At 45.2% G+C, this 71,217-nt stretch overlaps 1 protein-coding gene across 1 annotated transcript; it reads right to left on the bottom strand.

Annotated features, from left to right (window-relative positions):
- Window positions 1–49,096: 49,096 nt before the first annotated feature.
- Window positions 49,097–69,947, bottom strand: CHAF1B (chromatin assembly factor 1 subunit B). The gene is made up of 14 exons (XM_086675946.1): window positions 69,811–69,947; window positions 68,872–69,065; window positions 68,294–68,426; window positions 66,160–66,277; window positions 65,371–65,474; window positions 62,812–62,908; window positions 60,914–60,998; window positions 59,402–59,495; window positions 55,622–55,691; window positions 55,438–55,529; window positions 53,494–53,656; window positions 51,963–52,325; window positions 50,431–50,525; window positions 49,097–49,876 (listed from the first exon to the last, which is right to left on the bottom strand). Exons 2-14 carry the CDS (start codon window positions 68,995–68,997, stop codon window positions 49,785–49,787), a joined length of 1,632 nt encoding a protein of 543 aa, XP_086532072.1. The 5' UTR covers window positions 68,998–69,065; window positions 69,811–69,947; the 3' UTR covers window positions 49,097–49,784.
- Window positions 69,948–71,217: the final 1,270 nt, after the last annotated feature.

Below are 71,217 nucleotides of genomic sequence, written 5' to 3'. Positions count from 1 at the left end.
ATGCTCTGTCTCTCTCGTCTCAAAAATAAATAAACATTAAAAAAAATTAAAAATAAGGACAAAAATAAGTTAAAAGCAAAAGGATAGAAAAATATACAATGTTAACACTAATTTAAAGAAAAAAAGATGGACTGGCTCTAATATTACCGAATAGAATAGATTTCAGAGCAAAGAATATTAAGAGGGATATACAAGTTCATTTTTTAATGAAGGGTCATAACAATTCTGGACGGTTCTAGAACCAGATTCACTCTTATGCTCCCTTCTCATAAGACAGCCAAAGTAATCTTTTTAAGTTGGGAACTTCCAATTCAAGACAGCAGACTAAGTTTATGTGTTTAAATGCCTCTCCCTGCTTGGACCCCATTAAAATAATAGTAAATAATAAAATAGTAAAAAGCACAACAAAGAGAACAGAAGAAGGACTGTTAGGGTTGGTTTGTTTTTTTTTATTCTTGAAAACAAAAAAGCTGATGTGAAAATATAAATTTTCTTATTTTTAATTTTTTTAACGTTTATTTATTTATGAGAGAGACACACACACACAGTGTGAGCAGGGGAGGGACAGCGAGAGAGAGAGAGAGGGAGACACAGAATCTGAAACAGGCTCCAGGCTCTGAGCTGACAGCACAGAGCCCGACACGGGGCCTGAACCCACGAACCGCGAGATGGTGACCTGAGCCGAAGTCAGACGCTTAAAGGACTGAGCCACCCACGCACCCCTGAAAATATAATTATCAAACCAGAGTGGTGGAAGGCACAACGGGGACTGCAGTGGAGGGTCTGCAACTGGGGGGGGGGGGTTACTCCCTTTACTGCTTCTCCCCACCCCCACCTCACACACACAGAGGATCCAGCTAGAGCAACTGAACACACTTTCTGGGGACAAGGTCATAGGGCAAGTAGCACAGGTGTCTGCCCGGCACCATGAGCCCTCTACTGGCATTTCAGAAGTTCTCCAGAAGTCCAGCTTCCTGCTCCATTTGGCTAAAGGCAAGCCTGCCTTTTGACAAGTCCTGCTTGCATAAGCCACACTCCCCACCAGCTTCTGCATTGCCCCAGGCTTCAAAAAAGCGTCAGACATTTGAGGAAAGCCTGTGCCTGTAGCACGAAAGAGAGAAAAACTGACACCAGAGGAAATAGATGCTTCGGGGAAGAGAAGAGAATGTTTCAAAATCTCCCTTCTAGGGGCGCCTGGGTGGCCCAATTGGTTGAACATTTGACTCTTGATTTTGGCTCAGGTCGTGATCCTAGGGTTGTGTGATGGAGCCCCACGCTGGGCTCCATGCTGAGTGTGGAATCTGCTTGGGATTCCCTCTCTCTCTGCCCCTCTCCCCTGCTCTCTCTCTAAAATAAATAAGTAAATAAATAAATACAATCTCTAATCTATATGTTTACAGAAATTCAAGGTCTTACTTCTTCTATAAGAAGAGAATGCTATGAAAAGAATTGGAAAATGGGAAAGGCTCTTAAGTTAAAATTGTTTAATAGAATATTTAAAAGTTTTATATAAAATAAATACATTAAAAAAAAATTAAATAGACAAATTGAAACATAAAGTAGAGAAAATACTCCAGAGCATGACAAAGATTAAAATACAAATCAAAGGGCTCCTGGCTGAGTCAGTTGGTAGAGCATGTGACTCTTGATCTTGGGGTCATGGGTTTGAGCCCCACATTAGGTGCAGAGATTGCTTTAAAAAATACAAATAATAGGGAACCACAGACCAGAAGACGAAAGACATAGAGGATCCCTGTGGGAGGTCAAACACCTGACAGATGGGAGTTCCTGAAAATAATAAAGGAGATGTATGAATAGCAATTATCCAAAAAAATGAAAAAAATTCCCAGAACTGAAAGAAAGAAGACATGAATTTCCAAATTGAAAGGGCTTAACAAGTATTAAATAGAATTAATAAAGATTTTTTTTTAATTTTTTAAATGTTTATTTTTGAGAGAGAGAGAGAGAGAGAGAGAGAGACAGAGCGTGGGGGGGGGGAGGGGCAGAAGAGAGAGAGAGAGAGAGAGAGAGAGGGAGACACAGAATCCGAAACAGGCTCCAGGCTATGAGCTGTCAGCACAGAGCCCGACGCGGGGCTCAAACCCATGGACTGAGAGATCATGACCTGAGCCGAAGTCAGATGCTTAACTGACTGAACTACCTAGGTGCCCCTAGAATTAATAAAGTTTACACAGATAAATAAGATACAACCTCATGAAATTTCAGAACATAAAAAAAAAAAAAAAGATGTTTAAAAAACTTCCGGGGGAGGGGGGAGGACTCAAATCATATAGAAAGAATAATTGGTTCCTTCTCATCCACATCCCAACATCCCTGTTAGGCCCTATCTCAGCATACCTTTAACTCCCTCCACCCTTCTCAGAATGGGTAATTGTTTTATAATTTTGTATATACATTTTTTCCCTGACCCCTCCATTAGACTCCAGATCCTTCAGTGCAAAGATCTTGTCCATGGCATTCACTGTTGTATGTGAAAGAACTGCCATAGCCCTGGGTCAAAAATAGGTCTATGATGATTTAATTAGAGTTCCCTGGAAGGAGGAAAGGCAAGAAGTGTGAGTTCCTCCTTGGATCCCTAGCAAAGCAGCGTTGACTCACACTACAGTGTGAATGACTGATCCCTTCAGCAAGGTCAAGTTCCTGAGGGTGGAGGGAAAGGGGCACAAAACGGGGCAAACTGGAACACCACGATTGACTGGGGTCCTATACCATCTGGCAGCCTATACAACTAAAGAACATTCTTCGGAGAGGCCTCACTCAGCCCAGAGGCTGCCTTTGGAGTTTGGGTCAAATTCACTCCAGAGTCAACGTGGTGTGCTGGAACGTAAAGCCTGGGGTAGAGGAGGATGGCACACGGGGGCGCAGCCCACGGAGGAAGCTCTGGGAGCCCCCGGAGTGGCAGCTGGGTCCTCAGCCTGTCCTGTGCATCCCAACTCCATCCCGCTGCTCAGGCAAGGTGACACTCTGTGAGAGTGGCCACTCTGGTCAGACCCCTCCACTCGAGCCCCAGGGCCACAGGTGTTACCACTGACCCTCCCTCCCTCAGGGTGCTGTTATGGGTCACTGGTCCCCCAGAAGTAACTCAGTCTGTGGAAGCTGAGGCTCCAGTGGCAGCCCCTCGATCGCTCTTGCCCTCCCACGTTGGCCGGGTCCCGGCGGCAGAGCAGCCCTTCTCGATGATGCCCTTGCTCCATTTCAGCGCCTCCTTCTTCCACTCCCGAAACACCAAACTGCAAACCGAGAGCCGTGTGTGAGGGCCCAGGATTAAGAAACCCTCACAGCGTGTACCTTGGAGTCCATGACCAGAACTCTGGGAGTATTTCCAGTAGGTGAGACTGAAGAATTGAGAAAGTGTGCGAGGATGGGTGGGAGTCCTGTAGAAAGTCCCAGAAAGTGGCTTCACCAACACATCTTGAGGAGTGGAGAATCCTAATTAAAATGTAACGGTGGCCCAGAAACTCTATCCCTAGGTACACACCCAGAAGAGTTGAAAACAGATACTCAACTGCTTGTACACGAATGTTTCTACAGCAGCACTATTCACAATAGCCAAAAGGTGGAAACAATCCAGATGTCTGTCAGCAGATGAATGGATAAACAAAATAGGGTGTACCCATACAATGGAATACTCCTCAGCCATAAAAAGGAATAAGGTTCTGAACAGATGCTTTAACGTGGATGAACAGCAAAAAAGAAGACAAGCTAGGTGAAGAAAAGGGACACAAAAGGTTACATATTGTATGATTGCATATATATATATATATATATATATATATATATATATATATATATGCAATTATGTAACATCTTCAGGATTCGTCCACATCATGGTATGTATCAGAACCTCATTCCCTTTTTATGGCTGATTCATATTCCTTTGTATGGATCGTGCTCTGTGTGTTTCCTCTTGGAGCAGCCCAGTCAGATTGGTGGTTCTCAGGGACTAGGGTAAGAGAGAAGAACAGAGAGTAATTGTTTGAGGGGTACGGGGTTTCTTTGGGGGTGATTAAATGTTTGGGAGCCACATAGATGCAGTAGTTATACAACAGTATGATCAAATGGCACTGAATTGTACCCTTTGAAATGGTTAATTTTATGTTACTGTGATTTTTTTTTAAATGACTAATTTTATGTTATGTAAATTTCACCTCAATTTTTGTTGAAATGTTATAGTAGAGGCTCTCCATGGCTGGGGATCTCACAGCCTGAGGCTGCAGCCCGGCAAGGTGCAAGGGACAGCAGCAGCCCTGCTTCTCTGTTCTGACCACCCACACACAAACCACCACGTGTTGGCACTCGCTCAAGAGCGACTGTAATGCCCCCGATTTCGAATCCGAGAGACCACCAAGGAGCTGATACCGATGCAAATGCACGAGGGTTTATTTGCAAGCTCGAGCTTGGGCCCAAGTATACCCGGACACAGCGGAGCAGGGACTTGGACCCCTAGGTTAAGAGGTGTAGCAATTTTATAGGGGCCACGGGCCAATGAGATTGTAACACACACAGAAAGTTGCATAGTCATGTCAGTCCACACGCAGGTGGCCAATTGAATTACAATTTACCCTATAGTAACTGTTTGAACTAGCCTATCACTCCGGTCAGAATTGGCGCACAAGTTTGGCGGGCAAAAGGCGGGGTTTACGTTCTTTGGCGGTTAGGGGTTCCATATTCCTATAGGAGCCGGTTTCCAGTAAGGGTGTGCTCAGTGGCTTGACTAGGGTGGGGGAGTGTCTTAAGCAATAAGTAGGTCATATGGGGGTTATACATGAGATGGTGGGTGTAGCACAAAATGGAGTTAGTCTGCTCTGCTTGGGGGGGTAGGGGATTTTTGTTAAATTCCTTGGGTCCCACACGACCTAAAGAACAAAACATTTAATGATGATCTCTTGTTTTCGATGAAGTACAAGATATAACTACCCCCTCTGTCTCCCTACTAAACCTTCAGTAAAATCTGCAAAATCACTCATGCTTTTGGACAACTGTTTGCCCAAATGTTTGGAGGGAAATTGAAGAAGTTCCTTGCCTGGGCTGACACACATTACATGTGGATTCAGGAGCAAAAGGACACGAGACAATTGATATCTGGGTTCCGTGAGAAAGACAACTCCATTTAGGCTAAAATTATGAAAGGCCCCAACCCCTTCTCAACTTCGAAGACCATTGTCAAGGGGTGCCTGGGTGGTTCAGTCAGTTAAGAATCCTATTCTTGATTTCAGCTCAGGTCACAATCTCATGGTTCATGAGTTCAAGCCCTGTGTTGGGCTCTGTGCTGGTTGGAGCCTGCTTGGGATTCTCTCTCTCCCTCTCACTCTGCCCCTCCCCCCACTTGTGCTTTCTCTCTCTCTCTCTCAAAAGTAAATAAGCTAAAAACAAAAACAAAAAAACAAAGGCCATTGTCCGGATATGCATGAGAAATGGCACACCAAGAGTATACACAGGAGTACTTGGCTTGTGAGCACAGTGAGTGCTTTCAGAGAAAAGGAAGGAAATTCTGAAAGAATCTCCCCCTCCCGAAAACATCCCCTGGCTTGAAAGAGTTAATGGCATGTGCGGGCTGGGGAAGGACAGAAAAGCCCTCACTAGAACAGCTCCCGATGCAGATCAGTAGGCACATAAGACTTAAAGAAAAGGCTCTCAACTAAGGAGCACCAAGATTTCTCCCAGCTCTGAGCTTTATGTGCTGTTCCTTTTTCCTAGAATGCTGTCCCCCTAAATCTTCAAATGGCTTATTCCTTCCCTTCATTCGTGCTTCTGTTCAAATGTCAACTCCCTAGAGAGTCAACTCCCTCCTTTCCTAACGGGATACTCTGGAAGCTGCAGACAAGCAGCAGCTCTTGGATAAAAATAATTGTACTACAGTCCCCACAACAAAATTCTTACAAACCAGGCTGCAAGGCGTCATCACACCCACTCAACTTCTACTCAACTTCTCGCACCAGAGGAACAAACTGAAAGCCAAGGTAACTCCAAATGCACAGAACAAGATAAGACATCAACCCAGTTTCCCACGGACTCAACAAATTCAGAGAGAAACCACAGGGCAAGAGCTTCCAGAATGCAGCTGCCTACAACCTTGGTCTTCCTCCCAAAGTCTTAAGCAACTGAAGATCTCAACAGAGAACATAGGTTATTAACCTCCCATCTTTCAGAATAAATGCTAAGGGAAGGATTGAAATAGTGTTCAGGAACACAGGAAAGTCCCACCCACATTACTTTTGAGCAATCAAGACAACAAACATTTCCATCATCTCCAAAAGTTTAGTCATGCCCCTTAACATCTCCTGCTGCATCTGTATACCCAGATAACTGCAGTATGGCTCCATATAAAACTCTAGATTATTCAAACAGGGATAAGTACACTGTGTCACTTCTTATCTTCATGCCTTTTATTTCTTTAACTTACCTTATTGCAATGTCTGTAACCTTCAAAACTATATTGAATAGAAGCATTCAAAATGCATATGCCTTATTCCCAATCTTGGGGAAAACAACTCAGTCTTTCACCATTGATATGATATTAGCTTCAATCCAGTATATTTTAGAGGAGTCTATATGAATGATATAGCTCATGAATTCCTGACCATTTGATAACATCTTTCTGCTGCCTTGTCATACGAATGATAATTTGGCTGGGTATGGAAAATTGGGTCAAATAGTATTCCTCAAACAAAACCTTCAATGGACATTGTACCATTTTAGCCTTTCATTTAAAATTGCTAAGGAGGGGGCGCCTAGGTGGCGCAGTCGGTTAAGCGTCCGACTTCAGCCAGGTCACGATCTCGCGGTCCGTGAGTTCGAGCCCCGCGTCAGGCTCTGGGCTGATGGCTCAGAGCCTGGAGCCTGTTTCCGATTCTGTGTCTCCCTCTCTCTCTGCCCCTCCCCCGTTCAGGCTCTGTCTCTCTCTGTCCCCCCAAAAATAAACAAACGTTGAAAAAAAATTAAAAAAAAAAATAAAATTGCTAAGGAGAGGGGTTCCTGGGTGATTCAGTTAGTTGAGTGTCCAACTCTTGATTTCAGCTCAGGTCATGATCTCATGGTTCATGAGATTGAGCCCTGCATAGGGCTCTGTGCTCACAGTGCAGGGCCTGCTAGGATTCTCTCTCTCCCTCTCTCTCTGCTCCTCCCCTGCTCACGCATTCTCTCTCTCTCTCAAAATAAATAAAATAAACTGTGAATAAAATAAAATAGCTAAGGAGAAATCTGAAGTTAGACTAATTTTTTTTTAGTAGACAATTTTATTTCTGCCATATTCCCTTCAACCTCATCTTTCAATAATTTCATAAAGAGGTTATAGTTCTTTATTATTTTTGTCCCAAAAAATAAAAAACTCTTTTGCTGTACAAATTTATGTCTTTCTTTATTTCAGAAAACTCTCATTTTTATTATATCTCCTAATTGTTTTTCTATTCAATTCTATTTTTTTTTTTAGGTCTACAAAATTAAGTATATATTGGATATTTGGTTATCTGTCCTCCACACTGAGCACTGCTTTTCCTTATATAGAAATGTGTGTTATCTTGTGTGTGTAAATGTGTGTTCTATATGTGTTTTTTATAAATTTTTGTTACCTTGATTGTAGCAACAGTTTCACAAATGTGTGTGTGTGCAGAAACTGATAAAATTGTGTACTTTGTATATGTGTAATTTACTGTACTTCAATTATATCTCAATAAAGTTGAAAAAATACTTAAAGATGTAATCCAAGAGATAAAAAGAAATAATTCAGAAGTGGGGAAGTCATAGGATTAGAAAAGCATTGAGCATTGACTCTATGAAATATACAGAACTTGTAATAACAAGAATATAATTATTATAATTCCTGGGAAAGTAGGGACTATTTAGTTATTTTTAATTGATAATTATATAAAGTAGGACAAAAATTCCAGGACAAGCAAATAAAATTTGGGAAGAGAATCCAAGAATACAGTAGTTTCCCCTTACCTAGGATTTCAGTCCCCATGGTGGTTTCAGTTACCCATGGTCAACCAGGGTCTGGAGGCAGATGATCCCCCTTCTGACATATCATCAGATTAACAGCAGCCTAAGGCGATGTCACAACGCCTACATCACTCACCTCACTTCATCTCATTACGGAGGCATTTATCATCTCCCTTCATCACAAGAAGGGTAAGGACAGTGCAATAGGAGATTTTGAAAGTGAGACCACATTCACATAACTTTCCTTACAATATATTGTTACAATTATTCTATTTTATTAGTAGTTATTTTTTAAGTTTATTTATTTTGAAAGAGAGAGAGTGCACGCTAGCAGGGGAGGGGCAGAGAGAGAGAATCCCAAGCAGGCTCCACACTGTCAGTGCAGAGCCCAGTGCAGGGCCCGAACTCATACACCATGAGATCATGACCTGAGCTGAAATCAAGAGTCGGACACTTAACCAACTAAGCCACTCAGGTGCCCCAATTAGTTATTGTTGCTAATCTCTTACTGTGCCTAATTTATAAATGTATGCATGGGGAAAAAACCCAATATATATATGGTTCAGTGTTATCTATGGTTTCAGGTACCCACTGGGGATGTTGGAAACTATTCCTCACAAATAAGGAGGGACTACTGTGCTAATTGTCTCATCTTTTTTTTTTTATATGACAAGATAAAAAGGACAGTTGTGTTACTGAAGTTGATAGTGTGAAAAAAAATAGGCTTACGCATACTATATAAAATTATAAAGGTAAATTCCCAGACTATATACTTTCTAAATTCAAAGGAGAAAAAAAAAAAGTCAGCACAGCAAAAGGAGAGAAACAGAAGAAACAGCAAGAAAGTATTAAAAATATACACATCCAGGGTGCCTGGTGGCTCAGTTGGTGGAGTGTCTGACTCTTGATTTCAGCTCAGGTCACAATCTCATGGGTTTGGGAGTTTAAGCCCCACATCAGGCTCAGGGCTAACAGTGCAGAGCCTGCTTGGGATTCTGTCTCTCTCCCTCTTTCTTGCTCCTCCCTTGCTCATTCTCTCTCAAAATAAATAAATAAACTTATACACACACACACACACACACACACACACACATCAAAAAATGCTTTCAGATAAATGTAAATCAATTGTAATATAATCAGATGGACTTAATAAAAGATTTAAAAAATCTCATACTGAATTAAAAAAATAAAATCTAACTATATACTGATATTAAAACAAAGTGACTCGGGGCGCCTGGGTGGCGCAGTCGGTTAAGCGTCCGACTTCAGCCAGGTCACGATCTCGCGGTCCGTGAGTTCGAGCCCCGCGTCAGGCTCTGGGCTGATGGCTCAGAGCCTGGAGCCTGTTTCCCATTCTGTGTCTCCCTCTCTCTCTGCCCCTCCCCCGTTCATGCTCTGTCTCTCTCTATCCCAAAAATAAATAAACGTTGAAAAAAAAATTTAAAAAAAAATAAATAAATAAAACAAAGTGACTCAGAAAAGCTGAAAATAAAATTATAAGTGAAAGGATAGGAAGACTGAGGAATAAGTAATGGGTAAGATGATGGCAAGTAAAAGGAAGCAGGGGAAGGTGTCTAATATTAATATCAGAAATTTGAATTCAAGGAAAACTCATTAAGTGGCACATAAGGGTCACTTCATCATGATGAATTTTATAATCCACAATGAAAAGCTATCTCTCATGAACTGGGGAAAAAAATGGCAGAAACACATTAAGAGTAAGATATTTTTTTAATCTTTTTTTTAATATTTGTCTTTGAGAGACAGAGATAGAGCATGAGTGGGGGAGGGGCAGAGAGAGAGGGAGACACAGAATCCAAAGCAGGCTCCAGTCTCTGAGCTGTCAGCACAGAGCCCGACACAGGGCTCGAACTCACAAACTGTGAGATCATGGCCTGAGCCAAAGTCAGATGCTTAACCGACTGAGCCACCCAGGCGCCCGAGAGTAAGATATTTTAATTCACTTCCTTTGGTCCCTATCATCAAGTAAAACAAACAAACAAACAAACAGATATAGATGATCCAAATAATAGGATGAACAAGGCTGATCTTGTACAAACGTACCTACTTCTGTGTCCTAAAAAGAAAGAAAAAATACAATACACTGCCTTTTCAAAAAAAAAAAAAAAATAGAACACTTACACAATTTTACTGTATATTAGATTACAAAGAAACCTCAACAAATTCCAAGAAGTGAAGCAGAAACCACATTCTCAAGCTAATAAAACTAAAAATAATAAAGTTAAATAAAAAATATATTAATACCCAGCCTATCAGAAATGTTAAAAAAAAAAAGTCTGTTTTTCCTTGTTTCAAAGAGGAAATCGAAGTAGAACTGCAGCCTATCTAGGAAATTACAATAATGAGGATATTATATATCAACCCCCATGGGAGAAGGTCAAAGCTGAAGGAAAAGTAATAATCATATCCTTAAACACGTCACACAAAAATTAATCAAGCATTCTAGAAGGAAGAAAATTAGAAAGATTAATATAAAACTTAAAGAAAACATAAGGGGGAAAAAACAAAAGAACTGATCATGAATTTAAGATTTAGGGTTTTTTTTGAAAAACAGAGTAGAAAGACCACAAGGTAGCTTGCTCACTTCTTTTTAAAAAATTTTTTAATGTTTATTTTATTTTTGAGAGAGACAGAGAGTGAGTGGGGGAGGGGCAGGGAGAGAGGGAAACGCAGAATCTGAAGCAGGTTCCAGGCTCTGAGTTGTCTGCACAGAGCCCGACACAGGGCTTGAACCCACAGACCATGAGATCATGACCTGTGCCGAAATCAGATGCTCAACGGACTGAGCCACCTAGGCACCCCGATCCCTTTTTTTTTTTTTTTATAAGACAGAGATGGGAGGGGTGCCTGGGTGACTCAGTCAGTTGAGCCTCTGAGTTAGGCTCAGGTCATGATCTGGTGGTTCGTGAGTTCGAGCCCTGCATCAGGCTCTATGCTGACAGCTCAGAGCCTGGAGCCTGCTTCGAAGTCTGTGTCTCCCTCTCGCTCTGCTCCTCCCCCACTTGTGCTCTGTCTCTGTGTCTGTCTCTCTCTCAACATTAAATAAACATTAAAAAAAAATTAAAAGACAGCAATGGGAGAACACAAAGAGATAAAATTCAGATTAAATAGGAAAATAATTATAAAACAATATTTTAGCCAACTCTATGCCAGTTAATGGTATTCTGGGGAAGTATATCTCAATAAAACTGGACTGAGGAAAGATGGAAAGGCTAACTCAACAATTTGGGTAAAAATTGTAAAAAAAAAAAAAAAAGCTGTCCATGAGCTATTCCCCCACAAAGGGCTCATGCTCAGATGGTTGATGGCAATTTTTTCAAACTTTGAAAGAACACATGCTTTCAAGACTATTTAAGCTAGTCCAGGTCATGGAGAAAGAAGGCAAGCCTCCTGATTCTTTCAGGTGCTCATTATTTACCTACAGTCTCTGGTCTACACTACCCTTCTGTGGTCCCTTCTGTGGGATACCAGGACTGGGACCCCTTTGCCGTTCAGATTCCAGCAGCAGCTGGTTCTGACGTCTGGGTTCTCCCCACATACCCTGTGGTAGCCTCACTGCACCTCTTCAGTGGGGCCAGTGGAAACCAAGCAGTGACCTACACTAAAATCCCTCCAATGCACCTAGTGTGACTTCTAGCTGGCCGGACCCCGACTCATACAAACACCGCTAACAAAGCCAGTTAAAAATATCATACACACACCAAACAACAGACCAATCTCAGCATCTCAGTTAAAAATACTGATATAAATGCGTGATAAAATACTGGCGAATAGATCACATCAAGATAAACATGCACCATGAATAACATAAGTTCATTCAAAACAGATGTCAGAGGTCTCTGGGCACCTGGGTGGCTCATTCACTTAAGCAACTGCCTCTTGATCTCAGCTCAGGTCATGATCTTACCATTGGTGGGATCAAGCCCTGCATCAGGCTCTGTGCTGAGCGTGGACCCTGCTGGAGATTCTCTCTCTCTGCCTCTACCCCTCCCCACGCCACGCGTGCACTCTCTAAATAAATAGATAAATAGATAGATAAATCTCAGAGGTCTCAATAGGTCCAAGAAGAAAAACAAACAAAATGAACATCACAAAAAGAGCCCTTAACGTTTGATAAGCTGTCATGGCCTTTTCTTTTTGGAAGCAGAGAAAAACAGAGTCAGAAAAAATTTCCTTAAGTTTATATTTGCATGAAATATCTCTGCAAAGACACACAAGAAACGGATAACTTTAGCTGCCTCTGTGGAAGGAGACAAGGGTGGGAAGATGATTTATTATAACTTCTTGCTATATAGCCTTTTGTACCTTTGAATTGTGAACAGTAGGAATGTATCAAATATTCAAAAGCCAATAAATTTAAGGTTAAAAAAGAAAAATGTTTTAAAAATCTGAAAAATACTTGGGTAAAATAGGATTAGGTTACTATTCCTTTATTTATTTATTTATTTATTTATTTATTTATTTATTTTTAACGTTTATTTATTTTTGAGACAGAGAGAGACAGAGCATGAACGGGGGAGGGGCAGAGAGAGAGGGAGACACAGAATCGGAAGCAGGCTCCAGGCTCTGAGCCATCAGCCTAGAGCCCGACGTGGGGCTCGAACTCACGGACCGCGAGATCGTGACCTGAGCTGAAGTCGGACGCTTAACCGACTGAGCCACCCAGGCGCCCCAGGTTACTATTCCTTTAAAGTGAGAATTTATTTTCTGTACGTGTGTGAGCAGATATGCACATTTTAGGTATAAAGAGCACACCCCCCCCTTTATTGAACGTTTTTGAACAAAATAACCCATAATAAATAAATGGAAAGTTATGTTTATATCCAGTTTTACGGTTGAATGTCTGAGGGGTCTAGTTCAGTAAGATGGCTGGTTAAAAAAACAAAAAAAGCAGAAACAGACCCACAAATACAGAGAACAAGCTGATGGTTGCCAGAAGCCAGGGGTGTGGGGGGGATGGGCAAAATGGGGGAAGGGCAGCAGCAGGTACGGTCTTCCAGTTATGGAATGCATTCGTCACAGGGACAAAAGACAGAGCACAGGGAAGAATCAATGGCATTGGAATAGTGTTGTGTGGGGACAGATGGTACCACACTTGGGGTGAGCACAGCATAATGTCTAGAGATGTTGAATCGCCGTGGCGCGCAAGTGAAATCAATGTAACATTGCGTGTCAACCACACATCTGTTAAAAAACAAAGATGGCTGGTTAAAGAATAGATAGATAATAGATAGCTAGGTAGGTGGACGGAGATAGATGACAGGTAGATGGATAGGAAGGTAAATAAAACGCTTTCCTGTAACAAGCGATAACCGTGAAGTATTAAGATATTAAGATCAGGTAGGATGTACTAGTTATAGGACAGTAGTTAATATAAGGAATTGGCTAGACGGGCATTGGACAACAAGAAAAGTGTAAAGGGGACTATGGCAGGAAAAGGAAAGTCCCCACAATGTCTACCTCCTAATACCCAGAACCCGTGCTCACATCAGGTTTCCTGGCGAGGGGGAAGGAACGCTAAGGGAACAGGTGGATTTAGGGCGGTTCATCAGCTACTTTAAGATGGGGAGAGGATCCTGGAGTACGCAGGTGGGCTCAGTATAATCACAAGCGTCTTTATAAAGTGGAGGAGGAGGCAGAAGGGAGAAGTGGAGAGAGCGCGGTGAGAAGAGGTCTTGGCTCGGCATTTCTGCTGGCTTTGCAGAGCAACGAGGGGCCATGAGCTGAGGAACGCAGGCGGCCTTGGAAAAGGCAAGGAAGTGGATTCTCCCCCAGAGCCGCCAGAAGGAACTCACTCTACCAACACCTTGAATTTAGCCCAGGGAGACCGGCATTGGACTTCTGACCTCCAGAACTGTAAGATAGCATCTCTGTTGTTTTAAGCCATTATGTGTGTGATGATTTGTTGCGGCAGCCACAGGAAATCAATACAGGGACACTGGGTTAACACGGAGAAAGTAATTGCAGGAGGCCACTGTCCCCCTGTGAGTCTGAAAGCTCAGAGGACAGGTCTGCAGAGCTGGGGCGCAGACGTCTGGGGCGGGAGTCGGTCCTCTAGCATCTCCGAGGAGCCCGAGGGGGCTGTTTTGGGAGGTGCAGCCCAGCACCAACCACTCTGGAAGGGTGAGGGTCCTGCAAGGCAGTGCCCCCAGGAAAGCAAGCCAGGGAAGGTGGAAGTCTGCCCTCCTCCAGCCTCAGTCTCCCTCCGTGCCGCTGCTGGCAGAAACTAACACACAGTCAGCATTTAAAGAAGAAATGTCAGAGTGAACATCCTTGTCTTACTTCTGATCTTGAGAAAAAGCTTTCCATTTCTATCCATTGAGTATGTTAGTGTGAGTTTGTCATATGTGGCCTTTATTAAGTTACACTCCTGCTATAGCCGATCTGCTCAGGGCTTTCATAATGAAAAGATGTTGTATTTTATCAAATGCTTTTTCTGCATCCATTCAGACGACTGTGGGATTTTTATCTTGCATTTTATTAATGTGATGTATTTACTGGTTTGCATCTGTTGAACTATCCTTATGGCCTAGAGAAGAATCCTACTGGGTCAATGGTGTATAATCCTTTTTATGTGTTCTTGCATTCAGTTTGTTAATATTTTGTTGAGCATTTTTATACCTATATTTGTCAGGAATATTGGTCTAGGGTTTTCTTGTAGTGTCCTTATCTGGCTTTGATAATGTTGGCCTTGTAGAATGAATTTGGAAGTATTTCTTCCTTAATTTTTTGGAAGAGTTTGAGAAAGATTTGCATTAACTCTCTTTTGAATGGTTGGTAGAATTCACCAGTTAGATCATCTAGTCCTGGGATTTTCTGTGTTGGGAGGGTTTTGATTACTGATTCAGTCTCTTTGCTCACTATTGGTTTCTCACCAATGCTAATCAATATAGCATTAGAAGTCCTAGCTACAACGATTTGGCAAGGCAAAGAAAAAAAAGGCATCCGAATCAAAAGGGACAAAAGGGAAGAAGTAAAACTCACTATACTTGCAGATGCTGTGATTCTGTATATAGAAAATCTCAAAGACTCAAGCAAAAAGTTGTTGGAACCAATCACTGATTTCAGTAAAGTTGCAGCATACAAAATCAACATACAGAAATCAGTTGCATTTCTACACACCGAGGGTGAATAATCTGAACAAGAAAACTATCTAAATCACAATAATGTTGAAGACAAAACACTCACAAATAAATTTAACCAAGAAAGTGAAAGATCTATACAAAGAAAACTACAAGACTTTGCCAAAAGACATAGACACAAACACATGGAAAGACCTCTTGTGATCATGGATCAGAAGGATTAATATTGTTAAACTGTCCATACTACCCAAAGCCCTCTATAGATTCAACACAATCCCCTTCAAAATACCAATGGAAATCTTCACACACACACACACACACACAAAATCCTAAAATTTGCACAGAACCATAAAAGACCCCACATAGCCAAAATCATCCCCAGGAAAAAGAACAAAGCTAGAGGTTTCACACTTCTTGATTACAAACTATACTACAAAGCTATAGCAAAGAAAATAGTGTGGTACTGGCACACAAAAAAATAGACACCTAGACCAATAGAACAGAATACAGAGAGCTCATTAAACCCTGCTTACTCCATTAACCAATATTTGACAAGGGAGTCAAGAGCACCCAGTGGGGAGAGGATATTCTCTGCAACAAATAGTGTTGGGAAAACTGCATGAACACGTGCAGAGCAATAAGACTGAACCCATATCTTGTACTGCCCACAAACAATCTGAAATGGATCAAAGACTTAAAAACAGGACCTGATACTATGAAACTCCTAAAAGAAAGTGAAGGGAAGAAGTTCCTTGACGTTGGTCTTGGCAATGATTTTTTGGACCTGACATTAAGCCTAAACAAAAGCAAAAATCAATAAATGGGATACATCAAACTTAAAAACTTCTGCACAGCAAAAGAAACAACAAAATGAAAAGGCAACCAACCTACAGAATGGGAGACTTTTTGCAAACCACGTATTAGGTAAGGGATTGATATCCAAAACCTATAAAGAACTCCTACAACTCAATAACGAAACAAACAATTCACTTTAAAAGTGGACAAAAGAACTAAATAGACATTTTTTTTCAAAAAAAAAAAAAAAAGGCACCAAATGGTCAACAGGTACATGAAAAGAGGTTCTGCATCATTAACCAAGGAAATGAAAATCAAAACCACAGTGAGATATAACCGCCCGCCTATTGATGAGACCATCATCAAAAAGACAAGAAATAACAAATGCAGGTAAGGACGTGAAGAAAATAGAACAGTTGTGCTCTAGTAGTAGAAATGTAAATTGGTGCAAACACTGTGGAAAACAGTATAGAAAATCCTCAGCAAATTAAAACTCGAACTATCATATGACCCAGAAATTCTACTTCTGGGTATTCAAAGAAAATGAAAACACTAATTCCAAGACCCACATACCAGCATGTTCACTGCAGCATTGTTTACAATAGCCAAGATATGGAAACAACCTAAGTGTTTCTCAATGAATGAATGGATTTTAAAAATGTGGTGTGTGTGTGTGTGTGTGTGTGTGTGTGTATGAATATTATTCAGCCATGAGAAAGGAGGACATCCTACCATTTGTAATAACATGGATGGACCTTGAACACATCATGCTAAGTGAGCTAAGTCAGAGACAGAGAAGTCCTGTGTGATATCACTTATATGTGGAATTTTTTTTAATTAAACATATAAAATGGTGGTTATGAGGGCTGGGGATAGGGAGGGACAGACAGATGTTGTTTAAAGGTACGAAGTTATAAGTAGTGGATAAGCCCTAGAGATACAATGCACAGTACAGTCAGTATAGACAACAGTATTGTATTACAACCATCTAAGTTGCTAAGGTGGGGCTAGATCAGTGGGAGAAGGATGCAGCTCTTGATCTCAGGGTTGTGAGTTCAAGCCCCACATTGAGTGCAGACAATACTTTAAAAAATAAGAAAAATCTTTAAAAAAATCTTTACGTTGCTGAGGGACGAGAACTTATTCTACCTACTAAAAAGAAAGCATATTTATGTAATGTAATAAGTAGTTAATTATCACTACAATGGCCATCATATTCTATAAATGGTATCCACAAAGTTTCCAGGGTCCCAGCCCCATCACCACAAAGCTCTAGAAACAACTTTGATGCTAACAGACAGCGTGCATAACTGGCAAGGCAACTTAGAAGTCATTACTGAAAATTTTCACTTATAAACCATCGTAAAAATGCATTTAAAAATCCCAAAGAACAGATAAATAAACTGCTCACATGCATATGGACTTTATTCAGTGATAAAAAGCAATGAGCTCTTAAGCCACAGAAGGGCATAGAGAAATCACAAATGCCTATTGCTAAGCCAAAGAAGCCAGAAGAAGCTGTGTGATTCCAAGTATATGGCATTCTAGAAAAGGCAAAACCATAGATAGAAACAGGAAAACCATCAGTGGTTACCAGGGGCTGGTGGGGAGGGAAGGAGAGATAAATTGATGGAGCTCAGGGGTCTTTTAGGGCAGTGAAACTTCTCTATAGGGTACTATAGTGGTGGTTACATGGCATTATTTTTTTTTAATTTTTAATGTTTTTGTTTATTTTTGAGAGACAGAGTGTGAGCAGGGGAGGGGCGGAAAGAGAGGGAGACCCAGAATCCGAAGCAGGCTCCAGGCTCTGGCTGTCAGCATAGTAGCTGACACAGGGCTCGAACTCACAAACCGCAAGATCATGACCTGAGTCAAAGTCAGACACTTAACTGACTGAGCCACCCGGGCATCCTGTTAACTGGCAATTACATTGGCCAACCCATAGAACATACCATACAGAGTGAACCCTAATGTAATCTGTAGACCTTAGTTAAGAACAACGTATCAATATTGTTCATCAGTTGTACCAAATGCACCTCCCAAATGCGAGATGTCAATAATGGGGGAATCTAGGCAGAGGGGAGAGAGTGAGTGGGTATACCAGAACTCTGTACTTCCGTCACAATTCTTTTGCTAACCTAAAATTGCTGGGGGGAAAATAAAGACTGTTAATTAAAAAACAAAACAAAGACCTCAAGGAATAAACTTAAGAAATATAGAAGACTCAGAGAGAAGTTTTTTTTAACTCTCCTGAGAAAAATTAATGAAAATTTGAGTGACTAGAGAATTACCTCCTGTTTTGGGGTAGGATGACTCCATATGGTAAGGATGTCCTTTTTCCTGAGATCATCTGTAAATTTAATTCACTCTGATAAAAGCTTTCTTGTCCTTAGAATCTGAAAAGACTTATTTTGAAACTTGCCTGTAAGAATTAACACACGAGAATAACCATGGCATTTCTGAAGAGAAACAAGGGGGCATGTGGCATACAAGGCATTAAAGCTACCTTCTTTGTTTTTTAACTTCGAAATGTTTATTTTTGAGAAAGAGAGCATGAGCAGGGGAGGGGCAGAGAGAGAGAGGGAGACGGAGCATCCAAAGTGGGCTCTGCTCTGACTGAAGTGAGCCCAATGTGGGGCTCGAGCTCACAAACCGTGAGATCCTGCCGTGAGCTGAAGTCAGATGCTCTGCCCATGAGCCACCTGGGGGGATCCCTGAAGGTATCTTAACATATAGGAGACACCTCTTGTTTTTGCCACCCAGAATCCACTCACCTTTATCCTCCTCTTCTGGTGACACTGCCCACTCTACCTTTACACAACCAGGTTCCCCCACCTCAGCCAAGCCCTTTGGGTGAAGTTGAATCCACGCCTACTTGGACTCGTGCCTGCCCAGGGATAGGCACGTGACCCAATCAATGCCCACGAGAGGCAACGGGGCTTATACTGCAGCCAGAGAGGAGCAGGATGGGCTTCATGGACCTGATGTCACTGGCCAGACTGAGAACAAAGTCCAGTGATGGAAGGGAGGAAGAGAGGAAGGAAGGAAGGATGGATGGATGGATCTTGGTGACTGTTAGCACCCCCTTGTCTTTTTCAGTTACTTGAACCAATATATTCCCCTGTCACATAAACCAGTTCAAGACGGATTTTCCATCACTTTGTCACCATGAGGCAGCATACATAAAGTAGCTGATTTTTATGTTTAAATCTTCCAACTGTCCCGGCACCTGGTGGCTCAGTCAGTTGAGTGTCCAACTTCGGCTCAGATCATGATCTTGTGGTTGGTGAGTTCAGGCCCCACATCGGACTCACTGTTGTCAGCCTGTCAGAGCAGAGCCTGCTTCAGATCCTCTGTCCCCCTCTCTCTGCCCCTCCCCTACTTGCACTCTCCCCCCGCGTAAAATATAAATATTAAAAAAATAAATAAAATCTTCCAGCTATCTGCTATTCATTTTGATATATACAATGAGTTGTCTTTTTTAAATCCACATTTTGAGGGGTTTTTTTTAATGTTTATTTATTTAGAGAGAGCATGAGCTGGGGAGGGGCAGAGAGAGAGAGAGAGAAAGAGAGAGAGAGAGAGAGAGAGAGAGAGAATATCCCAAGCAGGCTCCACGCTATCAGCTCAAAGCCCGACATGAGGCTCGATATCACGATCTGTGAGATCATGACCTAAGCTGAAATCAAGAGTTGGACACTTAACTGACTGAGCCACCCAGGCTCCCCTCAAACCCACACTTTGAAATTTACTTGATCAGTTATCATTTGTCCAGAAGAACGATATTAGCTGTCCTCATATTACTGCATTCCAGGTGTGGCTTCTGGCTCTTCCTACATTGGAAAATTTGCTGTAAAGACATCTTTAAAGATGTCCCCAAAGCTCTGCAAACCGTGGGACCCTCTCCTGCTCCTTAATCTTCCTGAATGCTAGTCTGCTGCAGAGTGACTGTTAAAAGGGAAAAAGAAAATTCATCGCTCTAAGAGCTATCCCCACCGTCCAACAGTTGACCCCACCTCTGATCCCCTGGCTGGAAATGGAAGCCAACGGTGGACATATGCAGCAGAAAGCAGGTTCTGAGGCTCATAAATACGTACGTCCAGGCGACCGGTGAAATCAGCTGCAGTGTTTCAAGTTTCAGAATGTCATTGCAAATGGAGCCCACTTGTCAAAACACTCTCTCCACGGAACATTAGCACTGCCGGAGGGAGGCAGGGGTCTCCGTTAATCCCTTGGACTTGTTACAACAGAGTATAAAAAAGAACCTTTCAAACGGCATTTTATTGACTTTTAACATTCTGGTCACCGCCTTTTGGTTTTTTGCATTTCCACTGTGATTTCCTCTCTTTTCCCTGCTTTTTATCTCCAAGGTACGTTTTTTTCCAAAAGGACCAAATGAGTCTGAGGACGGCCAAATCCATAGCAGGATATGGGGGATCTGTTGGTGGCAGAGCGGGAAATGTACTTGCCAGGGAATTGACAAAGCAATCTCTTCCGAGGTGTGATTTCGAGTTTGGGAAACAGCTCAAGTTTGTCTGGCAAGAGGAATAACATTCTGCAGGATGCTTTGATGCAGACACAGTCTCGAAAGGACAGCCTAGAAGGTGTTAGTGATACGCTGAGAGCTGCGGGCGGGGAGAGCCCATGGCTATGTTTCACTCTCTCTTACTGGGACCTGTCAGGTCCTTACGCCACCTGGCTAATTCTTGGAAATCTCTCTCTCCTGAACCAGTGTTTTGGCTTCCATTTGATGTGGCCACTTCTACAAGGGGGCTGTCCGGGGGTACCCGAAGCCAGTGCAACTGAAAAGCGCACACGGCATCAATGTGACTTGTTCAACAGATGTTGCCATCCCTGTGTTTAAGACACAGAGACAAGAACTGATTGCTCCCAGCCACAGGGCGTGTGTGCACGGAACCCTCGCCCTGTGTGAGGTGGAAGGGAAGGGGAAGGCCTACGGGCAGCAGAGTCCTGTCTTGTCACCTGGCAGGGTGCTGAGTCTCGGGCTGGACGCTTGGGAACGGTAGCCCCTGGCTCAGATGAACATTGAGATGCTAGGGCCTCAGTTTCCTCCTCTGTAAATAAGGCTCCGAGAGCAACACTTAAGTCCCAGCCAGCTCTCAACATTCCGTCCCTGGGGGGCATGGAGAAAAGAGGCAAAATGGGAAGCAGCCCCAGGGCCCTTTAAGACACCCTGCATCTCTCTCCGTGGGTGAAAAGTTTTCAAGCACAGAATCATGGGGGTCCAGACAGATCCACAGGCTGATCTTTGGAATAAACCAAACCTGTAGCTGGGCCTGGCCCTTCCTGCATCCCCAAATCAGTGAGGTCTGGAAGGAAGCCTCAGAAACCTCCCTGTCTGGGCTGCAGCCCTGTCTGGGCTGGCCTACACCTATGGGCAATAATGGGAGCCACTATGGGCCACGAGGCTGTGCCCAAGCACTAGAGATGGGCTCATAAGTGGGATGGAGGGGTGCACGGGTGGGTGAAGGGTGCTCAGGTAGGTCGGCAGTAAGTGATGGGGAAGTGGAAGGTGAGAGGTAGATGAAGAGGTGGGGGGACGGTGGCTATAGCATAGGTAGATGATGTCAGATGGGTGGATGTTGGCTGGGATGCTGGGTTGGTGGACGGGGGTGGGAGGTGAAGGGGTGAGTGGATGAGTGAGAGGCTACCATCAAAGAAGCCATTTTCACAATTACTTTTAGAGAGAAACGACCAATGTTTCCAACGATTTCAACAAACTCTCTGGCTTGTGAGCAGTGTGAAAGGCAAGCGTTCCTTGTGGGTTTGATGTTTTCCAGCTTATGAAGCTCACTCTTCACAGAATGTGGATCTTTAGCCAAGATTTACCCCTTCCCGGCTGCCATTTGTATAGTCACACAACAGTGCCTGTCTTCCCTTAATGGGTAATTCATTCATTCAACAGCTATGTGTTTAGTATCTAGCTTTTTTTATTATTATTTCTTAATATGAAATTTATTGTCAAATTGATTTCCATACAACACCCAGTGCTCATCCCAACAGGTGCCCTCCTCAATACCCATCACCTGCCCTCCCACCCCCCATCAGCCCTCAGTTTGTTCTCAGTTTTTAAGAGTCTTTTATGGTTTGGCTCCCTCCCTCTCTAACTTTTTTTTCCTTCCCCTCCCCCATGGTCTTCTGGTAAGTTTCTCAGGATCAACGTAAGAGTGAAAACATATGGTATCTGTCTTTCTCTGTATGACTTATTTCACTTAGCATCACACTCTCCAGTTCCATCCATGTTGCTACAAAAGGCCGTATTTCATTCTTTCTCATTGCCACGTAGTACTCCATTGTGTATATAAACCATAATCTCTTTATCCATTCATCGGCTCTTTCCATAATTTGGCTATTGTTGAAAGTGCTGCTATCAACATTGGGGTACAAGTGCCCCTATGCATCAGCACTCCTGTATCCCTTGGGTACATTCCTAGCGGTTCTATTGCTGGGTCATAGGGTAGGTCTATTTTTAATTTTTTGAGGAACCTCCACACTGTTTTCCTGAGGGGCTGCACCAGTTTGCATTCCCACCAACAGTGCAAGAGGGTTCTCGTTTCTCCACATCCTCGCCAGCATCTATAGTCTCCTGATTTGTTCATTTTAGCCACTCTGACTAGTGTGAGGTGGTATCTGAGTGTGGTTTTGATTTGTATTTCCCTGATGAGCGATGTTGAGCATCTTTTCATGTGCCTGTTGGCCATCCGGATGTCTTCTTTAGAGAAGTGTCTATTCATGTTTTCTGCCCATTTCTTCACTGGATTATTTGTTTTTCGGGTGTGGAGTTTGGTGAGCTCTTTATAGATTTTGGATACTAGCCCTTTGTCCGCTATGTCATTTGCAAATATCTTTTCCCATTCTGTCAGTTGCCTTTTAGTTTTGTTGATTGTTTCCTTGGCAGTGCAGAAGCTTTTTATCTTCACGAGGTCCCAATAGTTCATTTTTGCTTTTAATTCACTTGCCTTTGGGGATGTATCAAGTAAGAAATTGCTGCGGCTGAGGTCAGAGAGGTTTTTTCCTGCTTTCTCCTCTAGGGTTTTGATGGTTTCCTGTCTCACATTCAGGTCCTTTATCCATTTTGAGTTTATTTTTGTGAATGGTGTGAGAAAGTGGTCTAGTTTCATCCTTCTGCATGTTGCTGTCCAGTTCTCCCAGCACCATTTGTTAAAGAGACTGTCTTTTTTCCATTGGATGTTCTTTCCTGCTTTGTCAAAGATGAGTTGGCCATACTTTTGTGGGTCCAGTTCTGGGGTTTCTATTCTATTCCATTGGTCTATGTGTCTGTTTTTGTGCCAATACCATGCTGTCTTGATGATGACAGCTTTGTAGTCAAGGCTAAAGTCTGGGAGTGTGATGCCTCCCGCTTTGGTTTTCTTCTTCAACTTGACTTTGGCTATTTGGGGTCTTTTGTGGTCCCATACAAATTTTAGGATTGCTTGTTTTAGCTTCGAGAAGAATGCTGGTGCAATTTTGATTGGGATTGCATTGAATGTGTAGATAGCTTTGGGTAGTATTAACATTTTAACAATATTCTTCCAATCCATGAGCATGGAATGTTTTTCCATTTCTTTGTATCTTCTTCAATTTCCTTCACAAGCTTTCTATAGTTTTCAGCATACAGATCTTTTACATCTTTGGTTAGGTTTATTCCTAGGTATTTTATGCTTCTTGGTGCAATTGTGAATGGGATCAGTTTCTTTATTTGTCTTTCTGTTGCTTCATTATTAGTGTATAAGAATGAAACTGATTTCTGTACATTGATTTTGTGTCCTTTTTTTATTATTATTAAAAAATATTGATGGCGTGGTGCCTGGGTTAGAAGCTACCAGGAGCAGAGAGAGGGGCGATTGGAAGTTAATGCTTAATGGGTACTACCTTTCTGTTTGGGGCGATACCAATCTAGAGATGGATGGTGGCAACGCGTGCACAGTGTAATGAATGTAATTAATGCCACTGAATTGTAAAATTAAAGATGATTACAGTGGTAAACTTTATGTTCTATGTATGTTACCTCAATTTAAAAAAAAAAAAAGGAAAATCCAGTCCCTACTTTCCATGAACTCACAGACTGGTGGTCGTGGTGGGGGTGCTGGACAGATGGGGCAGGGGGAGGGGAAGCTTGGTGGAAATGCTCCTCGGTGGTGAGCTTGGTGGCAACATCCACCCCAGAAGAGCGATGGAAGAGGCAGGCTCCCAGCCGACGCTGGAGACCATGCCGGTGTGATGGCGGGAGTCCTGGGTCAGGGGCAAGGGTCAGCTCGAGGAGAAACTGAGATGATTCTTTTTTCCCCTTTAATTGAAGTAGAGTTGACACATACACCTGAAACTGGTACAGTACAGTGATTCAACAAGTCTGTACATTACACAGCATCCATCACAGTAAGCGAAGCTACCATCTGTCACCCTGCAGTTGTCATTAAACTGATGATGAGTGATGTTGCATATCTTTTCGTGTGTCCGTTGGCATCTGTGTGTCTTCTTTAGAAACACGTCTATTCAGAGGTGCCTGGGTGGCTCAGTCTGTTAAGTTTCCGACTTCCGCTCAGGTCGTGATCTCACAGTTTGTGAGTTCAAGCCCCGCGCCGGGCTCTGTGTTGACAACTCAGAGCCTGGAGCCCTCTTCAGATTCTGTATCTCCCTCTCTCTCTGCCCCTCCCCCACTAACACTCTGTCTTTCTCTCTCTCAAAAATAAACATTAAAAAATTTTTTAAATGTCTATTCAGGTTCTCTGCCCATTTTTAAAGTTGGATTATTAATATCTTTGGTGTTGAGTTGTATAAATTATACATTTTGAATGCTAACCTCTTACCAGATCTATCATTTGCACATATCTTCTCCCATTCAGGAGGTTGCTTTTTCATTTCGTTAATGGTTTCCTTCACTGCACAAATGCTTTTTATGTTGATGAAGTCCCACAGTTTGTTTTTGTCTTTGTTTCCCTTGCCTCAGGAGACATACCTAGAAGAATGTTGTTAAGGCCAATGTCAAAGAAATTACTGCCTGTGCTTCCTTGTAGGATTTTTATGGTGTCAGGTCTCACATTTAGGTCCTAAATACACTTTGAGTTTATGTTCGTGTATGGCGTAAAAAAGCGGTCCATTTTCATTCTTTTGCGTGTTGCTGCCCAGTTTTCCCAGCGCCATTTGTTGAAGAGATGGTCTTTTTCCCATTGCATATTCTTGACTCCTTTGTCAAAGAACAACTGACCGTATGATTGTAGGTTTATTTCTGGGCTCTCTGTTCCATTGACTGGAGTGTCTGTTTTTGTGCCAGTGCCATACTGTCTTGATGACTACAGCTTTGTAACATAGCTTGAAGTCCAGAATCACGATGCCTACATCTTCGCTTAGCTTTTTCAGGATTGCTTTGGCTATTTGGGTTCTTTTGTGGTTCCATACATATTTTAGGACTGTTTGTTCTAGTTCTGTGAAAAATGCTATTGGCATTTTGATAGTGATTGCGTTTTAATCTGCAGATTGCTTCGGATAGTATGGACATTTTAACAATATTTGCTCTTCCAGTCCATGAGCATGGGGTGTCTTTTTATTTGTGTCACCTTCCATGTCTGTCTTCAGTGTTTTATAGTTCTCAGAATACAGGTCTTTCACCTCCTTGGTTGGGTTTATTCCTAAGTATTTTATTATTTTTGGTGCAATTGTAAATGAGTTTGTTTTCTTAATTTCTCTTTCTGCTATTTCATTATTACTGTAGAAAATGCACCAGATCTCTGTATATTAATTTTGCATCCTGTGACCTTACTGAATTCATTAGTCAGTTCTAGTAGTCTTTTTCATGGAATCTTGAGGGTTTTCTATATATAGTATCAGGTCATCTGCAAATAGTGAACATTTTACTTATTCCTTGCCAACCTGAATGCCTTTTATTTCTTCCTGTCTAATCGCTGTGGCTAGAGCATCCAGTACTTATGTTGAATAAAAGTGGTGAGGGTGGACATCCTTCTCTTGTGCCTGACCTTAGGGGGAAAGCTCTTTGTTTTTGACCATTGAGAATGCTGTTGGCTATGGATTTTTTTTTTCTTTTTTAAAAAATTTTATTTAAATCCAAGTTAGTTAACATATAGTGTAATAATGATTTCAGGAGTAGAATTCAGTGATCCATCACTTACATACAACACCCAGTGGTCATCTCAATAAGTGCCCTCTCTAGTGTCCATCACCCATTTAGCCCATTCCCCTGCCCACCTCCCCGCCAGCAACCCTCAGTTTGTTCTCTGTATTTAAGAGTCTCTTATGGTTTGCCTCCCTCTCTGTTTTTATCTTATTTTTCCTTCCCTTCCCCTATGTTCATTTGTCATGTTTTCCAAATTCCACATATGAGTGAAATCATATGATATACGTCTTTCTCTAACTTATTTCGTTTAGCATAATACACTCTGGTTCCATCCATGTTGTTGCAAATGGCAAGATTTCATTCTTTTTGATCACTGAGTAATATTCCATTACACACACACACACACCACATCTTCTTTATCCATTCGTCAGTTAGTGGACATTTGGGATCTTTCCATAATTTGGCTATTGTTGATAGTACTGCTATAAACATTGGGGTGCACATGCCCTTTCAAATCAACATTTTGGTATCCTTTGGATAAATACCTAGTAGTGCAATTACTATTTTTAATTTTTTGAGGAAACTCCATACTGCTTTCCAGAGTGGCTGCACGAGTTTGCTTTCCCACAGGCAGTGCAAAAGGGTTCCCCTTTCTTTGCATCCTCACCAACATCTGTTGTTTCCAGAATTGTTAATTTTATCCATTCTGACAGGTGTGAGGTGGATCTCACTGTGGTTTTGATTTGTATTTCCCTGATGATGAGTGATGTTGAGCATTTTTTCATGTGTCTGTTAGCCATCTGGATGTCTTCTTTGTAAAAGTGTCTGTTCATGTCTTCTGCCCATTTCTTCACTGGATTGTTTTTTGGGTGTTGAGTTTGATAAGTTCTTTACGGATTTTGGCCTCTGGATTTTTGATATAAGGCTTTTATTACATTGAAGTATGTTCCCTCTAAACCTGCTTTGTAGAGGATTTTTATCATGAATGGATGTTGTACTTTGTCAAATGCTTTTTCTGCATCTATTGAAATAATCATGGTTTTTATCCTTTCTCTTATTGATGTGAGGTATCATGGTGATTGATTATGAATACTGAACCACCCTTGCATCTTGGGAATAAATTCCACTTTATTGCGATGCATGATTTTTTTCAATGTATTGTGGGATTCAGTTTGCTAATATTTTGTTGATTTTTGCATCTATGTTCATAAGAGATATTGGCCTATAGTTCCCGTGTGTGTGTGTGTGTGTGTGTGTGTGTGTGTGTGTGTGTGTGTGGTGTCTTTATCTGATTTTGGTATCAGGGTGATACTGGCCTCACAGAATGAATTTGGAAATTTTTCTTCCTCTTTTTTTTTTTTTTTTTTGAATAGTTAACTTTTCTGTAAATGGTTGATGGAATTTGTCTGTGAAGCTGTCTGGTCCTGGACTTTGTTTGCTGGGAGTTTTTTGATGACTGATTTAACTTCATTGCTGGTAATTTGGTCTATTCAAATTTTCTTTTTCTTCCTGTTTCAGTTTTTGTAGGTTATATGTTTCTAGAAATTTACCCATTTATTTTAGTGTGTCCAATTTGTTGGTATCCAACACCACTTATTGAAGAGACTTTCCCCCATTGTATATTTTTGCCTCAATTGTCATAGATCTTATTAATATGGCTAACACACATTGTTGCATTAGTTTCAGGTATACAGCATAGTGATTCCACAAGTTTCTACAGTTTGCTACATTCACCAGACGTGTAGCTACCATCAATCTCCATATAGTATTTTTGACTATATCCCTCATCTGTGACTTTTATCCCTGTAACTTACTCATTCCATAACTAGAAGCCCATATCTCCCACTCCTGTTCACCCATTTTGCCCAACCCCTTTCCTCTAGCATCCATCAGTTTGTTCATTGTTCAGATTTATAGATCTGATTCTGCTTTCTGTTTGTTTATTCATTTGTGGGGTTTTTTGTTGATTCCGTACATGAGTGAAATCATATGATATGTCATTCTCAGTCTGACTTATTTCACTTAGTATAATAGTCTCTAAGTCCACCCAAGTTGTCTAAAATAGCACACTGTCATCCTTTTATGGCTGTGTAATATTCTATTGTATATGTATACCACATCTTCCTTGTCCATTCATCTATTGATGGACACTCAGGTTTCTTCCCTCCTTTGTCATAGATTTATTGACCATGTAAGCATGGGTTTATTTCTGGGTTTTCTATTCTTTTTTTTTTTTTTTTTTTTTTTTTTTTATAATTTTTTTTTTTCAACGTTTATTTATTTTTGGGACAGAGAGAGACAGAGCATGAACAGGGGAGGGGCAGAGAGAGAGGGAGACACAGAATCGGAAACAGGCTCCAGGCTCCGAGCCATCAGCCCAGAGCCTGACGCAGGGCTCGAACTCCCGGACCGCGAGATCGTGACCTGGCTGAAGTCGGACGCTTAACCGACTGCGCCACCCAGGCGCCCCTGGGTTTTCTATTCTGTTCTGTTAATCTATGTGTCTATTTTTGTGCCACTACCATACTACTTTGATTACTACAGTTTTGTAGTGTATCTTGAAATCTGAGATTGTGTTATCTCCATCTTTTTTCTCAAGATTGTGTTGACTACTTCGGGTCTTTTGTGATCCCATACAATTATTTGTCCTAGTTCTGTGAAAAATGCTATTGATATTTAGATAAAAATTGCAGTGTGTCTAGATTGCTTTGGGTAATATGGATATTTTAACAATATGAATTCTTCCACTCCATGAGTATGGTATATCTTTCAATTTGTATATGTCACCTTCAGTTTCTTTCAAAAATTTTATGGTCTTCAAAGCACAAGTCTTTCACCTCTTTGGCTAAGTTTATTCCTAAGTATTTTATTCTTTTTGATACAATTATAAATGAATTGTTTTCTTAATTCCTCTTTCTGCTACTTTGTTATTAGTGTATAGAAATGCTACTGATTTCTGGGTATTAATTTTGTATAATACATCTTTACTGAATTCTTCTAATAATTTTTTGATGGAGTTGTTAGGGTTTTTTATATATATTATGTCATCTGCAAAAAAGTGACAGTCTGACTTTTTCTTACCAATTTGGTTGGCTTTTATTTCTTTTTCTTGTCTGATTGCTGTGGCTAGGACTTCCAGTACTGTATTGAATAAATGTGGTGGCAGTCAATATTCTTGGCACGTTCCTGATCTTAGAGAAAAAGCTCTCAGTTTTCCACCATTGAGTGATGTTAGCTGTAGATTTGTCATTTATAGCCTTTATTTTGTTGAGGTATGTTCCCTCTAACCTTATTTTATTGAAAGTTTTCATTATGAACAGATGTTGAATCTTATCAAATGCCTTTTCTGCATCTATTCAGATGATCATATGATTTTATCCTTTGTTTTGTTAGTGTGGTGTATGACATAGATTTGGCAAATATTAAACCATCCTTGTATGCCGGGAATAAATCCCACTTGATTGTGGTGAATGATCCTTTGAATGTGTTGTTGAATATAGTTTGATATTTCCTTGAGGATTTTTGCATCTGTATTCATGAGGGATATTGACTGTAGTTTTGCAGGGCTAGGGGAGGGGGCATTGTTTTGTTTTGTTGGTAGTGTCTTTGTCTGGTTTTGGTTTCCAGGTAATACTGTCCTTGTAGAATACATTTGGAAGCTTCCTTCCTCTTCTGTATTTTGGAATAGTTTGAGAAGAATAAGTATTAACTCTTCTTTGAATATTTAGTAGAATTCACCAACGTGAATCCATCTGGTCCTAGACTTTTGTTTGTTGAGTTTTTAAATTAATTATTCAATTTTTTTACTAGTAATTTGTCTGTTTGGATTTGCTCTTTCTTTAGGATTCAGTCTTGGAAGATCGTACATGTCTAATAATTTATTCATTTCTTCTAGAATGTCCAATTTGTTGGCAAAAAAATTGCATAGCTGTCTGTTATAATCCTTTGTATTTCTGTTGTGTTGATTGTTACTTTTCCTCTTTGATTTCTCATTTTATTTATTTGCGTCCTCTTTTTCTTGGTGAGTCTGTCTAAAGGTTTATCAATTTTATCTTGTGAATGAACCAGCTTTTGGTGTTATTAATCTATTGGTTTTTTAGTCTCTGTTTCATTTATGTCTGTTCTGATATTTATTATTTCCTTCTTTCTACAACCCTGAGCTTTGTTTGTTCTTCTTTGTCTAGTTCCTTGAGGTGTAAGACTAGATTATTTGAGCTTCTTCTTATTTCTTGAGGTAGACCTATACCACCATAAATTTCCTCTTCAAATTACTTTTGTTGCATCTCAAAGATTTTGGACCATTTGTTTTCATTTTCATCTCCTCTTTGATGTCTTTGTTGACCCATTGGTTATTTAGCCATTTGTTATTGGCCTTCACACATTTGTGTTTTTCAGTTTTTTCTTGTAATTTATTTCTAGTTACATATGGCTGTGGTTGGAAAAAATGCATGATATGATTTTAGTCTTATTCAATTTATTGAGATTTGTTTTGTGGCCATATGTGATCTATCCTGGAAAATGTTCCACAACCAATTGAAAAAAATGTGTATTCTGTTGGTTTGGGATGGAATGTTCTGTGTATATCTGTTAAGTCCACCTGGTCTGATGTGTCATTCAAGAACACTACTTCCTTATTGATTTTCTGTCTGAATGATCTACCCACTGATGTAAGTGGGATGTTAAAGTCCCCTATTATTGATGTATTACTATCGCTTTCTCCCTTTATGTCTGTTAATATCTGCTTTATGTATTCAGGTGCTCCTATGTTGGGTGCATAGATATTTACAGTTGGTATATCCTCTTGATGGATTAATTCCTTTATCATTACATAATGCCCTTTTTTGCCTCTTGTTACAGTCTTTGTTTTAAAGTCTAATTAGTCTACTATAGGTATTGCTACCCCAGCTTCTTTTTTTCACTTCCATTTGAAGGCAGAATTTTTTTCTATCCCTCCACTTTCCCTCCACTTTCCCTCCACTGTATGTATCAGTAAACCTTAAGTTGAGTCCCTTGCAGGCTGCTGCATGGTCTTATTTTTTTTTTTTAAATCAATTCTGCTATATCTTTTTTTGGAGCATTTAAACCATTATATATAAAGTAATTATTGATATGTATGTACTTATTGACACTTTGTTCTTTGTTTTCTGTTTTTTCTTGTAGTTCTTCTTATTCCTTTCTTCTCTTGTTCTCTTTTCTTATGATTGAAGACTTCCTATAAGGTTATGCTTGGCTTTTTTTCTCTTTATTTTTTGTGTATTTGTTATAAGTTTTTGATTTCTAGTTACCATGAGGTGTATATGTAATATCCTAAATATGTAGCAGTCTATATTAAGTTGATGGTCACTTAAGTTTAAACACATTCTAAAAAAAAATTTTTTTTACTCCTGCTTCCACATTTCATATACATGTTGTCATATTTTACATATTTTTTATTCATAATTTTCTTCTAATTATGGCTTTTTTTTCTCACTTAAAGAAGTCCATTTAACATTTCTTGTAATGTCAGTGGAGTGGTGATGAACTCTCTTAATTTTTGTTTGGGAAGTTTTTGTTGTTGTGGTTGTTGTGGCTGTTGTTGGGGTTTTTTTTAGGTGATTCTCTTGGGTAGTTCTTTAAGGTTCCTTAAGGTTACCAAACCCCAAATGCAAGGCTTTTTGTTTTATTTTTGTTTTGTTTGTTTTTATGAAGCTCCAAAGATGTTATAGCTGTAAGAGTCATTGAATTAGCATATTTTTTTCACCTTTCACCCATTGCTGCACCCACCTCCCCTCTGGTAACCATCAATTTGTTCTGTATAATTGTTTGTTTCTTGGCCTCTCTCTCTCCTTTTCCTTTGTTCACTTGTTTTGTTTCTTAAATTCCACATAAGAGTGAAATCATATTGTGTTTGTCTTTCTCTGACTTATTTCACTTAGCATAATACTTTTTAGCTCCATCCATGTTGCAGATGGAAAGATTGTCTGAATAATATTCTGTGTATGTATATATATATATATATATATATATATATATATATACATACATACATACACCACTATTTCTTTATCCATTTATCTGTTGATGGACACTTGGGCTGCTTCCATAGTTTGACTATTATAAATAATGCTGCAATAAACATAGGGGTGTATGTATCCCTTCAAATTAGTGTTTTTGTAATTTTTGGTTAAATATGCAGTAGTATATTGAATCATACAGTAGTTCTTTTTTTAATTCTTTGAGGAAGCTCCCTACTCTTTTTCATGGTAGTTGGACCAGTTCGTGTTCCCAGCAACAACGCATGAGGGTTTTTCTCTATATCCTCGCCAACACTCGTTGCTTCTTGGTTTAGTCTAACCATTCTCACAGGTGCGGGGTGATATCTCATTGTGGTTTTGATTTGTATTTCCTTGATAATGACTGATGTTGAGCGTCTCTTCATGTGTCTTTTGGCCTTCTGTATGTCTTCTTTGAAGAAATGTCTGTTTAGGTCTTCTGTCATTTTTAATTGGATTATTTGCTTTCTGGTGTTGAGTTGTATACTTTTTTTATATATTTTGGGTACTAACTCTTTATTGAATATGTAATTTGCAAATATCTTCTCCCATTCAGTAGGTTGCCTTTTAGTTTTGTTGACTGTGCCCTTTGCCATGCAGAAACTTTTTATTTTGATGTAGCCCCAATAGTTTTTATTTCCCTTGCCTCAGGAGACCTATCTAGAAAATGTTGCTATAAGTGATATCAGAGAAACTACTACCTGTGCTCTCTTCTAGGAGTTCTATGGTCTCTGGCCTCACATTTAGGTCTTTAATCCATTCTGAGTTTATTTTTTTATAGAGTGTTAGAAAGTGGTCCGATTTCATTCTTGTAGCTCTCCAGTTTTCCCAGGACCATTTATTGAAGAGACTGTCTTTTCCCCATTGTATATTCATGTCTCCTTTGTCATAGGTTAATTGACCACATAAGAATAGGTTTATTTCTGGGCTCTGTTCTATTGATCTATGTGTCTGTTTTTGTACTAGTACCATACTGCTTTGATTAGTACAGCTTTGTAATGTATCTTGAAATCTGAAATTATGATACCTCCAGGTTTATTCTTCTTTCTGTGGATTGTCTATTTGGGATCTTCTGTGGTTCCATACAAATTTTAGTACTATTTGTTCTAGTTTTGAGAAAAATGCTGTTAGTATTTTGATAGGGATTGCAAGGAATTTGTAGATTGCTTATGGTAGAATGGACATTTTAACAGTATTTGTTCTTCCAACCACGAGCATAGAATGTCTTCCCATTTCTTTGTATAGTCTTGAATTTCTTTCCTCAGGGTTTTATAGTGTTCAGAGTATAGGTTTTTCACTTCTTTGGTTAATTTTATTCCTAGATATTTTATTGTTTTTGGTGTAATTGTAAATGGGATTTTTTTTTCTTAATTTCACTTTCTGTTGCTTCATTATTGGTGTATAGGAATGCAACAGGTTTCCATACATTGATTTTTGTATCCTGTGACTTTACATTTATCAGTTCAAATAGTTTTTTTTGGTGGAGTCTTAGGGTTTTCTATATATAGTATGCCATCCCAAATAGAGTTTTACTTCTTCCTTTCCAATTTGGGTGCCTCTTCTTTCTTTTTGTTGTTTAACTGCTGTGGCTAGAGCATCCAGTACTATGTTGAATAAAAGTGGTGAAAGTGGGGGTACCTGGGTGGCTTAGTCAGTTAGGTGACCAACTCTTTATTTCGGCTCAGGTCATGATCTCACGGTTTGTGAATTCAAGCCCTGCATCCGGCTCTGCACTCACAGCACGGAACCTGCTTTGGATCCTCTGTCTCCCTCTCCCCCTCTCCCCCTCTCCCCCTCTCCCCCTCTCCCCCTCTCCCCCTCTCCCCCTCTCCCCCTCCCCCCCCCTCTCTCTCTCTCTCTCTCACACACACACACACACACACACACACACACACACACACAAATAAACATTAAAAAAATTTTTTTTTATGTGGTGAGAGCAGACATCCTTATCTTGTTCCAGATCTTGGGGAAAAGCTCTCAATTTTTCACTATTTGAGTATGATGTTGACTATGGGTTTTTCATGGAAGGCTTTTATTATGTTGAGGTATATTCCCTCTAGATCTACTTTGTAGAGGGTTTTATCATGAATGGATGTTTATACTTTGTCAAATGCTTTTTCTGTATCTATTGAAATAATCATATGATTTTTATCCTTTCTTTTATTGGTGTGGCATATCACAGTGATTGTTTTGTTAATATTGAACCACCCTTGCATCCTGGGAATAAATCCCACTTGATCATGGTATATAATTTTTTAATGTATTGTTGGTTTCAGTTGCTAATATTTTATTGAGGATTTTTTTGCATCTATATTCATGGGAGATATTGGCCTGTAGTTCTCCTGTGTGTGTGTGTGTGTGTGTGTGTGTGTGTGTGTGTGTGTTTATGTGTGTGGTATCTTGATCTGGTTTTGGTATCAGGGTGATACTGGCCTCACAGAATGAATTTGGAAGTTTTCTTATATTTTTGGAATAGTTTAAGAAGAATGTGTATTAACTCTTCTTTAAATATTTGATAGAACTTGTCTGTGAAGCTATCTGGTCCTGGACTTTTTTGGGAATTTGGGGGGGGGGGGGTTGTTTGTTTTGTTTTAAGTAATCTCTGTGCCCAGTGTGGGGCTTGAACTTCTGAGAGTAAGAGACGCATGCTCTACCAACTGAGCCAGTCTGGTGCCCTCTTTGTTGGTAGTTTTTTGACAACTGATTCAATCTTATTGCTGGTAATTGGTCTGTTCAAATTTTCTATTTCCTCCTGCTTTAGTTTTGGAAGGTGATATAGTTCTAGGAACGTATCCATTTCTTCTAAGTTGTCAAATTTGTTGGCATATAGGTTTTCATAAATATTCTTTCACAGTTTGTATTTCTGTGGTGTTGGTGGTTCTTTTTCCTCCTTCATTAGTGATTTTGTTTATTTTGGTCCTTTGTTATTTATTGTTTGTTATTATATACTTTATTATTTATTTATTTTATTTTTTATCAATTTTATTTTTAAGTAATCTCTACACCCAGTGTGGGGCTTGAACTCACAACCCTGGAATCAAGAGTCGCGTGCTCTGTTGCCTGAGCCAGCCAGGCGCCTCTTGTTCTTTTGTTTTTAGCATATTCCTCTGTCTCCTCATTTTGTTTGGCTTTCTGTGTTTGTTTCTGTGAATTGGGTGGGACTGCTACTTTTCTTAACCTTAAGGGATGGTCTTGTGTGTGGTTATTCCCTGTGTAGAGCGCTTGTGCCTGGTAACTTTGGCCGGTTGGCTAGAGCTGTGGCTTGCGTGGGCTGGGGTTGGGGCACCCCTTGCTGGGGCTGCCCTGGTGGGGTGGCCCAGCTGAAATGCGCTTGAGCCAGGGTGGCCCAATGGCTCTGCACAGAAGGCACCCTGGTAGGGCAGCTGAAGTGCAACCCAAGGGGTCACAGGGCTCTCTGCATAGGAGGCACCCTGGTGGGGTGGCTGAAGCTATGTGGGGCACAGACCAGGGTGGGGTCCAAGGGTACTCAGTGCAGGGATTCTGGTGTGGTGGCTGCAGCCAAAGTAGGCATGAGCTAGGAGGCACTGGGTGCTCTGTGCCAGGGGTGCCCTGGCAAGCCATCTGGAGCCAAAGCAGTGTGGCCCTAGAGTGTTCCGGGGTACTTTGCCTATGTCACTTTGGCATAGTGGCCAGAACTGTAGTGAATGATCTGGGGTGTCCCAGGTTGTGACACATGGGGACCACCTTGGTGGGATGGCTAAGGCCGATGTGCTGGGGGCCCAAGGTTTACAGAGGTGGTAGGCTGGCTAGGACTCCCATCCATGCTATTAAGTTGGAGAGGGAACATAAACCATGGTGCTCACCAGCCCCTCTGACCCAGAGAGAGTTCCAGCAGCTTCCTTGCCATTTGGCAGGGTTCTAGGGCTGGTTCCTCTGTATTCTAGTTGCCCCTTTTAACTGCAGTGTATTTTTTCTGTGCACGAGGGCAGACGAATCTGCTCAGGATGTCTCTGTACTATCCCTCCCCCACTGCAGTTCACAGATGGGGCTGGGGGGGGGGGTTCCCTGCATTACTGTGTCTCTATGTCTCTTGCAGTTCTCCATGTGGTCTCTCTGTCTCTTGTGCAGAAACTGTTCAATCAGTCCCAGTTCTTCTTCAGAGGAATTGCTGTATCTATAGGTATAGACTCAGTGTGTCCACAGAGGAGGTGAGCTCAGGGTTTTCCTGCATCACCGTCTCGGACCAGAATTCCCCAGATGGGTCTTGTCACACTGTGTCTTTTAACTGGAGCATTTAGACCATTTACACTTAATTATTGAGAAGCATGTCCTTATTATCATTTTGCTAATTGTTTTCTGGTCGTCTTTGTATTTTGTCTCTTTTTCTCTTCTCTTGCTCTCTTTCTTTGTGATTAATGACGTTAGCATTATGCTTAGATTCTTTTCTTTCTTTCGTATACCTTTTATAGGTTTTGATTTGTGGTTACCGTGAAGTTCGTATGTAACATCCCAAGTGGCAGTCTGTAGTAAGTCGGTGGTCCTTAAGTTCCAACACATTTTAAAAGCACCACATTTTCTTCCCCCTCTACATGTTTTACGTATATGATGTCGTATTTTACATCTTGTTATTTTGTGGATCCCCTAACACGTAATTGGCTTTACTACTTTGCTTTTAACCATCATACTAGCTTTATAAGTGATTGACCTACTAACTTTACTATGTTTGCTTTCTTTAAAAAAATTTTTTTAATGTTTGATTTATTTTTGAGACAGAGAGAGACAGAGCGTGAGCAGGGGAGGGGAAGAGAGAGAGAGCAAGACACAGAATCCGAAGCAGGCTCCAGGCTCTGAGCTGTCAGCACAGAGCCCAACGCAGGGCTCGAACCCACAAACCACGAGATCATGACCTGGGCCAAAGTCGGACGCTTGACCGACTGAGCCACCCAGGTGCCCCACTACATGTTTGCTTTTCACCTGTGAAATTTCTTCCTTTTATAATTTCCTTCTAGCTGTGGCCTTTTCTTTTCCATTTAAAGAAGTCCCTTTAACATTTCATGTATGGTCAGTTTAGTGGTGATGAACTCCTTTAAATTTTTGTTTGGGAAACTTTTTATCTCTCCTTCAATTCTGAATGATAATCTTGCCAGGCAGAGTATTCTTGGTTGTTGATTTTTTCCTTTCTGCAAAAACTTTATAGGCCAGAGGGAGCAGGATAATATATTCAAAGTTTTTGCTGAAAACTGAACTTATAGCCTTATGGGGGCTTCCCTATTTGTAACTGGCTGCTTTTTTCTTGCTGCTTTTAAGATTCTCTCCTTATCGTGAACATTTGACATTTTATTTTTTTTTTAATGTTTCATTTTTTGAAAGACAGAGCTTGAGTGGGGGAGAGGCAGAGAGAGAGGGAGACAGAGGATCCGAAGCAGGCTCCAGGCTCTGAGCTGTCAGCACAGAGCCTGACATGGGGCTTGAACCCACAAACCATGAGATCATGACCTAAGCTAAAGTTGGATGCTCAACGGACTGAGCCACCCAGGTGCCCCTAATCTCTGACATTTTAATTATTATGTATCTTGATATTGACCTCCTTAGGTTCTTGTCTGAGGCTATCTGTACTTCCTGGATCTGGATGTCTGTTTTCTTCCCCAAATTAGGGAAATTTTCAGCTATTAATTCTTCAAATAAGTTTTCTGCTCCCTACCTCCCCCCGCCCCCCCCCCCCCCCAATCCTGGATCCCTATAGTGTGAATGTTAGTGTGCTTGATGTACTAGAGGTCCCTTTAAACTATGCTCAGTCTTTTTTTTTTTTTTTTTAATGTTTGTTTATTTTTGAGAGAGAGACAGAGCACAAGCAGTAGAGGGGCAGAGAGAGAGAGGGAAACATAGAATCTGAAGTAGACTCCAGGCTCTGAGCTGTCAGCACAGAGCCCGAGGTGGGGCTTGAACCCACAACCCACGAGATCATGACCTGAGCCAAAGTCAGACGCTTAACCGACTGAGCCGCCCAGGTGCCCCCACCTATGCTCAGTTTTTAAATTTAAAATTCTTTTTCTTTTTTGCTGTTCATCTTGGGTGTTTTCTATTACTCTGTGTTCCAGATCACTGACCCATTCTTCTGCATTCTCTAATCTACTACTGATTTCTTGTAGTGTATTTCTTCATTTCAGTTATTATATTCTTCAACCCTGATGCTTCTTTTTCATATTTTCCATCTATTTTTTGAAGTTCTCACTGGGTTCTTCCCCTCCTCTCTCGAGTCCAGTGAGCATCTTTACGACCATTACTTTGAACTCTTTATCAAGTACATTGCTTATCTCTATTTATTTGGTTCATCTTCTGGAATTTTGTCGTATTTCCTTTGGGGCATTTTCCTCTGTCTCCTCATTTTGTTTGACTTTCTGTGTTTGTTTCCATGAATCGGGCAAAATAACTACCCCTTCCAGTCTTGAAGGAGCGGCCTTGTATAGAAATAGTCCCTGTGTAGACTGCATGTGCCCTCTGGCTTTGCCTGGCTGTCTACATGAGCCGGGAGTCCTGGGGCACTCCACGCTGGGGCCACTGTGGTGACATGGCTGAAACTGAAGCAGGTGTGGACCAGAGTGTCCCCAGGTGCTCTGTACAGGGGGCACCCTGGCGGGATGGCTGGAGCCGAAGTAGGCACTGGGGGGTGGTGTTCCAGAGTGTACCATGCTGGGGCTGCACTGGTGGGATGGCTAGAGCTCAGGCAGGTATGGGTCGGTGGGGGGGGGGGGGGGGGGGGGCGTGGCTAGGGGGATTAGCTGGAGCTGGTGTGGACCGGGGGCCGGGGTCTCACTGAAGCAACAGGCTGACTAAGGCGCCCAGACCCTGCTGCTGTCTGTGCTATGGAGGTGGAGGGGGAATGTAAACAGTGGCATTTATAAGCCCCTCTGACTCGGAGTTCCAGCCGTCCCCCACTTGGTGGACACCCTAGAGTTAGTGAATGGGTTTCCTTCCCTTCTAGTCTCATTGCCCCTTAAGCTGCCACTATTTTGTGCTGAGTGTCCGGGCGGGCGAATCTGCAGGCAGGCCCTTTAGGGGTCCCTCCCCACTGCGGCTTTCAGAGTCGAGGCCGGGGCTCCCATCGTTCCCGTTCTCCGTCTCTCCTGCCGTTCTGTGCGGTCCCTCTGTCCTCCGTTGTGCAGAAGCTGTTCAGTCAGCCCTCAGTTTTTCTTCAGGGGGAATTGCCCTATAGGTAGGCGTGGATTCAGTGTGTCTGTGGGAGGAGGTGAGCTCAGGGTCTTCCTGTGTCGCCATCTCGGATACTCCCTAAGTCTTAGACTTTCTCTCAGTGGTTCCCAATTTAAAAGCAAAACGCTGACACGCGCTGTACTTCCGTATAGTGCCCACCATACAGAAAGCTCTTCACTGTCTCATTCCACCCTCACAGACCCGAGGAGATAGGAGCTACCCGTGCTCTTACCTTTCCCAAGAGAAGTCTAAGGCACGGGGAGGCCACGTAATATTTCCAAGGCCACAGCTGCTCAGTGGTGGGGCCGTGACTCCAGTCCAGCTCTCTGGGCCCAGGGCTGCCCCTTTCTGACAATGGAAGCCCAGAAGGTCCACCACAGCAGCTGGGAGTGGGGTCTTCGGCCAAACCAGGCAGGAGAGTGGTGAGCTCAGTCTTCCCCTTGCCATCCACTGCATTCAGTGCCTTCCCCGGAACATTCTGGGCTCCACAGGGCTCAACCCCAGGTCCTCCACTGGGACACTGCACAAGTTGTAAGTTCTGATGGAGACCTGTGAAGAAGGGCCAGTCCTAACTCCTCCAGCATCACAGAGCTGAGCCCTGAAGACAGACCAAAAGGGAATGTCCAGGGAAACCAACAGTGTTTGGGAACGACTCAACCAAGGCTCTGTTTTCGGTGAGCTCATTTAGTTAAGTAAGACAGGACAACCCCACATTGCATCAGAAAATAAAACCGGTTGCACAATTCCCCACCCTGCTGAGAAGAGAAACACGAGAAACCAACCAGAAGACAAAGGTGAATGCCACGTGGTGACGAGGACACGTGAGAGCACCCACCCCGCCAAGCCCTCCCTCGGCTTCCCCTAGGACGCTCAGCTCGGTCTTGCGTTTTGCACGGGCCTCTGGATGCCTAGATCATGTTTCTTCCAGCTGCTTCATCGGCCAGGGAACAGGAGCTCTCAAGGCGCAGTGCTGCCCTTGAAATAAGGATAGCCAGTGACTCAGAGCTGGAGCCGATACCAGACAGACTTGGCTTTGTCACGGGGGCCAGGCTGCTCTACGAAGCCAAAGCCGTCTTCACCTCTGCTGCCGAAGCGGCTTCTCCCTCCCAACAGGGGCAGTCGGGGGAGGGGGTGGCAACTTACAGGTTAGGAGGTCCCGCTGTTCACGAAGTGTGTGTAGCCTGGAAAAGAAGGCCCCAAAGGGGGAGGTGGACATTTTGAAATCACCTGAAATTCTGGAAAGAGGGAACGGGCTGCTCTGTGGCTCACAGAACGGAACCCGAGCTGGGTTTGAGGCCGTAGATGGGAGAATGATCTACCTTGGCTGAGTGGAAATGGAGCAGGTTCCTCACAAAGGGGTGAGCTCTCCATCACTGGAAGGGTTCCAGGGGAGGCTGAGACGAAGCAGCGATCCGGGATATCCCTGCTTTAGGAAGGGGGTGGATTATATAAGCAGAACTGGGAGGGGGGTTGGGGCGGTGGCGGGGGGGGGGGGGGGGGGGGAGAAGAGCCTGGATCTGGTGCTTTGTTTTCCGGAAGCAACTTTGGCATCTATAAGTCGTACAGCTCAGCATGGGCACCCACCCTCCCCAGGCCTCAGGCCCTCCCTCTGTAAGAAAGGTAACGGGAAATTAGGCAGATAGGAGCAATCCTACCAGACTGGCTGCTTCTAGCTCTGAAATCCAAAGCCCTGAGGCTCTTCCCAACAATGGAGTTCTAGAATTTCTACCATCAATAGCTATAGTAACCAGAGACGAGTCAATGCAGTTTCCCTTCCGTTTTGTTGAGCTAGAACTGACCTCTAGCATTGGATTACTTCCAGGTGCACAACATAAGGATCTGATATATGTGTATATCATGGAAGGGTTTCCACAGTGGATTCTGCTAACACGCATCATGACACAGAGTTGCAAATATTGCTTTCTTGGGATGAGAATTTCTAAGATCCGCTCTCTTAGCCACTTTGAAGTAGACAACCCAGTGTCGTGAACTGTAGTCACCACGCTGCACATTACATCCCCGGGACTTAATCTAACAACTAGAAGTATTTTCCTTTTGACCTCCTTGCTTTATCTCCAGAATGCTCAAGTGGGCCTGTCCCTCGGCTCCCCCTGCGTCAGCATTCTGGTCCAGGCCCACCACCCCTGCCTGGACTATTGCAGTAGCCTCCTGACCACAGTTCCCGCCACAATCCATTCTCTACGCGGTGTGCAGAGGACTTTCTAGAACGCAGGGGAATCAGGTCACTGTAAAGCACCCCATTTGCACTATGAGTGCATCCAGACTCCTTTCCACGGTCCTCATCACACACTATCTACCCATTGGTCCACAAAGCTCCAGCCACATGGGTGTCTGTCAAGACCCAGGCCCCTCCCCCCCAAAAGCACCTCAAGTCCCAGACCCCTCCCTTACAACAGCCCCGGGCCCAGTCCCACCCCCACAGCACCCCAGGGCCCAGCCTCCAGCCCCACAGCACCCCAGGACCCAGCCCCCAGCCCCACAGCACCCCAAGTCCCAGCCCCCTTCCCTCTAGCGCCCCAAGTCCCGGAGCCCTTCCCTACAGCGCCCCAGGGCCTAGCCTGTCCTTCATGGCAGGTGCTCCTTCCTCGGTGATCAATTCAAATCTCTTCATCCCAGAAAGAGAAACCCCTCCCCAGTGTAGTGTGAGTTCTGTTGACACCTGCTTCTCATGGCAAAGCACCCCGTTGGCAAGAGAGACGTTTGAGATGTTAATTTTATAGCTTCTGCCACCTCGAAGGTGAACGAGGATGCGCAATGTGAGTTGGGGTCCTAAAGCTTTGGTTTCAGACCCAAACTGCTGTAGCACATTCACCCACAGAGAAGCGGTCTTGTTCAGAGGCGAGGGGAATGGAGGTCTAGAAAGGAATAATAACAGCTGATAGGTTTTTGAGGCTCACTATGGGGACATTGTACCCTCCACCCATGGCTTCCCAGTTAATCCACACTCAAGTCCATCAGGCATCTCCTTTGACAGGTGAGAAGGACAAGGCTCAGAGAGGTGAAGCGATCAACCCTTGGCCACACAGTGAGTGGAAGAGCCAGGATTCAAGCAGGCTGGCCGGCCCCAGAACCTGCGACCTTCAAACCCTATGCTTGCTGAGAACCCGTGTTCTGCTGGGTTCAGCGGCAACAAGTTAACTCACAGGCGACTGGTTATCCCTGCTCCAAGGAACAGCCCTTCAATGCTGCTTCAGTAATTCCTGAATTGCTCTGTTAGAGTCCTCAGATCATCGTGTGTCCTCATTTTGTAGATTAGGACGTTCAGATGGAGGGGGGTCATCCTACTAAATGGCCAGGAGGTCCAATTCGCCACGGAGCGGGGATGCAGACTCCGCACCGGAGATGGTCAGTTTGCCAGGCCACATGTGTTCTCAGTCCCCAGGGTTGGCCTGAGGTGGTGGTTGTGATGGTTAACTTTACGTGTCAATCTGTAGTGTGGTTTTCGACGAGAGTAGCACCTAACTCTGAACTTTCAGTGAACAGATTGTCCCCCGTAATGTGGGTGGGCCTCGCCCAATCAGTTGAAGGCCTGGTTAGAACAAAAAGAACAGTCTCCCCGAGCACAAAGCAGTTCTGCAGCAACCCGCCTTCAGACCTCATCTGCACTGTCAGCTCTCCTGGGTCTCCACCCGAGGGCCTTGGGAATGGAACTGTAACCGTCAGCTTTCCCGACTCTCCAGGCTGCCAGCCCGAGGGCCCACCCTGTGGATTTCGGACTTGCCAGCCTCCATAATTGCGTGAGCCAATTGCTTTATAATAAAACATGTGTGTGTATATGTATATGTGTATATGTATATATATATATGTTTGTATGTATGCATATATGTGTGTGTATGCGTGTATATGTATATATAATATATACTCTTGGTTCTGTGTCGCTGGAGAACCCTGAACCCTGATTAAATGCCTCCCGAGGAATCACTAAATTTCTCCCGTGAATAAGTGGAGTTCTCAGCTGAAGAAGAAGGTCTGTATCTCACTCCGTCCTTTCAACCACCAAATAAGGCAAGTGCTGGCCCCTTATTTTACAGACGGGGAGCCTGAGGCCTAGGGAGGGGATGCAAAATGTGCAAAGTCACACAGCGGTGTAGCAGTAGCGGCAGAATTAAAATCTCTTTCTGGTTCCAAAGTCCGTGCCCTTCCCGCCTCCCGATGACCTAAGTTCTTCCCCTGCCACCGTCAGGGACAAACGTCTTTCCTGGTTTTCCGCGCACCAGCAGGTGGCAAACGTTAATATATGCTGATCTGGGCTCTAAAACCGGAAGGGCCTCCACTGCCCTAACCACAGGCACCGCCCCAACCCCACTCGGCTCCTGAGGCTAAGGTCCGGGAGCCAGACCGCCCTCCAATCGCGGCACCGCGCCTGCGCACGCCTGCGGCGCACATTCCAGTTCCGTCAGCTCCCGGGAGGAAGAGGATGCGCACGCCAGGCTCCCCCTGCTGTTCTTCCCCTCGGTTTTGCGCTTGAACCTTTTCCACAGCAATACATGCAACTCCAGCTGGGAGTGCGAAACCTTCTACCCTATGGCTGCGTTGCGATTTAATGGCTGTCCCCTCGGTAGACACTTAGATGATTTCCAATCTTTTTTTCGTTTCAAAATACTGCAACAACTCTGTACATATATCTTTGTATGGTTATAAGGCACAGTGGATATTACATTTGTTGCTAATGTAAAAAAATGTCACCAAGACCTCACACACACATACATACACACACACACACGTGTGTGTGTGTGTGTGTATGTATGTATGTGTGTGTGTGTATGTATTTCTGGTTTACAAAGTTTAGAAAGAAACCTTTTTAAGGTTAGCTTCTTCAAACTCATACCTTTGGCTACATTTAACATAAAACACCTTTGAAATCTAGATATTCGTATGTGCGGTTCTTGCGGAGGGCTCTGATTCAGTATGTGCCGTGGATTTGTAGAAGTCTTTGGAACGACAAAATAGCATGCAATTATATAGAAAGTAATAAACATGAAAATGTATTGCAATAGATAATATGCCACTTCCATAACAATGGGATTAAAAATCCTCTCATTAAAAATACATTAGTTCATAAATTGGACAGTGGAGTCACGGACTGGCAATATCGCCCCCCAGTGGTTTCTTGGAGTACTCATTCGTTAGGAACCCAAATTCATGGAATCCCTGTTCCAAACGAGGGGGGGGGGGGTGACCCCTGTGGGTGGCTAGCTTGGAGGTGGCTACCCTAACATAGTGTCTCCTCGTTCCTATGACTTTTTTAAGTAGAAGCAGAGTGACACTAGAGCCGGGTGGCAAAGTCTTCAAGATCCAGCCTCCTCTTGAGTAGTTGGATATGTATTTCTTTATAAAATCAGTGAGTTCAAAGAACTTTGTCCTTCATTGTTATCTTTCAGAGTTCACACACCTCCACTTGGTGGTTCTCATGCCGACTGCCCGTGGAATCTCTCCGAGCGTTTTTGAAATGCATGTGCCTGGCTTCCCACCGATAGAAGCTGATTCCAGGGTCTAGACAAAGCCTAGACTTGAGTTGGTTTTCTTTTGTTTGTAAAGCCCCACAGATGACATGTGCAATGGCCGGAAAGCCTCGTGCTGCCAGCTCCTTGTACTTGGCAGGTAGTTGGCCATGGGGACAGAAGAGGGACCTCTGGGGAAAGGAGGTCTGGAGGGGCCGGGGACAGCACTGACTTCCTCCCAGACACACATTTTTCCTGAGAGCCGCCAGGGGTGCTCACTGAGGGCAGGGATGCGGAGTTGTTTTCGAAGTCTTGTTATTACACTTGAGACACCTTTCCCAGGTAACGTGCTATGACAGGAGGCATCAGTCATCTGGGGTATTAAGAAATGAGGCCAGGGACACCTGGGTGGCTCAGTCGGTTGAGCGCCTGACTTGATTTCGGCTCAGGTCATGATCTCACTGTTCGTGGGATCAAGCCCCATATCCGACTCTGTGCTGACAGAGTGGGGCCTGCTTGGGATTCTCGCTCTCCTTCTCTTTGCCCCTCTCCTGCTTGCACACACTCTCTCTCTCACTCAAAATAAATAAACTTAAAAAAAAAAAAGGCTGATGTCCTGACCCCACAGGATCAATACCAGCATCTGTTACTACCTCTTTATTGTTTTTCTGTTTGTTTATTTTTGAGAGAGACAGAGACAGAGTGTTAGCGGGGGATGGGCAGAGAGAGAGGGAGACACAGAATCCCAAGCAGGATCCAGGCTCCAAGCTGTCAGCACAGAGCCCGACACGGGGCTCGAACTCACGAGCCGTGAGATCGTGACCTGAGCTGAAGTCGGACGCTTAACCGACTGAGCCCCCCGGGCGCCCCAGTTACCACCCTTTTAAAAGGAGCAACACTTCTTCACAGCATCTCTAAGCTCAAATTTAAGGAAACCTAGGGCTTCTGTAGGGGATCCGAGTGAGAGTGTGTTGCTCCCCATTTGCCCTTGTCTGTGCTGAGGAAGGAAGAACTTCAGGTGCAGAGGCCACAATGAAGGACGCGCCTTCCACAGCCACCACTTCTGACAACTTAGCTGTTAAAACCGCTGCAGAATTTGCTTAAAAGCAGGAAGCACACGACAACGGCGTGCGACGCGTGGCTCTTTGATCTGGAGCGAGAGCTGGACCGGATGTACGATTCAGGAAGCTTCCACTGCCAGCGGAGCGTGGCAGCCGCCTTCCCTGTCCCGATGACAAGGGTGCAGTGGTCACCCTAGGCCCGGGCCCGGTCTCCCGAGTGCGAGCACCCCCATCGCTCAGGAGGAGCCAGGGTGCAGGGGACCCCGAAACACCCAGCCTGGACACTGAGCCCATCAGTCCCTGAGCTGTGACCTCGTTCCTGGAAGAGCTGGGGCCCCTGCTCTGCTTGTTTCTCCATCCCCTCAGCTGTTGCCACCCTCTCAGGGGAGCTGTTCCTCTTGGAGCTGTAACCCTCTCCACCCGCCCCTGACGCCCATCTTTCCCTTTTCCCGTGGTCCTCTTCCAGCGTAGATTTACTTGTTTATTGCTCGTCTCCCCCAGCCAGGACGTAAGCTCTGGGAGTTGTCTCTTGTTCCCTGATGTATCCTCTGGTACCTGGGTGTTTGATAAGCATTTTTTTTTTAAGTTTATCTATTAGAGAGAGAGCAGGGGAGGGGCAGAGAGAGAGGGAGAGGGAAGGAGAATCACAAGCAGACTCTGGACGGCCTGTGCAGAGCCCGAAGCGGGTCTCAAACTCACAAACTGAGATCGTGACCTGAGCCGAAATCCAGAGTCGGATGCTTGGCCGACCAACCAGCCACCCAGATGTCCCCATATACATTTCTTGAATGAATGAGTGAATGAGTGAGTGAATGGAGATGGATACTCACATGTTACTTTCTTAACCCCCCTCCCACCCCAATTTAAGCCCTGCTCCTCTAGGACCAGCCACCAGGGACTGAAGCCAGCGTCCGGGGCCACTGTGGCCAAGTTGATTCCCAGCCTGGCAGGGCTGTGGCCTACATGGAAGGGGGCGGGGCTGTGTCGCCCGGAGACCTACCTCTGGACGGATCCAGGGGGGACAGCGACATCCAGCGGCCATGAGAGCTCACCTGAGAATACAGGTACCTGTTACTTCGACGGGGGAAGGTCGACCTGGTTTACCTGCAGCCCCTCAGTTTTTCTCACCTCTGTCCCACCTTTCCTCTTCACCCTCTGCCCTGCCAAGGTGAGCACAGTTAGTCGAGCTGTAAAGAAACTTCTTTTGGCGAAGTAACCTGTCCGAGGTCTGTGCCTCCCTTAGAGACATGCACACAACAGGTGTGAGGGAGCCGACTGGACTACAGCAGAGCAAAAAAGGGAACGTGCGGGTGGGAAGGGCTGGGCCACCCGTCCTCTACCCTCCGTCCTCCACCACCCATGCCTCCCTACTTGAAGTTTGCAGAGCCCAGGACTTGGAACCTACTTGTTGAAACGGACGCTGACAACTGTTTTGCTAAGAAGGGTCGACAGTGTCATTGAGGAGATGTGAGCGCTCCCCCAAGGACACCGGAAGTGGCTGCAGGGGCAGAAATGAGTAAGAGGACCGGCCGTGACGGACGTGCCTGCCCCCGGCGGCACACGCTTGCTCTCTGCCCGAGCGCCCTTGCCCCGGTGGGCACCCCGCCCGGAGGCCGCTGGCACAGTGGCTCGGGCCCGGTCACCCACTGTGGTGTGAGGAGGCACCAGGAATGGCCGGCAACACTGAGGAGCAAACACCCCACACGACGGCAGATCCCGGGTGGTGAGTCGGTTCTTACCGCCCACCCTTCAGGCCGGGCTCCTTTTGCAGCAGGCTTCCCCGGGGAACTAGCCGGATGGAAGCGGTTTTAGATCAGGATGCAGGGTTACGCGGCTTGGGCTTTGACGGCTGATTCTGTAACTTACATCCGGTGGCGGCTGACAACTGAGTCGTACCTCGAAACACTACCTCAGGCTAAAGGTGCTCCTGGTCTGCCCCCCACCACCTTGTTGCTGCATGAGACAGATGTGTAGACAAATACGGAGTCAGGCCAGGAAAGCAGGCTCCCTCACCGAGAACACAGGACCCATCATCGCACCTCCTTGTACAGGAATGGATGACCACGAAATATCCCTCACTCTAGCCTCAGGGGAAAAAAAACTTCAAGTTTATTTTGAGAGCGAGCGGCAGACAGGGAGAATCCCAAGCAGGCTCCACACTGTCCGCGCAGAGCCTGACCCCTAACCGCCTGAGCCGCCAGCTCCCCCACCTGCCCCAGGCGCCCCCAGCCTCAGGAAATTTAAAATGGTCTTTTGGCTCTGAGGAGCCGATGGCATCTCACACATTATCTTTTCAAACACACAGCAGAGCTACCGTATTAGGGGTGCCAGTGAGGACAGAGAGTAAGCAAGAAAAAGCTTTCCGTGGAAATGTATTTAAATAACCAGAAGAGATATGCGGGGAAAGCTTTCCTCTTAGGATTTCCTAGTCATGGCTGGCCGTCAGAATTACTTGGAGCTCTGGGTGCCTGGGTGGCTCAGTGGGTTAAGTGTCCAACTTTGGCTCGGGTCATGATCTCATGGCTCACGAGTTCGAGCCCCGCGTCGGGCTCTGCGCTGACAGCTCAGCACCTGGAGCCTGCTTCGGATTCTGTGTCTCCTCTGCCTCTCCCCCGCTCACGCTCTGTCTCAAAAATAAACATTAAAAACAAAATTACTCAGCTTTTCAAGAACCGTGACCACGCCCCCAGCCCCATCAGGCCACATGCTCTGGAGCAGGCACCCAAGTGACGGTATCCTTGTCACCTGTTTGGGTGATTTCAGTGTGCGGTGAAGGTTGAGAATCAGTGGTCAAAACAGATACCATTTGACATCTTAAAGTGTCTTCATACTGAGTGTGACCCACACCTGTGTCGTCATAGCTGTGCACACATTCACCCCCCTCCCCCCTTCAGTCCACGGTGAATCATCCCTCGGGTGCCACTTTCCCATCTAGACGGGAGGCAGACTCTTCTGGGTAACTAGCTTATGGATTAAGCAACAAATTGATCCTCTTTCCAATTCTTTCCTTTGTTGCTGCTGACCTGAGTTCAAAAGGGCACACTCCTCCACTCCTTGGCCACTTCCTGTCAGACTTGACTGGGGTTCCGTCTCTTCCAGACTGGGAAGAACGCCAGGGGTGGTGGGGGGAAGGCCTCGCTTGCACCACTCATGGTGTCCGCTATGCCAAAGTGGCAGGTGTCACACATCCTGAAATTCAACGGTAGCACCTCCTCTGGGTGAGAAGCAGCAGCGGGCGCTTCCAGACGGGGGTTCCACCCCGTTGCCGCAGGACCAGCAGCCACCGCGAGCACGTTTCCCAGGGACTGCCTCCTGTGGCCAGCACCTTGTGCGCGCCCAGCCCCCAGCTCTGGTTCCCTCCCCGCAGGAGAGAACACACCCTCAACCCGGAGATGGGGAAAGCAAAGGCAGAGGCAAAAACTGCTCAGGAAAAGTTCTTTTATTCTGAAAAATCAATCTGAAAAGTTAACCTATTTGGATACCAAACTCTAAAGGGAAATCTCCACGCTCTCCCTGGGGAAAAAAAAAAAAAAGGAAATAAATATGCCAACATAGCAACATGGTTCCTTCCAGCAGGAAGAGGGTGGCAGAGTCCCATCTCGGACCCGTTTTTCCTACTTTATTCTCGCTAGCTTTCCAGCACAAGCATTTTTATTACCTTTACAGTCAGAAAGGAAACTAACTCTTAAAAACCAACTATTCAGAAGGGAACATCAGAATAAACCTTCTCAAATAACTTTCTCCTCTCTCATGCCAGCTTTGGGAAGGGTCTGCTCGCAAAGCGTCTGCACTTTCCCTGTGTTTCAAGGACGGACTCCCTGTTCCACACTAGACAAGGCTGAACCGCTCCAGTTTCAGAAACTCAAAAGAAGATCTGGTCTATGAAAACGTTCACTGCTCCGAGGTAAGCCTGTGTCTTGAATACAAGTGCAAACATAGTTCTGGAGAAAAACTGGTCCAATGTGTATCTTCTGTTACAGTAAACAATTCACGAGTATCCATCAGGCTCCGCCTATTGCCACTGGTCTCCGGTGTCCCCGGCCTAGCCCTCCCTCTCTGTGCACGGGGGTCCCCAGACCTGGCAGCCTTCGAGCAGCAGACAGATCTCCTCAAGGCTCCAGACCTTGGGAACTTCCTTTGTGTTCACCAAGCCGAGGCCGCTTGGGCTCCGGAGGACTGTCCTGAGGGTCCCCGGGCGTCCCTAGAACATTAACAAGCGCAGGTTGGCAAGTAAGTGAACATTTGCTTAAAATTAAGAGCTGATATTCACAAAATAAATGTTGTGCCCAGACAAGATACCAAGGGTCCTATCTGAACATAAGGGAAAGGATCCGGTGGTTTTCAACTGGGGGTGATCTCACCTGGGCAATGTGTGGGGACACTGGAGAATGTCACAAGTTGGGGCAGGGGTGGGGGGAGAAATGGGTATCGGCATTCAGAGGTGCTAAGCACCCCACACTTGCAGGACAGCCCCCACACACAGAATTATCTGACCCAGATTGTCAATAGTGCCCAGGTGGAGAACCCTGACCCTACAGCACCTCCGGAACCTGCCACCTACTCAGCTCCCTGAATGCCTGCGTGGAAAGGTACTCTCCCTGCCGAGAATAAACAGGCAGCCAGTGAATCTGAATGACGGTCCAATAAGATACATCCCTGCTTTCTCAGAACTGACTTAAAATTAGGTGGTTAATTTCCAAAAGAACAAAAGAGAAAGAATATCTTGAATTCTATTAAAATAACAGTATCACTTACCTGGTTCAGTTTCTTCTGTGGAAGGGGTGGAGATTATACTAATTGGTACAGAATTTGGTGGAGTCTCTGTCTTTAAGGGTAGTAAATTTATCCTCCTTAATTAAAAAAAAAAAAAGTAGGAAAGAGGTACAAGGTTCATTAGTATCCTAAGAATCATTTATGATGATGCAAAATTTCAAAACTACCCAAAAGAAACATTAAAAATTTTCAGCTAATCATACCATGTAGACATTAAATGTTGATGTGCCCACTTAGTAACTAAGGACTATGTTCATGTACTAAGTTCAATCATTAGGCTTATGATAGTCAATCGCTAGTCACCTAAAAGTTTCAAAACCCGTGTTTTGTTGATCTGCAGTGGTATGCTGAACACATCACTGGACACCACATATATAAGGCTAGCCGACAATGGTTTCTACTACGGAAAGCTCTGAAACACAGTTCTTGTTTAAAATCCAATCTTATTTTTCAACTTTTTTTTTAAGTTACAACAGAAGACGACTCCAAGAAATTAAGAGGGGAAAGGTTTCATAAGAGTATTTGAAAGAACACCTTCCCACTCCCTTCCTCCACCAAAAAACACAGAAAAACAAAAAAACGTTGCTAGTCTGCAGAACTCAGACACCCGAGAAGAGCCGAACGCTACATGTAATCCAGATTACAGACTGGCAAGTGAAGTCCCGGGCAGGGCAGAGGAAGCGAGACACGTGGTGCTTGTCATCTGCTCCCTCCCCAGGACTCCCACAGGGTCAGACGGGGGACTTCCAGTCCTAGGAAGACCCCTGGACCCCAGCTGCCGTGCACAACAGAAGGGCTCTGTCTGCAGCACCGGCGGGGAACTCAGGCAGGCTCAGGAGCCAGAGTGACGTGAAGAGGGACAGAGACACCTGCAGCATCACCCGGGGACACGATCAGACCAGACACTGCTTACCATGAGCCAGTCCACAGATGCAGTAAAAACTGCCTAAAGATGTTCCTTTCATTTTCCCGCCTGCTGCTCAGTGCCCATGACTGTTCTGGGCAGGAGAAAACAGGTGATGACTGGGGAACCGCTTCCTGCCTTAAGGGGCTGATAACCTAACAGGGAAAACAGAAGCCTAACCAAACTCCTGCTACTGAATGTGATATGTTATGACAGAGGAAGGGCTGCAGGAACATCCAGGGAGACTCCAGTGTCACCAGGGATGCAGATGGCTGGGGCTCCCGGAGGAAGGTAAGGGCAGAGAGGCCCCTAGGGCAGAGTGTGCTCAGGGCCCTGGCCTCCAGGGGCAAACTAGAGATTACGGTACAAAGGGTGAGGCAGGGCCAGTGGGAACGGCCCCAGAGGGCAGTCTGTGGCCAACTGTCTATAAGCCGCGCACAGGGGTCTGGAGCCGGCCTGAGAGGCAGAAGTGGGGAACGCAGCGGAGGTCACGGTTAGCAAGGTCTCCGGCAGCAGTGTGAAGTACTTATGGCATTTCCCCCATTAAAGGTTGGTGGCTTCCTGTTGGCAAACTGCACTGACGATTTCTTCTTCCATCAGAGGTTCTTACCGGGGTGTTGTCTTGCTCCAGGCCTGCAGCGTGTTCAGAGTGACCCTCCGGGATGGGGGTGCTTTGGGATTCTGCGTGCTGGGCTGCAGGGCCTTCTTCTCCTCGGAAGGCGCTGCTGGGGCTGGAGATGGTCTTGCCTGAGGTGGGGGTGTGCAGGGGCTGCTGGGGGTCCCCTCTACTAGCCTGGGGCCTGGCGAAGACCCCTGGTGTGGCTGACTCTTCGTTTTCTTTGCTGTATCGGGAGTTCCCACGCTTAAAACTGGCTTCTCTTTCAAAGGTGTTCCAAGTTCATCCTTCTCGAATGTCACAAACGAACAGTAGCCATCCGTGGAAGAAATGGCCAGGAAGGCCCCATCGCTGGACCTTTGTTCCCCAAACAGGACAAAAGGTTAGAAACCGAACCCAAGTTTATGGGCCCCTCGTCAGGCTCTCATGACTAGTGACACCATGGCAGTTCAAGCAAAATCATAGGCTTTGGGTGGTTGGTTTCCCAGGCACCGCAGTATCTCAGGACTGTCATCGAATTCACCTGGATGAAAGTGTGAGGACCTTTCCTTTTTTTGGTTTTTCTCCCCCCAAGATAAAACGAAAAGGAGAAAAAAGGCTGTAAAGAGCAAGGAAGAGACCGTGGGGGAGCAGGCCCAGGCAGAGCTGGGCACAAATCAGGAACCCAGGGGCTCGGAAGACCCCACCGGCAGGAGGCGGAGCACAAGGTGACTCCCTGGGTGCAGCTCTGGGTGCCAGGAGCTCATGGGTGCGGGCTTCCTGCAAGCCCAGAGGGCCTGGCAAGCCCCCAGCAAGCAGGGAGCCCAACGGGTACCCCCTCCCTCAGTCTGAGAATCAGAGGAACCCCTGGGGCAACTGAATGGCATCATTCAGATGTTTCTGTTACAATAGGAAGCAGTATTATTGCAAATTAGAAACGGCTTTCCTTTAAAAAGAATTGGTAAGAGGTGCCGGGGTGGCTCAGTCTGTCAAGCATCTGACTTCAGCTCAGGTCACGATCTTGATGTTCATGAGTTTGAGCCCCGCTCACATCAGGGCTCCGCTGCAGCCTGCTTGGGATTCTCTGTCTCCCGCCCCCATTTGCATGGGCATGCATGCGTGCTCGCTCTCCCTCTCTCAAAATAAATAAACTTAGAAAAAAAGTTAAAAAAAAACATTTTTTTTAGTGTTTATTTTTGAGAAAGACTGAGAGCCAGCAGGGGAGCGTGCAGAGAGAGTGAGACACAGAATCTGAAGCAGGCTCCAGGCTCTGAGCCGTCAGCACAGAGCCCGATGTGGGGCTCGAACTCACGGACCACAGATCATGACCTGAGCCAAAGTCAGATTCTTAACTAACTGAGCCACCCAGGCACCCCAGAAAAAAAATAGTTTTAAATAAACTTAAAAAAAAAAGTTAAAAAAAATAATTAAAAAAAAAGAAAAAGAATTGGTAAACACCGGCCAAAAAAGCCACCTGTAGCGCTGGAATGCTCTCTGCCCCAAGGCTCTACTCCAGGCCCACCCTCCCTCACCACCGGCCACTCACCAGGAGACATCACTCAGGGTGTGGTAATGTATGTTAGACACGTAGCCAAAAGGGAACGGCTGCTGGGTGTCATACAAGAGCACAGAGTCTTCAGAAGCCACAGCAAACACCAGGCGGTAGGGCAGGTGCACCAGCTCCGTGCCCAGCTCCTGTGACGCTCTGTCTGCTCGGGTGAAAACAGGGACAAAGGGCGGAAAACAGAAGTCAGAGGAAACAAATTCCCAAAAGCCCTCTCTCAGGAGACGGAAATGACATCATTTTACTGAAGGCTAGTTTGCTATGTGCTTTACAAAAAAAAAAAATCAGTCCTTTAATTTATATGGGAATAAAGGACAACCACATGTGACCTGATGAGGACACCGTGTCCTGATCCAAGACTCAGGGGCACCCAAGGTCCAAAAAGGTGGGGGTACAAAACAAAAAAAACTGTGAATAGAACAAGTCCTTTCTGATACGAAAAATAAGGGTAACCTAGAAACATTTTATTAAGGTGATTTCAAGCTTCCAGGTAATTACATTCATTCACATGAAAGGATTAAAAAGCTTAAAACAGCTGCTTCCAGCGTTGGAGGAAGAGGGACCTGACTTACCCTCCCACCTGAAGCAACTGAAATACCAGGCAAAATCTACAAAATAATGTTTTCCAAGACTTCTGACCATTAGGCACTGAAGACAGTGATCTCTGAGGGATGGGAAGTCAAGGAGGAAATCCTACATCCAGCTTGCTGCCTGGAGCTGCCAGGCCCGGGAGAGGGAGAGGTAGAGGATGAAGCAGGGAGGCCCGGGCAGCCGGAGTTCACAGGCACAGACCTACAGGCCCTCTCAGGTCTCCAGCTGAGCCCTGATCAGCACTTGCAAGTGAGGAAACCACCCGAGGCCAGAGCAAGAACTACAGGAAAGAGAGAGTCATTCCCGAAGCTCACGCAAGGCCAGACAGAGCGTGTTCCTCCACCCAGAGTGGGAAACCTATTTCACGGGGCACCGATTACTCAGGCAGCTCTGCTTCTGCAGTGGGGAAATTAGCTCTGGACCACATGCTGCCGTGGTCCCACTGAACGAGGATAAGCGGCACGGTGTCTCCGAGTAACTTCACTGCCTCCCAGAACAAAGCTCAAGAATATTTATGAAAATATACCCAGCATCCACGGAGGTAAAATTCACAATGTCCGGCATCTAATGAAAAATTACTAGACATGCAAAGAAAATATGACCCACAATGACAGAAAAAAAAAATCAAAACAAATCCTTTGTACACAAAGTCATTAAAAGTTATTACAAAAACTATCCTACATGTTCAAGAGGAGGAAGGATGGAGTGTGTTAAGTAGAGACATGGGACACAGAGTACAGAAAACGGAAGTACTGAGAAGGAAAAAAGCAAGCAGATCGTCAGTAAACCCGGGACTAACCTCAAATGGCCTAACACACATGTAAGTGGAGCCCCTTGTGGGCAGGAAGGGGGGTGACAGCAAAGACATTTGACACTGTAACGGCTGAAATTCCCCAAAGGTGATGAAAACTATAAACCCATAGATCTAAGAGCTCAATGAACCCCAAGCACAAGAAACCTGAGAAAATTACACCAAGGCCCATCAGAATCCGACTAACACCCCTGATAATGAGAAAAACCTTGAGGGAAAAAAAAAAACTAAAAAAAACATTTTACTGCATAGGAAACGGATACTGAACGACCTTCAATCTGCTCTGGATTAAAAAAAATTACTCTCATTCCTTTAAAGGTGAAGCGAAGACAGCATATTCTAGACAGGATGAACACTGGACAATTTTGATAACCTCGGGCTTTGCTCCTGCTCTTCACGGTAACTCAACCGCACCAAACCCACAGAGCCGTGCCCCCCACGGGAGAAAGCCCACATCACAACCCCCGCAGCCTGGTGACCTGCCTCGGCGAAGACCTAACACAACCACCGTGGCTCTAACGTACCTGTTTCCACCACCGGCCTCAACTCAAAGTAGACAGGACAGCAACGAACTGCAAGCGTCGCTTTGCCAGGACAGGGAAGGTGAGCGATGGGCCTAAAAGATCGGTCATGACCTTCTTAGAAAAGGGCACCGTTACTCACCAAAAACAAAGGGTAAACATTTCAACGATTTCTTCCACTGCATACCTTTTAAGATTCTTCCTGGAGAAAACATAGGTGGTATTTGTTACATTTTCTCCAGACTCCACACATCCAGCTGGGGAAGCAGGAAGAGAGAGAGAGAGGTGAGGTTTTATTAGACGAAAGAAGACACACTCAAGAGCATCCAACCCTGGCCTGTAAAACATTTCTCCCCATAGCCATGTGCCCTGGACAGTGTTTTTGTGACTGAGGACAAATACACACGGTCCCAGGCTGGGCTCAGCTCTTATTCCAGCTCTACCCACCTGTCACATCCCCCTGAGCGGCCCACCTGCTCGGGGGGGCTTCAGGCCCGGGCAGGAAGAACCGGGCAGGCCTCCGTCTGGGAGGCCAGTCACTTCCTGCTGGAGAAGCGCTCTCACTGTATCACCCCACTGCGTCCGCTGGATTTGAGCTTGGCTGCCAGCCAGGGCCTGCCACTAGCCCTTCCCACCAGCCTGATGCGGCCAGGAGGCTGCCGGGAGACCCAGGCCTCCACTGCACCCCCAACCCATGAAGCAGCTGACCTTGCTCTGGGGGGAGCCCATGTTTGAGCTCTTCCACACACTCACCCTGGGATGACCTTACAACCAGGCCAGACCCGGCCACAGAATGACTGTCAACCATAGAGCAGTATCTTTCCTGATACACACACACACGTCATTTCACATGTGACCGTTTCGTCTCCGCTGGGGGGTGGGGAAGGGTGGACAGAGACTCCGTCAAGTAGTCTCTTCGACTCAGCCCACCCTTGCAGCCCCACATCCGCCATCTGAACAAACCACTGTGTCCTCTTTCCTCTTTGCTCGCACAACCAACACCCAGTTACAACTCCATCGCGTATATATTCAGAGGGTGGGGCTTTTAGCCTAGTTCACAAAAACAGGATCTCGTTTATACCTTCGTTTCTGTTGCTCTGTTCGGTCAACCACCCGCGAAAGCTAACTTGGATGATGTATCTTCACTAGCTGCTCCATGTTCACTGGTATGAAAATGCCGTAATTCATCTACCCGTCTTGTTCATCGGTATTATTCTTCACGACTAGAAGCCATACTTGCAATAAATATCGTGGAAGATATACCTTTATGTACTAGGTTTTCATTTCTTAAAGACGGAGTCGAAGACGGTGGGGGGTGGGGACAGATGGGCTGAAAGGTACATGTATTTAACGGTTTCCAGACTGTTTTCTAAACTGGCTGTAACAATTCATGTTCCTGCAGCAATACCCACATTCTGCATACCCATCAGCCAGGGAGATTTGCACTTTTGTCTAGTCTGAAGAGAATAAAGAAATCCCTAATCGTAGGTCACTTTATTTTGTATTTCTCTATCACTGAGGGTCCAAACCTTTCCCTGTGGGTGAACACGTGAATTTGCTCCTCTGCAAACTGCCTTCTTGTTTCTTTCACTCATCTTTTTTTTCTGGGTTTTTCTTTTTCTCTCATCGATTTGGAAGAGCCGCTGAACGTGACACACGTAAGCTCTCTCTTTCCTGTCTCGTAAACGGTGTTTTCCAGTTCCATCACTTGCCGACTGATTTCGCTTACTGGGCCTCCACCATACAAAAGTTCACCGTCAAACGCAAACAGGCCCATCGTTCCAGAGCTTCCAGGATTCCTGTCTCCGTCTGTCTTCCCTGGCCCTAGGATGTCCTCCTACGTTTTCACCTTTTAGATTTAAGTATTGACTTCACCCGGAATTTATTTTCATATGTAAGTTAAGAGTCCAATAGAATTTTCTTCCAGACAGCTGGACACTCTAGCACCATTCACTCAATAATTCATTCTTCCCACTATATCAGATTTCCTTATCTCAGGATCTATTTCTGGATTTTCTGTTCTGGTTTACTAATCTGTTTATTCCTATACCAATAACCATATTGATTTGATAACAGTGGCACCATAGTATCTGCTGACATTTAGGAAAGTGCCTGCTCAAGTATTATTCCTATTTTTCATACTTTTAAATCTATTCTTGGGGCGCCTGGGTGGTTCAGTTGGTTAAGCGTCTCTTAGTTTTGGCTCAGTTCACAATCTCTCAGTTTCTAAGTTCAAGCCCCTCATCAGGCTCCATGCTGACTGTGTGGCGTCACCTGGGGACTCTCTCTCTCCCTCTCTCTCTGCCCCACCCCTGCTCATGCTCTCTCTCAAAAATAATAAACTTAAAAAAAATTAAATCCATTCTTCAGCATTTATTCTCCTAACAGAGCTGGCATGCTGTCCAACTAAAAGTAAACCAAAAGCCTCTAATAGGATCCTAATTGGAAATCAATGCGTATGTTAATTTTTAGAACTTGAGATCTCTATTCATTCAGAACTTGTTTTACAATCTTCAATAAGATCTTCTAGTCTTCATAAAGGCTTTGTGCCTTTATTAAATTTTTTTCCCATGTTTTGTGGGGTTTGCATTATGAATGGAATAATTTTTCTTTTTATATTTCTAAGTGCATATTCCAGTATAGAAGATTTTTAAGTATGTCATAGATAGTATCCAGCCACCTTATCAGATTTTTTTATTCTGATATTTTTAAATCTCTTGGATTTTCTAGAAACATAATCCTAACACCAAGGTTTCTTCTTTCCAATCTTTGTAATTTCATTCTCTCCTCTTCCTGCATGTATTAACACCACCAAGAATAATAATGACAAAAGCAGACATCCATCTGATACCTGATTCTAACACAATATTTTTAGAGTGGTCATTTAGTAAAGATTTGTCACTGAGTTTAGTAAGCAACTTTTTTTTTTAAATTTTTTTTTTTAATGTTTTTATTTATTTTTGGGACAGAGAGAGACAGAGCATGAACGGGGGAGGGGCAGAGAGAGAGGGAGACACAGAATCGGAAACAGGCTCTGAGCCACCAGCCCAGAGCCCGACGCGGGGCTCGAACTCACGGACCGCAAGATCGTGACCTGGCTGAAGTCGGACGCTTAACCGACTGCGCCACCCAGGCGCCCCAGTAAGCAACTTTTAATATACTTAGCAACCACCTGTTGCTGATCCTGAGACACCCCCTCCCCAGGCCAATGTCACTCCCACATGATCCCCAATGTCCTAAGGCATCACAAGTATGCATGTACAATTCACACCCTCTCAGGCCTCCTCTGCCCAACCGGGCTGGAATACTTAGCGGCCAACCTGACCTGTGCCCTCCTGTTTGGGCCAGCCCTGCATTAGGTGATCGCCTTCATACAAAAGATGGGACCCGAGCCACGGAGAGCAGAAGACATTCTTCTAAGAACACCCTGGCAATCAGTGCCCCGGCTGACACTGCTGGGCTTAACATCATGCCTTCCTATAGACAATGAACCTGTCTTGTCCTTGCTGATTCTGCGGTTTCCTCATACTCAAGTTATTCCAACCAAACTTGTCCCTGCCACAATAGACTGCTTCATTGAGAATAGAAACAATAAACCTCTTTTAGCTTTAGCACTATGACCTCTACATACATGCCTAGTGAAAAGACATTAACATTTTTTTAAGTTAAATCTAAGAGCAAAATGTCTGTCACACTAGCCTAGTGGCTCCCCAACTTCTCTGCACATCAGAACTACTTGGAAATTTTTTAAATTCCAAAACCTAGACCACACACACCCCGGACCAATCAGACCGTCTCTGGGAGTGGAACCCGGGGACCAGTGCTTCCTGAAGCTCCCCTGGAGGTTTCAATGTCTGAACAAGCTGGGGGGTCGCTATTTTAATCAGGATTCACTGAGCTGACAAGCGGCAACTGGAATCACCCACCGCTGCCATCACGCCTCAAATCGGAAGCTTGTCAAACCCACCTGGTGTGAGGAGCAAAGACCCATCAGGGGTAAAACTGAGTCTACGGAAGAATGACTTCATGCTGTCGTCGTGAAACATCCGGTAACTTCTGACCTGTGGCACACAAGTTCAAACATTAATCCAAATCTTTTTTTTTTTAATCCAAATCTTTACATTCACAATAACGGTTTACCAGTTCCTTTTTTTTTCTGTCTTTATATAGTGTCATTTATTACACTCGCGTAACAGGGGAAATATATTACAAATCAAATCACTCCAGACTGCAAGAGTGATCGCTCACAAAGATTAACTGCCCACCTGCGTTACAGAAAGTCGTATGTGCATACAGGTCTACGTGCATGTGTGTGGTTCTACAGTTATCTTTTTTTTTAAAAAAAAAATTTTTTTTTTTTTCAACGTTTATTTATTTTTGGGACAGAGAGAGAGAGCATGAACGGGGGAGGGGCAGAGAGAGAGGTAGACACAGAATCCGAAACAGGCTCCAGGCTCTGAGCCATCAGCCCAGAGCCCGACGCGGGGCTCGAACTCACGGACCGCGAGATCGTGACCTGGCTGAAGTCGGACGCTTAACCGACTGCGCCACCCAGGCGCCCCATACAGTTATCTTTTTAAAAAGCCTCCGTGAGAACACCGTGCACTGTCAAGAGCGGTGTGTCTGGACAATGAGACCGGGGAGAAAAGCAGGATGATGTGTGCGTCCACTTAGAATTTCCAACTTAATGAACACCTCTTATAAACTAGTCCGCTCTTAAACTGGTAATCCCATCTTTTCAAACCTTTCTTGAACACCTGCGTGGAACGGTTTTTGCTCCCACTCACTGCCACTGGATAAACATGAAGCATTTAAGTCTCAAGGACCCAAAGACCCAGCATTACCCTCCTGACTGTACACGAGCTCCCCATTTTGTCAGCTCGTGGCCCGCTTGGCCCCGCCAGCTGCTTGAGGCCCAGGTTTGCACCACATCCCTTTTTGGTTCCAGTGACCAACCTGCTCCCTTTTGTCTAAGTGCCTGCCTCCATGGTCTTGATTCCTCTAGGACCGCTGGCTGGGTCCCCACAGTCCTGCAGGCAGCATTCGCTCTAAACCTGCCAAGACGGCCTACTGCCCGCTGCCACCTTCCTGCGGCATAGTGCCAGGTCCCCCTCGGTCAGACGCTCGTGACTCTCCCTACACCTCAGAATCCCAGAGGCCCTGCCTACCTCAAGCCAAGCGAATCACACACGCCTGGGGGATGGGGGGCAGGCACACATGTCTCTTAATGCTTCCAGGCGACTCCACAGTGAGCTGGGGTTGGACAACTCTACCCACCATCGGCAGCTCTCCCCTGGCCCCCGGATGTCCCCATTTCCATGCAGACCAGCCCAACACACTAACTGAGCCTTGGCTGGACCTGAGGAAGCGCACGGTAGTTCAAGTGTCAGGTGCCTGAGACCAGGGACTTAGCTGTAGGACACGGAGGAGCTCGTGACTTCCTGAAGCACTGCTAACACAGAAAGTCAACACTTCATACCTCTCCTTCGGCCCCTATTCCAGACAGCATCTTTGAGACATTAAAAGCCACACGTTTCTTCTGGGTGCTGTACACCCTGAGGATCCTAAAGAAAGAAAAACATTCTGACTGATCTCTTCTAGTGAACGAAGTGTTCCACACAGAAACAATCTAGCATCAAAACTGCAGGCCGATTAGACCAGGTCAGCCTCCAAGACCATTTATGACTGTCCCACTTAACTCATTATGACAGAAGCAAACCACCCAGAGGAGGTCACTAATGAAGTGAGGAAACGGGCCAGAACTTCACTTTTTATCGAGTGTTTCAACTTGTCAAGTAAGATGCTCATCAGGCCTCGCCTTTTCAGGCCTTGACACTTGGCCCAGGGACAGTTTGTAGGACTGCAGTGACATTTCTCTTGTATCGAACAGTCTCACCCTCAGGGATTTGCAAGTCAGGAAAACACCAACAGATAAATTTGCTTCTTGCTAATTCGTATTATTCCCACTAGCTAATCAGGTCATTTCACTCCCAACTGCCAGAATAAAACATACAGATCAGAAAATAAATGTACATGGAACGTAACAGGAGATGCTTCGATTCAAAAACACTAACTCGTCCACACTGCTGGGCCGTCTGAAATCAAACATGTTATGATTAAAAGAAGTTGGAAAAATACTCAAAAGGATGACCTTGACTGATGAGTAGTACACCCACCACCTCAGATTCTTAGTTCTTTGTTCCAAGAATACGATTAAATGAATGATGCCAGTAAACACCACAACAAACCTTCTTTCGGGAAAGACGAAATATTCTATTTTTACATTAACTTAAATGGAGTCATTGAAATGACTGCAGTAGTAAACTATAATCAAAAAATGAAAGAAAGATGCCTGGCTGGCTCAGTTGGTGGGGCAGGAGACTCTTGATCTCAGGGTTGTGAGTTCAAGCCCTGCGGTGGGTGTAGAGATTACTTATAAATAAAATCTTTAAAAAAAAAAAAACAAACAAACAAACACGAAACACCCAGGGACACCTGGATGGCTCAGTCAGTTAAGCGTCCCACTCTCGATTTCGGCTCAGGTCATGATCTCATGGTTGTGAGCTTGAGCCTCACGTTAGCGCAGAACCTGCTTGAGATTCCCCCTCTCTTTCTCTCTCAAAATAAACAAACCTAAAAAAATAAATAAACAGGGGCGCCTGGGTGGCTCAGTCGGTTACGCATCCAACTTTGGCTCAGGTCACAATGTCGCAGTTCATGGGTTTCAGCCCCGTGTCAGGCTCTGTGCTGACAGCTCAGAGCCTGGAGCCTGTTTCAGATTCTGTGTTTCTCTCTCTCTCTGACCCTCCCCGGCTCATGCTCTGCCTCTCAAAAATAAATGTTAAATTTTTTTCTTTTTTAAAGGAAGAAAGGAGGAGGGAAGGAAAGGGGAAGGGGAAGGGGAAGGGAAAATTCCAACCCAACCACTAGCAACCCCTTCTTACAGAAGTCGTATTTATAAAAGACTTTTTTTAAACGGTGCCTATGAACGAGCCCCGCTTCTCTCTCTTTCTGCCTCTCACAAGATTCTCTCTCTCTGCCCCTCACAAGATTCTCTCTCTCCCTCTTTCCTTGCCTCTTGCTCACTTACAATAAACAAATGTTGTCCGTGAAATTCAAATGCAATTCAAAACTCCCTCTACATCCATTCACCCATTCAATAAAGATTTGGTAAGTACTACATATAAGGCACTTGCCCTAATTAGTTTCCACTTTCACGTTACGGTGGAAGAGTAACAGTAAAACCAAATGCTTGACATGAAACCAAGAACAAGAAGCAAAGCTAGACCGGGCTTCAGATTGGTAAATGGTGATGAAAATCCCTCTGCAGGAAATTTCAAGCCAGCAGAGAAGACAACTTGCCAAATCCTGACGTACCTGTCACAGCTCAGGGTGGCAACATACTGACCCAAGGGGTCCCAGGTTACTCCTTGGACGTAACTTTTATGTTCATTAAAGATAGAGATCTTCTGTCCTGCGAATAAAGCACATGACAGCTTTACTAAAGCCTACTGGAGCACAAGCAGAATAAAGTACAGTTTAAGTATTGCGCCCTTCATACCCTCCTGTCATTTAGCAGGCGCCGTGTCAGGCTCTTGGGGGAAAAAGGGGACTTTACATGGCCCACACTCCCCAGGAGCCTGCTGCTTTGGGTGGGGGGGGGGGGACACACCATCAAAAGGCAAGCCAGCTGAGCATGGTATAGACGGGGCAGCTAAGAGGCCACGGTGAGGGTTGGCAAGGCACGAGCTGAGGTCAGCTCTCCCTACAGGGCAGGGTGAGGGGGGCTATGAAGGAGGTTTTGTAAGCCGATCCTCGGCACACGGAACAATGGGTCACTGAGAAGTCTACAGGGTGAGGTCCAATGCCAAAACGGCAAGACGAGGACAGGAGGTATCTGACAGCGACCCTCATGTATCAGGAAAAGGTTCTGGGAATTCGAGGTGCGGCCGAGAGGAACACTCGGCTGGGAAGTGACCTGCATCGTGAAGACAAGACTGAGGGTCACAGAGGACATAGGAAGTACCACTAGTTAGGAGGGGACAGCAGGCCAGGCGGGAGGCAAGGGCCGGGCAAAGCCAGTAGTGATGGAAAAGGGACTCTATGGAAAGAGAGAAAACCAGCAGCACACAAAGATTACCCAGATAAAATGCAGAGGCAGTTACGGAACCCTGGCCATTCTTAAAAACCAACCAAACAAAAACAACTCAAATGGCTCTTCTCTGCAGAGGGGTCTACACTCCTGTGACCCTGGGACCCGCCCTCCATGTGAAATGCAGCGAGGGTGCTTCAGGCTAACTTTCCTTCCCCCTCGCCTTCTTGCCAGTGTTTTTGGGGGTCTGTGAGAGTAAGGTGGCCTGCAGCCGGGTGACAGCATCTTCTCAAACGACCCTGAGTTTTACAACAGAGGCTTTTTTTTTTTTAATTTTTTTAATGTTTATTTATTTTTGAGAGAGCGAGCGAGAGAGAGCATGAGAGGTGGAGAGGCAGAGAGAGAAAGAGACACAGAATCCGAAGCAGGCTCCAAGCTCTGAGCTGTCAGCACAGAGCCCGATGTGGGGCTCAAACTCACAGAGTGCAAGATCATGACCCGAGCCAAAGTCAGAGGCCCAAATGACTGAGTCACCCAGGTGCCCCTCTTTTTAAAGTTTATTTATTTTGAGGGAGAGAGAGCATGAGCAGGGGAGGAGCAGGAAGAGAGGGAGAAAATCCCAAGCAGGCTCTGCCCTGTGAACGCAGAACCCGACACGGGACTCGATCTCATGAACCATGAGATCATGACCTGAGCTGAAATCAAGAGTTGGGGACACTTAACCGACTGAGCCACCCAAGTGCCCCACAAGAGGCTTTTTAACCCACAACTGCTATCATTAGGTCAGTGTGTGAGTAGGGTTTTCTGAAGAGGGACTTTCTGCGGGACCTGTCCTGCCTCACAAGCAGCTCCCTGCAGGGCCTCTGCACTGGCTGCTCCCACAGGCTGGAGCCTCTTCCCTCCCGCATTCAAGTCTTGGAGCAACCTTCTCCGATCAGCCTTTCACTCTGCGGCCCCTTCCCAGCGCCATCACTACTAACACCCCGTTAGATGGCAGCCACGATCATGTAGGATATCAAGACCTGGCAACGTTCAAGGTCATTACAACTGGCTTCAGGGGGCTGCTGGGTGGACTGTCCACGCACACGGTGAAATTATCCAGGGCAATGGCCAGATGTGGGGAAGAGAAGAAGACAGGGACGCCAGCCCTCGATTCTGCCCAAGTCAGGGACTGGGTAGAACATGACAGAGGTGAGGTGAGACAGAGGGGGTCTGATTGGATGGCAGGTGGCAGGGACCTAAAGCGGACAGAGACTGTCACTGAGTGGATAAACCGGATGTGCAGGCAGCGTGGTGGGATGCCCGCTCCGCCCTGACTCCCCCACCAGGGCCCTCAGCTGGGGGAGAATCCGCAGCCTGCAAAAAGGGCAGGCAAAGCATTTCACGGCAATTTTTATAACTTCTCACGTGTCTCCTGTCTCCCCAAACAGAAAACAGGTCCTGTAAAAGTAGTGAGGTGTCCTCGGCTGTCCTCTGTCTCCTCAAACGGATGCCAGCTCCTACCTCTCCCAACACTGACCATTCAATGCCCCATCATGACGACGTGCTAAACTTCCTGAGATCCTAAGTTCTGCAAAGGCAGGCATTAGCCCTGCCCCCAACATGTCTACACCCCCAAGCATGTGGGATGGACCTTGCTTTGGCACCAGTAACTCAGAAAACCTCATACACGTGACCACTCTGAGTTGGATCCATGATACAGGAGGCTAATCCCTACCCTACTGAGCCAAATACCTATTTTAGTTCACTAAAGAAACTCTTATGCCATGAAAGGTCAAGTAGGTTAGCTTTTTAGACCCTTAGAAAGTCCTTCCCCCTGACAAGAACAGAAACGTATTGGCTACCTTTACTGACATCCCATATGATGGCCGTGTTATCCACAGAGGCAGAAGCCATTAGATTCCCGTCAGTTGCCCAGCAAATATCGTACACATCTTCCAAGTGGCCTCTACAATCCAAAGAAGAAAAAGAAAAAAACATCAAAAACTTGTAAGCAAACTCAGAGACCATACACGAGAATAGGATTTTAGGGGGGGCTCCTGGGTGGCTCAACGGACTCTTGGTTTCAGCTCAGGTCATGGTCTCACGGTTTCATGGGTTTGAGCTCCATGTTGGGCTCTGCGCTGGCAGCGTGGAGCCTCCTTGGGATTCTCTCTCTCTCTCTCTCTCTCTGCCCCTCCCCTGCTCGTACTCTGTCTCTCAAAGTTTAAAAAAATATTTAAAAAAATAGGATTTTAGAAATTTCCACTGGAACTCTATTAGCTGCAGCTATAATCTACCACCTTCAGAGGTACTTGTATCTTTGTAATTGATTCAATCTGACTAAAGAAAATTTTACAGCAGAAATAAAATCCATTTTAATCATGTTTCTAGCTTTTAAAGTGATTCTCTTCTCTCTGTCTTGTGTAAGTAAAAGGTTTAAGTACGATATAAGTCAAAATGCAGGGCGCCTGGATTGGCTCAGTCAGTAAAGCATAGGACTCTTGATCTCAGGGCTGTGAGTTCAAGCCCCATGTTGGGCATAGAGCTTACTCAAAAGAACTTTTTTTTTTTTTTAAATAAAAAAATGCATGTGAGTTTAATGCTCTCAGAGCAGTTAGATAAGGCACTCCCATCGTCCCTGTCCAAGTTACCTCAGGGTTTTTACGACAGTCCAATTCTCCTTGTTCAGCTGGGCCTCATCATCATCCTGAAAAGCAATCTGTTCTGGCTCCTTATTATCATTCACCTTCCACAACAGGATGACGGCATCTGTGGAGTGATTCAGTGAAAGATAAGCCACGCTTTTTGCATGCTCCTTCATTTCTGGGCTTTTAGGGCTTGAAGTCCTATTTATGTTGTTCAATAGACAGTATGGTCACAATGACGGACTTCTAAGAATTTCGACAGGAAAAACAGGTTTGCCTTCTGATCTAAAACTCCAGAATCTGGGGCGCCTGGGTGGCTCAGTGGGTTAAGCGTCCGACTCTTGGTTTCACCTCAGGTCGTGATCTCACGGTTCATGAGTTGGAGCCCCTCATCGGGCTCTGCACTGACAGTGCACAGCCAGCTTGGGATTCTCTCTCTCCCTTACTCTCTGCCCCTTCCCTGCTCGTGCACACTGTTCCTCTCTCTCAAATAAGATAAACCAAAAAAAAACCAACAAAAAACCAACCTCTAAAATCCTAAGGCATAACCTATGAATGGCTGAATAGGAAAAAACAAAGAGCCACAAAGAGCCACCGGCAAGGACTGGCAAATGGTTCCTGTGTAACCTTCAGCAGGACTTAGCATCTCGACTCCTCAGTCACTTGACCTGTAAAACGGGGGTAACCGCGTACCTATCTCATAGGGCTGTCTCAAGGATTAAATGAGTTAATATGCATAAAGCACTTATAACACAATGCCTTGCACAAAGTAAGCCACGGACACATCAGCTACACATACGGATGCAGCAGGTATCTTGGCCTGACGTCATCAATTGTCTGAGTGCTATAAGCCCTTGTGCTCTGACCCCAAACTCACCACCTAAGCCTGAGCACCTCTTGGCCTCCCTCTGAATGCCACTAGGACAATGAGCGCACCAGCTGTGTGGGCACACGTGTTCTCACTCCAAGTGCACCGGAATCCCAGGAGCTTGGTGGAAAGGAGATCAGCCTTGACACTGACAAGTGGACGCTCTCCACCGTTAACAGGTTTCTGGGCCCCCAAAGCCAAAGGGCTTTGCCCAACAAGTGCTGCCCTGTACACCCTCTCAGAAGACAGCCTGTCAGCCTCCCCCAGGGACAGTCCCCACTTCCCACCTTTCCCTCTGTGCACAAACACCCTGGACACCGTGGCACTGAACTTAACCAGGTGTCTTTCCTCCTCCTGCAAAGTCTGTGATTTCTGTCTTATTTTGTACTAACTTGTAGACTGTTCTGGTGTCAAAGCGTGGGAAAACGATTTACTTTTTAGTAAAACCATAAGGAAAAAGGAAGAACGAGCTAGTAAACTGCTTAGGAAAAAGTCCCAGTTTTATGGGTTTAACATTTAATATTGTGAAGATGGCAACGTATCCCAAATAAATCTACAAATTCAAGGCAATCTTTATGCCACGTAAACACAAGCAGAAAATAGGAGTCAATATATTCCCAGGAAACAAACATAATTTAGAGGATCATTCAGACAATACTGCCCCAGCGAATCAATTAATTACAAAGAGATGTGGGAAAGGCTGCGATCACTTAGATACTAAACTAGCAATCAAAGCCAGGACAGGTGTGTTGGGACTCTGACAAAATGGTGGGCACCTTCCTACTTGTCTCCACCGGGCAGCGGATCCTGGCGAAAGTTGGGGAGGGGCCATTGTCAAACAGGTCTTTTCGGGTTAAACTTACTGTCTTCCATCCCCTCGTGCTCCCCAGAACGCTATTTTACTGAGCTATCTAAATGACACACTGAGGTCAAATGACCCCTAAAATGAAAAAGTGATACAGAAGCACCTGCGTGGCTCAGGCGGTTAAGCGTCCAACTTTGGCTCAGGTCATGACCTCACCGTTTGTGAGTTTGAGCCGTGCGTCGGGTTGGGCTCTATGCTGACAGCTCGGAGCCTGGAGCCCACTTCAGATCCTGTGTCTCCCTCTCTCTCTGCCCCTCCTCCGCTCGCACTCTCTCTCTTTCAAAAATAAATGAACATTAAAAGAAAAATTTTTCTTTAATCACACCTAGCTCAAATCTCACTATTTAACGTGAGACACACAGGTATCTGGTTTCTAAGGAATTTTGAAGGATAATACTAGTACTCACCATCTCCTCCTGATGCTAAAATTTCCCCATTCGGAGAAAAACGCACGACATTGACAGCTTTGGTATGGCGGGCAAGATTGGACAAAAATTCAACAATGGCCTTTCCATCGGGTCCTTTTTCCACCTTCCAGATCTGTTGATACCAAAACATTCATTCGGGGAAACATACAGTGAGCACTTACCAATCTGTGCTTACTAAAACAACACTGTGCTTAGTTTCAGTAAGAAAATAGTTTTTCTTTTGAAACGTAAAATGGAACTTTGCTCTGAAACATAAACCAGCAACCCCATGGCTTGCTGCCCTCCCTCCTTCCTCTTTCTCCTGCAAACCGTTCCCCAACAGGAACTGGCTCAGGATTCTTAAAAATAATGAGCCTCCCGTTTACCAATCTGGGAAACATTACTCAAGGAACAAAGCTTTCTTTTGCTTTCATGGTTCACTCAAGGTCCTGAGAATTCATCCCTCTGGGCTAGATGACGGATTGGTTTGAGTTTGTTGACTTTTGTTTCAAAGAAAAGAATGGAGAATGCACCCTCAGTAGTGCTTCTCAGGGCCTTTCTCTCTCCGCCCCACTTACCCTAACCGCCGTGTCTACACCGGCCGACGCCAGTCTGTGGATCCTCCCGGCGGTGCCATGCTGGAAGTCCAGGCTATACACCGGCTCCTTGTTGTGCCAGGCTATTTCGCAGGTAATGACTTTCATCCTCCCGAGTCTTGATGGAGCAACACAAATCCGTCGGGCACCGTTCTTTACCCAAAGACAGAGGAAAGCTGAAAATCGTCGGTAATGAACTGAATATTACAGCAGGAAAGGTGTACTGAACACTTATTATGAGCCAGGAGCCCTGCTAACCATTAAAAATGCACGCTGTGGTGGGAAAGGATGTTAGTGTTGACCTCTAATGTAACACCTTGCAGGTTCACCTAAAATGCTTCGCTGAGCCGCGGCTGTTGGAAGTTTATTCTACTGCTAGGTCCGGAAAGAGCAAAATGGAACACCCAGGCAGAGGAAATCGAGGGGCCGACCCTACGGCGCGACCGCCCCCGCTTAGTGGGGGTTGGAGGGCGTTCGGGGAGAGTCAGGGGCCGGGTCGCGCGGCGGAAGGGGCTGCCCAGGGCTAGCGGCCTCCCGGGAGAAGCTGCCGGGGCAAGTGGACAGCTTGGGGGGGTCAGGGGGCTTCGAGAGACACCCACTTCCCAGGCGGCTGCGGCCGCCAGGAGGAGAGGGTCGCCCAGGGTAGAAAACCGAGGCGAGGGAACCAGAGGGGACATCCCCCCACCCCCCGCCCCGTTCCCAGGCCGCACGGGACCAAGCGCTCGGCCGGAAAGCCGAAAGCGGGCCTGGGGGGGAGGAGGCCGCACGGAGCCGGGGCGGGGAGCCGCAGAGCGCGCAAACGCACGCCGTCCGGAGCTGTGCCGGGACCCCGCGGCCCGCCCTCAGCGAGACCCTCCCGCTCTCGCTCGGCCCCGCGGGGAGACCGTGGGGACGCCGGAGCCGGCGCCAGGGAAGCAATACCTGCAGGGACGCGGTCAGTCGGCTGCACAGCCAGCTCCCGCCGCCGCTTACGCTTCTTCCCGCGCGCCACAGGCCCCGCCTCAGGGAGGGCGGGATTCTAGGTACGACCCGCCTCTTTGTAGGCGGGATTCTCGGGGAGCCCCGCCTTCGCATGGGCGGGGTTACGTGGCGCCCCGCCCTTGCTCGGGCTGCAGAGGGTGGTCCAGAGCTGCGGAGTCCTCGGAATCCCGTTGGGCCGCTGCTAATTCAGTTAATTACCTGTCCGACCGACGCATCGGTGGAAGAATAGGTGAGTTATCGACTCATTCATTCAATCATTTCTTCCCTTTTCGATTAACTCTTTTAACATTTACTGAGCATCTGCTAGACTCTGCACCCTGTGCCGGAGCTGGATAAGCAGTGGAGAGCGAAACCGACTCAGACTTACTCTCAGGGAGTTTACAGTCCGGTTAAAGGAAAAGAACGGCCCTGTACGACTGGTGGGCAGGCTATAACTCTGAGACCCGCCCAAGACCACCCCATCTGTCACTGGTATTCTTTCACGGCGAATATTTGAGAGCTGTAACCTGCATCAGGCCCTGTCTCCATCTCTGGAGTTTCAAGCAGACGGTCTTCTGGCCTCCTGTACACAAATAATTATTTTAAAAAGATAAAGTGAAAAGTGGTGTATAAGGAACAATGTGCTCTTACAGTTCTGAGGCTCAAAGGAAATTTGAAGAGGGCATTTAAAATGGGCTTCAGGTAATAGTTTTGGATGAGCAGCTCTGGGAAATGGGAATTCAAGCTAAAGAAACTCACAGTTGACAACAGAGGCATAAAGGGGGAGCAGTGGGATCCGCGATGGGAAAGCATGGATGGAGCAAAGACCCGGAAGCATTTAGACATGAATGAGCAGGTCATGTGGGCTCATGTGTCTCAAAGGCAATTTTCTCATTACAAATTAACTGGAATTCTGTGTATATTTGTCTGGGAGCTTGGTTGGGACGAGATGACAGATGGACACTCTCATGCTAACAGCAGGTTTCTGAGTCTTCAAGACCAAAGGACTTTCCAAAACGAGTGCTGCCCTGTGCAACCTTGCAGAAGACAAGGCTGCCAGCCTCCCCCAGGTGACTCTCCCACTCCCCACCCTTCCCGTCTCCGTCTCTCCCTCTCCCTTCACCCCCTCCCTGGATATCAGTGCACTAAACTTAAACAGGTTTCTAATTCCTTTAGCAAACAAAAATTGAGAATTTTGTTTTTCATATATGTTGGCTTTTAGAACGTTTTGGAGAATTCAAAGCTATCGGATCGTCCCATGCCTGGATTGCTTACATTACACTGCAATAAGCAGATGTGGTTATAAACACTTGTTAAAAACATAATTTAACATTTTCAAATAATGTTGTAAATCAGAAGGCAGAAATA

The sequence above is a fragment of the Puma concolor genome, chromosome C2, assembly GCF_028749965.1.
Source record: "Puma concolor isolate L17-30 chromosome C2, mPumCon1.1.hap2, whole genome shotgun sequence".
NCBI classification, from domain to species: domain Eukaryota; kingdom Metazoa; phylum Chordata; class Mammalia; order Carnivora; family Felidae; genus Puma; species Puma concolor.
The sequence above is the reverse complement of the archived record's forward strand: the minus strand, read 5'-3'. Positions and strand labels throughout refer to the sequence as shown.

Excerpts from the sequence above, each read along its gene's own strand:
- CHAF1B (XM_086675946.1), bottom strand. The coding sequence starts at position 68,997 with ATGAAAGTCATTACCTGCGAAATAGCCTGGCACAACAAGGAGCCGGTG. Across the intron at positions 68,427-68,871 it reads GTGTAGACACGGCGGTTAGG|ATCTGGAAGGTGGAAAAAGG; the intron begins GTAAGTGGGGCG and ends TGGTATCAACAG. Across the intron at positions 60,999-62,811 it reads GCCACCCTGAGCTGTGACAG|GATCCTCAGGGTGTACAGCA; the intron begins GTACGTCAGGAT and ends TTCTTTCTTTAG.